Here is a 72089-nt window from a genome sequence, read left to right as displayed (position 1 = left end):
AACAAACATGATTATCTAAAGAAGTCGGACATCTAAAATTCCGGGCATCTAAAATTCCAGGCATCTATAGATATCGAACATCTACTATCCTCGAAAAACAAACGGCCCCTTAAGAGTTCTAAATATTAACAATAGTTTTTCTATTCCTCCTTGGCATATTTTAAGGAAATGGACAAAATATGCAAATGATGGATTATGAAGAAACAATGATGATCAAGAAGGAGTTAACAAATCAACTAAAGGAAATTCTAAGATGAACAATGTTATGCAGAAAGCCCATTAATTTTGCTACTAAAGGTGTCTTGTCATATGAGACGATTAAAATGGCGGAAGAAACATTGGTAAAGGCTGGAAAAGTGACTGGCATTGTCTGTCGTTGAAGGAAAAACGATGTTGGTCACGTGTCCGACATCGTTTCGAGTCTTATCGTAACTTTTTATGTCTGGTGGGAATCAAGGTCGGGCTTGGCCCGTCATTGTAGGTGACCACCATTGTTGCCCACAATGACATCACATATATTGTTAGCTGTGGCCCGACATCAATTCCAGTGTTATTGTAGCCTATTATGTCGGTCGACCGACATCTATTCAATCCTACAATGACGATCATTAAGCGTCTGTCATTAAACATTCACTTTTAATGACTGGCAATGCCCGTCATTGTTTGTTGAATAGCTGGATAAAAAAATAATATTGTTGGTTGCACGCTAGCTAACCAAAAATATTCTTTTTCTTCTACAAAAAAAAAACATTATTTTTCTCGACCTACAAAAAAAATTAAAATAGTAATTTATTTGTATGCAAACTAGCTAACTCACCAATCGAAAGGCTAAAAATAAATGTTCTAGGAAAAAGAATTTACAAGTTCCATCCTCAAATATTCCCATAAAATCACAAAGTACAAAAAGTTTGTATCTTAAACCAACCTTGGTACAAAATAAAATCACAATAGTATTGTGTCTGTTTCAAAACATACTCAACATGTCGATTCCATTCTAAAAATTTATATAAGTACACATAATACATATTCATATATCTATAAAGCTACCGATTCTATTCGAACTTTGTCAATTTCTTCTTGTTGATATGCATTGTTCGTGTTAAACTACAAAGAGTGTTTACGTGCATTCAAGAAATTTGCTGACATGATGACCCAAATTGCTTTGGTGCCAAGTAAGATCATCTTGCAATGAACTTCTGTCAATCCTAAGAGAAGCATATATTCTAAAGGAAAATAAAAGTGAAAGAGAAACCACCTTGCAAAGAAAAGTTTTTAAGCATATTATTTAAGGATGCTTCATCGTAACTTTATTACTTAAGAGAAAATATGAAGGGATCCCTCTTCCATGCATCTAACTACAAACAAAACACCTATGAGTAACCTCTCAAAATGTTAATCAAGAAGAGTGAGGATAACTTTAAGTTATTTTCTACTATTGTCACAACATTATAAGGATATGAGCTTAGTTTAACAAAAGCATGCTATTCACTTCTTCCATGAAGCAGTGATTCTCATCTCAATATGAAAACATGAGTTAATTGATCAACGACAACGACATCGCCACACTGCAAATAGATACTATAGACAATGAGTTAGATTAGTTTAACATTGATTTTATCACATTAATACTACCAACCCCAAAAAAGGTGGTAATAGAGGGAGGGAGGACATATGAAATTACAATGAGCAAAGACATAAACCATGTAAGTTAAAATTCGAGAAAGTAAACTAGTGTAGTTACTGCAAAACCTTTAGTTTCGATTGTCATCTAACTCAACATAATGTACAAGAATATGAAAATTAGTCCTATATCTTCATATAAAATAATAATAACAAATTTTGGATTACTGTATCCCGCCTAGGCAATAGTGATCATGGTTATCTCAGAGAAAGAAAGTCTAACTCATGACAAAGTTTTAAAGAATGAGCATGTGAAAAGGAGAAACCAAAATATAATCCAATAACATCAGTAGTCAAGTCTTATTGAAGAACTATGTAACGACCCAGAATTTCCCACACAATTCTAGGTCACGTTAACTACCAAAATAATTAAACTTACCCCCAAATACGTCATGCCAACTCCCTATACAAACAAATATATAAAATCAAGTTCCAATTCTCATCAATTTAACGACAAATAAATCTCATAGTATATCATTCAACAACATTCGTGGACCACCTCACGAGGCAAGTTTATTATTAAAACTAGGCAAAACTCAAAGCATGGAATAAAACTAAAATAGGCACCTATCCCGAAATGAGACTAAGAACAAGGGGAAATATCCCAATTATTCAAATACGAACAAATAGTTTATTGACCCTAACATATGGTCCTAACTAAACACTTAAGCTAAGCAAGAGTGACTAAGCAGCCTATGGTCCTCGCTCGTCATGTCTCCTTCGTCCCATCACCATGGTCGCGCACGAGTCCTTCACCTAAAACAATCATTATAGGGGGGTGAGTATATAAAATATACTCCGTAAGTAGCCCTCACCAACACACACACACATCATGCTCAACTATATCAAGAAACATTCGTAGTCATGTTTTTCAATACATTATGCATTCAAACATAAAAACATTCCATAAAACTTTAGTGACAACCACAACCAGGAAGCACGTTAACAACCAACCTCTAGTCTCCCTAACATCACAAGTACCTCTACGCTTATCACAGTTATCCTACCCTTCCACAGCTATCTCCTTCGAGTAGAGTCGGCCCCTGACCATTTATACCCAGAGCCCCGACACTGCTGCATCGGCCCTCGACCATTTATACCCGAGGCCCCGATGACTTCACCATCTATTGGCCCTTGACCATTTATACCCAAGGCCCCAATAATGTTTCTTTCAAAAGACTCCTCGCATCGACCCTCGACCATTTATACCCGAGGCCTCGACACTCATCTTTATCCAATATTGGTGTATCGATCCTCGACCGTTTTTACCCGAGGCCTCGATACCCAATTAGTGACGTATCAGCCTCCGACCATTTATACCCGAGGCCCGGACACTCACACATTCACTTCCTCCAAGAATCCAACTCTCACCAGCGTCTTACTATATACTTTCTTAAGCCACTACCCCTGCATCTTCTAACTCACAAATACAATTCAGCATGCTTCCACAACATAGACAACTTTCTAATAATGAGATAACAACCCAATCATGCTTAATATCCCACATCATTATTTAACAAGCATTACTAAGTGTAATAACTCACAAAACACGCCAAACAATTCATGCATATCCAGGCAACCAACATTACCACACCAATACTCAACAGTTTAGCAATGCAACAATCTCACCATTTTCATCCACAAACATCCAACACTACTCCAAGTATATTGACTAACACAACGAGAATTATTTAGCACAATGACGTAACAAAATTAGCATTGAACGCCACAAAATCAGCACATTAGAGACAATTTAACATACATTAACGCACACACACGCCCTTTGTCTACTTACACACAACCGCGCCCTTAAGTTTTGCGTCGACCTCACACCTAAGCACTAAAACAGAAAAAATACAGCACGTTACGTACACTATTTAACCTTCGAAATCAATTCAAAAAGGTTCGAATGACTCATTACCGCCCAAACTGACTCCGTATAGATGTGGGTCACCTAGATCTAGCTCGCCAAGGTGTGGGTAGCCCAAATCGAGCTTCGAATGGATGTGGGTCACTGCCAAACGTCCTAAACACTGTAGTAACGTACAAATCCCGCCGCTGGAGTTGTTGTTCGTCGGATCGTAGTAGCAGGTCGCCGCCGTTTCGCCGCTGTACCACCCGTTCGCCGTGCGCCGCCGCGAGGAGGAGCGGCGCTTGTTCGTTGCAGACCACCGGGACGCGCCGCCGCTGCTGCGGACCACCGGGACGTCGGGGAGTCGCGCCGCCAGTCCGCCGCTGTAACAGTCTGCCGTGCGTCGCTGCAAGGAGGAGGTCGCGCCGCCGTTGGATCGGGACGTCGCTGCTGCTGTTCGAAGAAGTGCCGCAGCGCCGCTGCTCGATCCGAAGGGCGGCGCCGCTGCTCGATCCGAAGGGCGGCGCCGCTGCTCGATCCGAAGGGCGGCGCCGCCGTTGCTGCTTGATCCGAAGAAGCGCCGCCGGAACGCTGCTTCACCTCGCCGGAAAACGCCCTTGTCGCTGCTGAAGGTCTTTCAACAAGGAGGAGGGGGTGGCTAGGGTAAGAAGAAAGAAGAAGAAGAAAGAAGAGAATTTGGGCTAGGGTTTCCTTTTGTTTTCTTTTCTTTTTCTTTCCCCTTGTTTTAAAAACCAAATTAACCCAAATGGTGGCCCAACAAGCCCAAGCCCAAGAGAAAAGAAATCCATCCCCCCTTAAAACAAGACCCACCACACGGAGTCCGGTAATTATGAATTTAATTGGTGTTTAGAGCCCCATAAATATAGATAAATTTAATTAACAACCAATTTAAAATAAATGAAAAAATCTCTTGATTCGAGACTAACTAACCTGAGGGACTCGGGGCGTTACAAACTAACTGTCATTCCTCAACATAAGTGTCGAAAATTTTACAGCAAACTTTTAAAACCTTAGAATAAAGAAAACCGAGTCATGTAGACAAAAACCAATATATTAGAATAAGTAACTAAAATTTCAGTTAAATGCTATGAAAATTTAATGATAAGGACCATAAGAAACTTTTATGAAAGTTCATACAATAAATTATTTTAAGGTATACGAAATGAAGCAAAGTAGATATAATGGTTCTATGGACCAAAAGAGATTTACACTTTGATGACCAAGATAATGCACACATTTATTTATCTTGAATGGCTCCCTAAACCATTTAAGTTTTTGTATGAAACTCATCATACATATGAGTTAGGCGGAGAACAACAGTAATAGTGTGAGTACCCAACCATTTTTTTTTCTTTTTTGCAAAGGTGAGTGCCCAACCTTATCGGAGAAATGTAAAATTAAAATTTATTCCTAGGCATAATTGTTGTGTTGTAATTTCATAATTATCTAATGGGAAAGATAGGCTATGTTAAATTATATTATTATCTTTTAATTTCCTATTCTATTTAGATTTTAATAGGTTAGGTTTCCTTGTTCTAATAGGTAAGTGTTTTCTTATCCTAATTAGCTTTCTTTTCTTTTCTTCTTTGTAGTTCCTATTTATAGTCTTGTATCAATTCTTTGTAAGTAAGTTAGATTTATTTTACTTTTCTTATCAATTAACACGGTATCAGAGCCTTGAGGCTTTTTTTTAGTTGGCTTCCATTGCCAATCGGTTTCTTGTTAATTTTGGGATCAATAGACTATTTTCTTCTTCTTCTTGTCCGTGGGTTTCTTCCACCATTATCTCTTCAGACCCGTTTTCTTCTTGTTCGTGGGTTTCTTCTGCTCCCGCTATTCAGACCTCACAACTGTTGTTCAGACGTTGTCGCCGCAACTGTTCGAGGTTTAAATCGCCACTATTTTGATGCCGAGTTCGTTGTCCATCTTTTCTTACAGCGTCGTCGCAGCCATTCGAGGACATCACCTTCGTGTTCGCTGTGAGTTATTCCGTCGTTGGATTTTTTTGTTTGTGGTCGTCCAATTCTTGGTGGATTTCTGTTCGTGTGGCTGTTAGGGTTTCAAAGTTAAAACTAAATATTATTGGTTCAGTTCAAAGCGTTTCCAGTTTCGCCCAATTCATTTTTTAGTTCACTTCAGTTTTAATTGGTCTAATTCAAGTTTTTAGCTCAGCTCGGTTTGGTTTTGTCTGGTTCGGTTGAACTCGGTAAAATTCGGTTCCATATGGTTTATCTTGGTCCGGTTCGATACAGCTTCAACCGGTTCAGTTCATTTTCATTATTGATCTTTCGCCCTTTTAATTCATACTTAAAACTTTAGTTTTGTGTGTGGATCTTCATTTCTGAGTTGCTGGTCTCTTTATTCACATCAATGTCACAATCAACCAAAATTATTACAAAGTTGGACAAATATGATAAAAAATCTAAGGAGTTTTTTAGAAACTTTGAACAATTATCCTAGTCAAGGTAAATGTTCGGCAACTTTGACAAGTACAGCTTCTCAATCTAAACGGTGTACCTGAATTATTAATTCTCGTGGAACTGATCATATGACGAATAAAGCTATCATTTTATCTCTTATAGTATTTGCTTGAAGAATAAGAAAATTTCTATAGTAGATGGGTGCCAAATATTTTTGTTTGAGTGTGATTGTTCATCTGACCGACTATGTGGCGTGACTCGTGAGGGACTGAGGGTCAAAGGGTTTAATAATAATATCGACCAGAACAGAGTTACTTAAGTGTGAGGCCATGCGAGTGAATAACATACACATGAATCTTCATTCCCAAGGAATGCCAAACCACAAAAGTGTCTTCCCACAAATAAGCCAGAACAGAAATCCATCAATTCCAAATTAGGCTACTACCCCAAATAAGCAAAACATTCCTCAAAACAAAATCATGACATATCTGGATACCCCTATCAAATCAATCAAAATATCTTTAAAAAAAATGCAAAACAAATACTTACTTTCAATATTAAATTAATTCAAAACATTGAACTAATTTAAAACAAACTTTATCAATCATCTAAAACATGATTTCAAATATTTCACAAATTAACAAAATATCAATTTCAAACCTTTAAATAAATCTAAGCAAAACTTTATCAAATCATTTAAGAATACTTCAAATACTTTGCAAATAAACATAATTTCAATTGCCAAATTAGTTTTCAAATCCATAATAAAACTTCAATTTCATATGCAAGATATCAATTTCAAATCTTCCTATCAAATCCAAAATACATTTTAGTTTTTGAAATATGACAAATCACTTACAACACTTTTCGAACGGATACGGTAAATTACTTACAATATTTTTTCGAAAGGATATGACCAATTACTTACAACACTTTTTCGAAGGGATATGACAAATTACTTACCTCTTTCAGAAATCCTACGAATCTAATTAACTTATTCTTTGGTAGTTGTCAACTAGAGGCCTAGAAACAACCAATATCCAAAATCAATTCTGAAATCCTATCCAAGGATTTAAAATTCAACCAATTACTAACTCAAATCTTATCTATCCAATTTTCCCATTCAAAACACTTTTTCATGTAAAATAATTAGGAAAGTATGGATTTGGGGCTACAAAACCAGATCTGAAAACTAGGTTAAAAAGCCTCTAAAACAAAAAAGGTTTATCTTTGCGAGAATCAAAGAAAACAACTAAAAAATAATAATTTAAATATATATATATATATATATATATATATATATATATATTTTGGTTGTTCCAACTATCGAACAATGTCGGATAAAAAAAAACACGGAGGTTTTAATGTCGAACAAAAAAAGACTGAGGAAACAATGTCGGACAATGTAAGAAAAAAGCTAAAATTAGATTTGATTTTTTTTTTAAGTTTCGATGTCAGGCATTACCCGTCATTGTAAGTCTACTTTTAATGTTAGGCTGGTCCCAATACTAAAAGTGACCAATTTTAACCCTAACTTACATTTTCACCCCATAAAATTTTACATTCCCAAAATTTCTATATTTCACCCCTTTGCTGCACGAAACTCTCCATTGTTGTGCGCAGCTCCATTGCCGTGGGAAGCGAGCGAGCAATGATCTAGCAATAGAGGGACGATTCGCGGTTAGTGAGGCTTGATTTGGCAACTACGAGCGACGGACAGACGGTAGGGTTCTTGCAAATGAAGTTGGTTAGTTTGATGCTTTATTCTTAAGCAATGATAGTTCTATTTCCATTGAATCCTCTCTTGTTCCTTTATGTCTTACACTCCCTCTCCATGTATTTGTTGGTTTAATACTTTGATTCATAGTGTTATTGGGGCAGCTAAGCTAGGATTTGATCTCTTTTATCTAATTAATCAATACGCTAATCTCCCTCAACTTCCTCCCACTTTATGGGATTAAAACAAGATTTTGGGGAAATAATGGAGATTGAATCTTGAATTGGTGGGAGAATATCGTGTGTTAATACCAAAACCAAAACCAAAAGGGTAGGTTGGGTTTTCTTGGAAAGCAAGTGGAGATGAGATTTGGCATGCCCCTACTGGTTGGTTCTCCATCTCTATCTCTCTTATTTTTTCTCGATTTTTGGGTGATTCATTTTAGTATTATTATTAGAGGTTAAACTTGTTATTACTGTTACGTAAATTGGTTAATCTGTTATGTTATGTATTCAGTTATGCTCACATTGCATTTAGTGAGTTTAATCTTTTGTATATATATATAGACCTTTGATGTATTATTTTATCAAGTTAATGAGAATACGTCATATTTCTCATTACTAAAATGGTATCAGATAAATTTTTACTCCGCACCATTTTTTTGACATTTTCTTTGTTTTTTACGCCTTTCTTTTTCGCGATTCTTCTTGGTCTCCATATGCTCCGATGTTCCCACCGACTCTCCTTGCAATTCACCGGAAGTTTCTTTCATTACACCTAAATCTATTTCTGAGGCTGCTACAAATTTGTATTATCTCCATTATACATATAATACTGGATTGGTTATTGTGAATCAACTTATGACAGAGGAAAAGTATACATCATGGAGCCGATCTATGATAATCGCATTATCAGTCAAAAACAAATTACGTTTTATTGACGGATCTATTGAGCGTCCCACCAGTGATCTTCTACCGGCATGGATTCACAATAACCATGTGGTTATTGCATGGATCTTGTATTCCGTTTCGAAGGATATTTCTACAAGCATCTTGTTTTCAGAATCTGTTAGGGATATTTGCCTCGATCTTAAGGAAAGATTCTAGAAGAGCAATGGTCCACGCATATGTCAACTCAAACGTGATCTGACTACTATAATTCAGGAGCAGCAATCGGTGAGTCTATACTTCACCAAATTGAAGATTGCTTGGGATAAATAGCATCAATGTCGTCCCGTTTGCACTTGTACTTCCACATGTGGTGGTGCTAAGTCCACTTCTGAGTTTCTACAACTGGAATACATTATCAATTTGCTCATGGGACTCAATGAGTTCTACGCTTCAACTCGAGCAGAGTTATTACTGATGGATCCGCCGCCATCCGTCAATAAAGCTTTATCATTAGTTCGACAGGAGGAGCAGCAAAGATCGATTGGCACCTCAGCTACGATTCCTACTACTCCTTCCTTTGCACTGGTTGCTCAACACTCTACATCTAAACCACCTTCGAAAGCCACTAATTATGTGACGAATCAGAAGGTACGCAAAGACCATCCAGTTTGTTCTCACTGTGGACTCATTGGTCACACTGCTGATCGATGCTACAAGTGACATGGATATCCGCCTAGCTATCGAAGTGGTCAGCGGTCTTCACCTGGATCTCAGAATCCTGGTGCTTCGAAGTCTCTGAATTCTCTGCCCTAGCCGCTTCACATGCAAATTCTCATGTTATTAGCCACTAGCAACAACTTTTTCAATTACTTCAATCTCAGCTTTCAACTGGCAAATTTGTTGCTGACATAGACATTACTGCTTCTTACACAGCAAGTATTGATACTCAATCTTGGATCCTCGATTTTGGTGCATATGAACATATATGCGATTCTTGCAAATTGTTTGATAAAATACACAAGATTTCTCCTGTCCATGTGAATCCGCTAAATAAACCTCGACTTGTGGTTGAATACTTTGGTTCTATACGGTTATTTGATCATCTGTCTATACATGGTGTTTTATACATTCCTGAGTTTTATTTCAACCTCATCTCAGTCAGTGTATGGTTGAGGGACATGCCTTCTCTATTAGTAGAATTCGCTAACGACACTTGCATTATCCAGGACAAGTCCATTTCGACGACGATTGACAGGGGTAGATTGTGCAATGGCCTTTACCTACTTGACAATACTTCAAAATGTTCCTCTACTACACAGTCTATTTGTGTTTCTGCTTCTACACTTGTTTCATTTGATGTTTGGCATAATCGTCTTGGTCATCCATCCTTTACTCGATTACAGGCTTTAAGGAGTGTGTTACCTCTTGATAATTGTTCATTGGAAGATTTTCTTACTGATTCATGTGATGTATGTCCATTAGCCAAACAAAAGAGGCTGTCTTTTCATTCAACTAATAGTTTGTCAAACAAGCCTTTTGATCTAATACGTGCTGATGTCCGGGACCATTTTCTCATGTTTCGCATGCTGGATATCGTTTCTTTCTCACCATTGTGGATGACTGCTCTAGATATACATGGTTGTTTATGCTTCGTCACAAGTTTGATGTTTTGAATATCATCCGTCATTTTTTCACATTTGTTGAGACTCAACTTGGTGTCAGTATCAAGGCTTTTAGATCTGATAATGCACCAGAATTTCTTTTCAAGTAGTTTTTTCTTTTCAAAGGTGTCATTCATCAGTTTTCATGTGTTGAGAGACCTCAACAAATTCCGTTGTTGATTGTAAACACCAACACCTGTAGAATGTTGCTCGGGCCTCATACTTTCAGTCAAAGATTCCTCTCAAATTTTGGAGTGAGTGTGTTCTTACAGCTGCATACCTTATTAATATGACTCATTTGCCTGTTTTGAAATGGTAATATTCTTTTCAAGTCCTGTATAAAATTGATCTTGATTACCGTATGTTGAGAACCTTTTGATCTTTGTGCTATGCCTCTACCGTAGCTTCTCATCGCACAAAGTTTGAACCTAGATGTTGTGTGACAGTTTTTCTTGGCTATGCAGTAGGTATGAAAGGTTATCGACTAGTTGTTATTTAAACTCAACGCTTATTTCTCTCGTGATGTGATTTTTCATGAAACTAAGTTCTCATTTTTGGAATCCTCGGGTAATCATGTATCAGTTGACCCTTTTCCGAACTTGGTTTTGCCAAATGTCATTGATTTTCGAATTGATATGCCTGCTGATCATATTGATATGACTAATGCTAATATCGATATACCAGCTGTCGTACCTACTACTATCATTTCCCCTACTCTTCCCATTGAGCCATGTGCTCTTGCCACTGTGCCTAGTGCTAATGGGTCTTAATCCATGCTAGTTATGTCTGAACCTATGCCTAACACAGCACCTAGTGTGTCTACACCTATGCCTAACACAAGATCTTCGATTGTACCTTTGGATATTGTCCCTCGGCGTTCTACTAGGCCTTCCAAAAGGCCTTCATATTGACAGGATTTTCATTGTAGTCTTTTGACTAACTCTTTGCCATCTTCCGCTTCTACAAGGCATCCCTTACAACAGTATTTATCATATTCACGGCTTTCTTCTGCTCATCGACATTATGTTCTAAATGTCTCATTTACATATAAGCCTGAGTTTTATGACCAAGTCATTTGTCATTCTCATTGGCGTGAAGCCATAAATTGCAAGTTATAACTCATAATCACACTTGGACTGTGGTTTCCCTTCATAATCATCGCCACTTTGTCAGTTGTCGCTGGATTTATAAAGTCAAACTTAAATTTGATGGTTCAATCAAACATTACAAGGCTCGTCTAGTGGCCAAGGGATACACTCAACTCGATTTTATAGAAACTTTTACTCTAGTGGCTAAAATGGTCACTGTCAAAGTTCTTCTCACTCTTGCAGTATCCAAATCTTGGCCTCTCATTTAGTTGGATTTCAATAATGCCTTCCTCCATGGTGATCTGACTGAGGAAGTATACATGGACTTACTGCTTGGCTAACAACCTCCCCTTACTTCTTGTCCTCAGGGGGAGCGTTTGAAATACTTTCTTAGTCTTGAAATTGCTCGAACTGCCAAGGGTATTTGTTTGTCTCAGAGGCATGATACCCTCACTCTTCTTCAAGAGTATGGTCTGCCTGGGTGTAAACCAACAACACTTCCTATGGATCCCTCCACAAAGCTTCGTCTTGCTGATGGGAGTCCTCTACATGATCCCACCTTTTATCGCAGACTCATTGGTTGACTCTTGTATCTTACTATCTCCAAGCCTGACATCACATATGCTGTACATCGGCTTAGCCAGTTTGTTTCTAAGCCCTCTACTACTCATTATCAGTCAGCTTTATATTTGTCGCGTTATCTGAAGGGGCCACCAGGGCAAGGTGTCTTCCTTTATGCCAGTTCTTCTTTTCAGTTACGTACTTATGCAGATGTTGATTGAGGTTCTTGCCTTGATACTCGTCGGTCTACTACAGGGTTTTGTGTGTTTATGGGAACATCGTTGATGTTTTGGAAGTCTAAAAAGCAAACTACTATATCACGATCTTCTGTTGAGGCCGAATACAAGCCTTTGGCTGTTATTTCTTGTGAACTTCTATGGCTTTCTAATTTGTTTCAAGACTTGCAAGTTACTGTTCCCATGCCTGCTGTAGTATTTTGTGATAATCAAGCAGCAATTCACTTGGCTACTAACCCGGTGTTTCATGAACACACTAAACATATGGAGTTGGACTGTCATTTTGTTCGAGATCGTGTGCCAGATGGTTTTCTTCACTCTTACCAGTTTGTTCCACTCATCAGCTAGCAGATGATTTTACTAAGCCGTTGGTGTTCTCTGTTTTTCGATTCTTATGTCCAAGATGGGTCTTTTAGATCTTTTTTGCGCATCTTGAGAGGGAGTATTAGAGGTTGAACTTGTTATTACTATTACCTAGATTGGTTAATCTGTTATGTATTCAGTTATGCTTACATTGTATTTAGTGAGCTTAGTCTTATGATGTATTATTTTATAAAGTTAATGAGAATACGTCATATTTTTCATTACAAAAAATTATTCTTTTCTATATTATTGGGGTTTTGTTCGTTCGCTTTTTTAATATGCCAGATCTTGAGAATGTTTAGCAATGGTGTTCTTGATGGAGGACATAATGTTGTTTGGGTATTTGAGAATAGTTTGAGGAGTTCTCAAGCTTTTGCGACTAAGATTTGATATGATTTTTTTAAAATTAGAAGTATAATTGAGAAATTTCCTTGCTAGATTTGCTTCGTGGGCATGTTATAAATTAAGTGGCTATTTTTGTTTGTTGTTTTTTTTTTGTATATTATATGAACTGATTTTCATTGACGCCATTACTGATTGCGAATGTTTCTTCACAATGGTAGCGTACACTGTTATTTCTAATGTCTTCCATATCCCAACTATTACTATGGTTTTTTACGGAAAAACAAAAGATATCTTACAATTTTGTATGAAAGTATATTATTGGAGATTCCTTAAGCTCGTTATGTAGTAAAGATGGTAGGATATCATGACTTTTGTGAGTTGCATCCTTAATCATCTGAAAAGAACTATATCAAATGCCCTGCTCTAATTATAGTAGTGAATTATTGGAGCATTGAATTTAACTTGTAGAGAGATAGAGAATTGTTTAATAATGTGCAAAAGTTAATTGAATGGTCCTTATCTGCTAAAGTTAATTAAAGTTATATTTTTTTGGTTAATTTTGTGATTTAATAATACAATATCAAATTGAGATGTTATTTTGTTCACAGGTATGGAACCATCAAGATATTAATAGAAGCAATAGAAGCAAGTGATGAGATTTAGAGCAAAGGCAACGCTTGACATGCATGTACTACTTATTTTGAATCTCGTAGTGCATTACAAAAATAGTTGACATTAATTTCTGTGTCCTTTAAGAAGAAATGAAAACACTTGACGAATGTTTTGCTCATACAAAAGTAAGAGCCAATAGAGTGGCTGTACTTCCAGCAAATGGATGAATATATGCCATTGACAAGGTTATGTCACTAAAACAAGCTATTTTTGCTTTTTATTTATACTGTGAACCTTTTCACCCTTCTAACTGATAATTATTATGAAGATGCCTATCATTTACTTCAAACCTTATTTCTACTGTACAGAACATTTGTTCTTATTTAGTCATTGTACCGGTTGTGATTATACATTTTCTTGAAACAGATTTTGAGAAAAGCATTATTTGAGGTTTAATTTCTAACATACATCTCCTTTGTTCTAGCTTGCAGGAATTTTGTTGGATACGAAAATCTCGATGCATCTTCTCAATCCCGTATGACTAGATATGCAAATCCAGTTGAATTGTTATTGGGTTGGATCAACCCCGAATTAAATGAATCGTCTTTATGATCAGTGTATGTTTCTATAATTTATTTTTACCCTCTTCTCATGCATTTGTCAGCACATTTCTTAATGGACTTTCTGTTTGTTGGAACATTTTTTTTTTTCTATTTGGATTAATTTTGATGTTTAGTTTTATCTTTTGATGTCCATTTATGTTTATGCTCAGCCGTATGTAACAGATCGACTTTTCTACAAGAGAGTCTTTTGCTTTGTATAGAGGAATATCTCATTCAACAATTGGCATTATATGAGGAGAATACAATGGGTTGCAAGTACAAATTCTCCACGGATGGTTTACCGAAGGGTGTAATCCTTAGAAGGTTTATGAGTTAGCAGGTGTAATTTTAGGATATTTGAACGACGTTCATGCTAAAATTCTGACATTTTTGTTTCAGTTATGTTTGATGAATTAAAATTGAATCTTTATTGTCTATCGAGTTATGTAAAAGAGGTGGTTACACATGTTTTTTCATTTGAGTTATGTTTGATGAATAAGTAGTAAATCTTTATTGTCTATAGAACCTTTGGTAGCTCCTCGGCCCACCTGCCTTTCTTGGAATCCAGTCTAAGTTTGATGCCTCGCTTGATGATCTTGTTCACTGCCTCCACCTGCCCATTTGCTTGCGGATGTCCGGGGGACGAGCTAAGGTGACTTATGCCAAGCTTGCTGCAAAAGTCTTTGAACTTGGCGTTGTCAAACTGCTTCCCATTGTCTGTCACAATGGCCTGCGGTATACGAAAGCGACATATGATATTTGTCCATACGAACGACGTGACTCTGGATTCCGTTATGTGGGAGAGCGCCTCGGCCTCGGCCCACTTTGTGAAGTAATCCACAGCAACCATAGTGAACTTGGTCTGGCCCTTGCCCAAAGGGAAAGGACCAATGATATCTACCCCCCACTGCGCGAATGGCCACGGGGCCGAGATGGGGGTGAGCAGCTCGGAAGGTTCGTGGATTATGGTTCCGTAGCGTTGGCAATTGTCGCAAGTTCTAACGAACTTCTTGGCGTCCTGGCTGAGGGTCGACCAATAGTATCCTTGTCGGATCACTTTGGCTGACAGCGACCGGGCGCCTGAGTGATTGCCGCACACTCCTTCGTGGATTTCTCTGAGGACGTACAGGCCCTCTTCAAGGGTTAGGCATCTCAATATAAGCAGGGAAAAGCCGCGTCGATACAATGCTCCACCTCGGACCACGAACCGAGCTGCTCGCCTTGCCAACTTTCTGCGCTCCTTGGGGTCTTGTGGTGAGTTGCCCCTAATGAAGTCCGCAATCGGGTCCATCTATGAGGACTTCGGAGCGCCGATCTCCATCAGATCTGGCTCTGAGATCGAGGGATTATCTAAGATCTCGACGGGGACCGACCTGGCCAGGTCGGTCTCGTACGCCGATGCTAACTTGGCCAAGGCGTCAGCATTAGAATTTTCTGCTCGGGGAACCCGGCTTACTTCGTAAGTTCGAAACTGGGCAAGGTACGATCTGACCTTGCCCAAATACTTCTCCATTCGGGAGTCTTTGGCTTGGTACTCTTCCTTGATCTGGCTCACAACCAGCTGGGAGTCGCTAAAGACCTTAACACAAGAGGCCCCTAATGCTCTAGTGATTTGCAGACCGGCAATAAATGCTCTATACTCAGTCTCGTTGTTAGAAGTCCGGAAGTCGAACCGCAAGGCATACTCAAATTGCTCGCCTCCTGGTCCGAGCAAGAGGACCCCGGCCCCGCACCCCCTCTCATTGGAGGATCCGTCGACATAGATTGTCCACGGTAGGTCGGACTCGCTCAGCTCGGAAGGTGGTGTGAGCTCGGCTATGAAATCTGCCGCTGTTTGTCCTTTCAACGCAACTCTAGGTTCGAACTGGATGTTGTATTCACTTAGCTCCATTGCCCACTTCATCAGGCGTCCAGAAGTTTCGGGCTTATGGAAGATGTTTTTTAGGGGCAAGTTAGTGAGCACCACCACAGTATGAGCTTGGAAGTATGGTCTAAGCCGTCGGGCCGAGGTGACTAAAGCGAGAGCCAACTTTTCCATCTGAAGGTATCTAGTCTCGGCTTCGGTCATAGCCTTGCTTGTGTAGTAGACCGGGTTTTGCCACGCTTCCTCTCGCCTGATTAGGGCCGAGCTGACGGCACTGTCAGACACTGGTAAGTACAATTGGAGCTTGTCCCCTGGCAGGGGCTTGGCGAGCAAAGGTGCCGAACAGAGGTAGCTCTTCAATTGCTGGAATGCTTGTTCGCACTCTGTTGTCCATCCAAACGACCATTTCTTTCGTAAGACTTTGAAGAAAGGAAGGCACTTATCTGTCGATCTTGAAACAAACCGGTTCAGGGCCGCAATCCTGCCATTGAGGCACTGAAGCTGCTTCAGCGTTTTGGGTGCCTCCATCTCGAGCACCGCTTTAATCTTTTCGGGGTTGGCCTCGATCCCCCAGTTTTTCACCATGAAGCCAAGGAATTTTCCCGAAGAGACTCCAAAGGCACATTTAGCTGGGTTGAGCTTCATTTGATATGTCCTCAGAACTTCGAAGGCTTCGGTCAGATCGGAGAGATGCGACTTAGACTGCTTGCTCTTGACAAGCATGTCGTCCACATACACTTCCATATTCCGGCCAACCTGCTTGGCGAACATTTTGTTCACAATTCTCTGGTAGGTCGCTCCTGCGTTCTTTAAACCGGAGGGCATGACCTTGTAACACTACAGACCTTGGTCTGTTATGAATGCGGTATGATCTTGATCTGGGACATGCATCTTGATTTGGTTGTACCCAGAGTAGGCGTCCATGAAGGTGAGCAGTTCGTGCCCGGCTGTGGTGTCCACGAGCTGATCAATCCTCGGCACTGGGAAGCAATCTTTCGGGCATGCCTTATTTAAGTTCATAAAATCTACGCACATTCTCCACTTTCCGTTAGATTTGTTAACTAATACAACATTGGAGAGCCACTCGGGATACGAAATTTCTCTTATGTATTCAGCTTTCAAAAGTTTGCTAACTTCCTCAACAATTACATCACTCCGCTCCTTGTTTATGGTCTTATTTTTTGCTTTACAGGTCGGAATGACGGATCTATGCTGAGGCGATGCGTCATAATTTTCGGGTCAATGCCAGGCATGTCCTCATGGGACCACGCAAAGACGTCCGAGTTGGATCTGAGGAAGTAGATTAGCTCCTCTCTGTCGGTGGCCCCCAGCTTGGTTCCTATGCTTACTTGCTTCTCGGGACTAAGCAGAGGAACAAGCTCGAGCTCCTCAGTGGGTGCGGCAAACTCCCTCCTTGGCAGGTCGGCCTCGAACTCGAGCGTCCCATCCCTACTAGCGAGAGTTTCAAGGGCTAGACCGGTGAGAAAATAGCACATGGCCGAGTCATCGGAGCAATGTGCGACCTTCAATTGCTCCTCCTGGAATCTGGTGACATATTCTCGCAGCGTCTCACCCTCCTTCTGTCTGATGGTGGCGAGATGGGTCGCTGTCTTTTTGTCATAATGCCGAGAAGAGAACTGGGCGAGGAACTCCCTTCTCAACTGAGAGTAGGTCGAGATCGACCTGGCTGGTAGTCTCTGATACCACAAACGCGCGCTGCCGGTAAGCGCGATCTGAAAGGCGCGACATTTGATTGCGTCTGATGCCGCTTGGAAATCCATAAGGCCTTCAAAGACCTCAACATAATCCTTGGGGTCCTTCGACCCGTCACAAGGTTTCGAGGTAGGAGCTTTGAACTTCGGAGGGATCGGTGCTTCCAACACGTCCGAGGTGAAGGGCGATTCTCCCAAGTCGCCATCGTTCAGTGAACCTTCTTTCTGATCACATTTGGCCTTTAAGGCCTCTACCTGAGCGTCGAGTTGGCCCCTCAGCTGGTCGAACTCCGCCCTTGTGATCACCCCTGAGGGAGTTGCTGGGTTGTGAGAGGATTCAGCCTGCTGGTCGGAGCTTCGGTGTGAGCGGGATGGGGACTGTCCTTTTCGGAGAGATGAGCCTCTCTTTCTGTTGAGATGCTCACGGAGGTCTCCCCTCCGGCGAGTGTGTCCCTCGCTCTCGTTGTCTTCGGGATGTTCTTCCTCGACTGGGCCGAGGTGGGAACACCTTTACTCGCGTATGTCAATGCGCGTCATTCGATTTTCAGATCGGGACCCTACGCCTGCAGCTAGTATCATCTCGTTATACATTTCTTCCATGGACCGCATTTGTGTGCGCATTGCCTCCATTTCTCTCTGGAGTGCGTCAATGTTCTCACTTGGTGGAGCCGGGGCTGGACCCCGGGCGCCCTTCTTAGAGGTCCCACCTCGGCCACGGGTGGCCTTGGATGTCCTTGGGTGCGCAGGTGGTAGGACAGGCGCGGTGATTCGTGCCGACCTGCGGAGGGGTTCTGTTCTAGGTCGTCGTGACCTTGCCCCTCTACCACTGCTGCTCCGACCTCCCTCTGGTGGGCATCGCTGGCAGCTAGAGTCCTTCGATCTGCCGTATTGGTCGAGTTTGCTGGTTGAACCATTGTCGCTCGCGTGTTGGTTTAAAAGAATTGGGATGACTTAAATTGTCGTCCCCACAGACGGCGCCAGATGTTTATGCAAGGATATGCACAACAGTGTATTTCAGATTGCAGCTCGAACTCGGCCTCCGGACCGATCTGAATACTTGGGCGGACGTGCACAAAGAGGTGAGCACTTCGACGATCAAGTCAGTATAGGTCGGATTCCCAGTTTAGTTCGAGGTCAGAAATCATCGTACCTGATCGTGGAGTGAAGTCCTCTACTTATGGGTGGTAGTCCCGCTAATCTCGCGACGGTTACACCCGGTAATCTCGGGACCGTCGGTTACACCCGGTAATCTCGGGACCGACGGTTACACCCGATAATCACGCCGCTGACAGTACCTCACATCGGCCCCCACCGAGCTTCCCGGTAGGTCGAACCTCGACCAGGTTCACTTCGGCCCTCATACTTTGCATTTGTCAACGCTAGTGGTGGTGATCTCGGCGGTCCGAGCTGGGGCATGACTCATGGGTCATCTTGGAGCATCAATAGGGGTCCTCCACGTGTCCACGGTATTCTTTTCCCCAAACACACATAAACTTATAAAGTCAAGTCCCAATCCTCATCAAATTAACGATAAACCAATCTCATGGAATAACATTCAACAACATTCAAGAACCACTTCACGAGGCAAGTTATTATTCAATCTATATGAATCTAAACAAATGGAATAAAACTCAAATAGGCACCTAACCCGAAGCAAATCTAACAACAAGGGGAAAATCTCTCGATTATTCAAATGCAAATAAACCGTTTATTGGCCACAACATAAGACCCTAACCAATGAATTAAACCAAATAGGAAAACTAAGCAACCTATAGTCCTCGCTTGTCAGGTCTCCTCCGTCCCATCACCCTGGTCACTCCCGAGTCCTTCACCTGAAACAATCATTGTAGAAGGGGGGGGGGAAGCACACACAAACATCATGCTCATAACCATAAAGGGAACATACATCGTCATGCTCTATCATTACAATATGTGAACAACCATAGACATGCTTTACTGGTACATTATATATTCATCCATAAACATGCTCTATAAGACCCAATGCTAACCACAATCATATAAAAACAATTACCGTCCACCTGGCTCCCTAACACCTCAAATACAACTATGCTCACCTCAGTTATTCGAGCTCTTCGAAACCATTCTTTTGGTATGGTCGGCCCCTGACCATTTATACCTAGAGCCCCGACATTAGTGCATCGACCCCCGACCATTTATACCCGAGGCCTCGATGTCTTACAATCTATTGGCCCTTGACCATTTATACCCAAGGCCCCAATAGTTCTCCTTCCGAAAGACTCCTCACATCGACCCCCGACCATTTATACCCGAGGCCTCGACACTCATCTTTATCCAATATTGGCGTATCGACCCCCGACCATTTATACCCGAGGCCCTGACACTCACCCATTCACTTCATAATTTTCAAAACTCCACATATCGTTTCTAGCCTCCAACCAAGATTCCAGGACTAACCCCTTAATAACACCAACCACCACAACGCCCATCAACAACACCACCACTAGTATGATTTCAATGCATCTCACAACTCACCAACACATTTCAGCAAGCTTCCACAACATAAACATCTTTCTAATAGCAAAACAATAAATCAAACATGTTTTCACAACATATTAAATCTTAACAACAACGCCATAGTGAGTTTAGTCATAACGGCGCATGGTCAACAAATTTCAAACGATTGGAGCCCAACACAATTCATCCAAACACTTAATACAAGTTTAGACAACAAACATTTCCAAAATAAATTCACTTTAACGTACATTCACTACAATCATACCTCATTTTACAATAGATCTCAGCAGTTCAACAATACAACATTCCCACAATTATCACTGACGAACATTCAAACTAACCAGGCATACAAACAACATAAACAAGAGTTACACTACACAACCACGTATCAGAACCAATATTAAGCATCATAAAGAGCACATCGGCAACCAAGCAACTAACATCAACGCACGCACCCGCCCCCGTGCTACTTACACACAACTGCTCCCTTAAATGTTGCGCTGACTCCACACCTAAGCACACCGAAACAGAAAATACAGCACATTAAACAACCTATTTGGCCTCCGAAATTCAACTCTAAAAGGATTCGAATGACACATTACCCCCAAACCGGCTTCGTATGGATGTGGGTCACCTAGATCTAGCTTGCCAAGGTGTGGGTAGCCTAAATCGAGCTTCGAACGGGTGTGGGTCGCCGCCAAACGTCCAAAACGCTGCTGTAACGTACAAAACCCGCCGCTGGAGTCGCTGTCCGTTGGATCGTAGCAGCCGACCGCCACCGGTTCGCCGCTGTACACCTGCTCACCGTGCGCCGCCGCAGATCTAGGTCGCCGCCGCGGAGAGGAGCTGCGCTGGTCCGTTGCCGGCGCGTTGGTTCGTTTCCGGCAGATCTAGGTGCCGGAACGTCGGGTCACGCCGCCTGCTGCTGCTGTTCGGTCACCGGCCGCCGCGCGTGGTCCTTCGTCCGCCGCTGCACAAGTCGACGTCCGGGTCGAAGGCAGCACCGGTGCTGCGTCGAGCATCGGAGAGGCTGCCGGAAAACGAAGAGAGGGGCGGCGGAAATTGGAACGAAGAAGAAGGGGGGGGGCGGCTACGGAGAAGAAGAAGAAGAAAAGAGGAAAGAAGGAATGGGCTAGGGTTTTGTTTTTGTTTTCTTTCTTTTTCCCTTTGTTTTAAAAACAAAATAAACCAAAGGAGGCCCAAAATATCCAAGCCCAAAGATAAGAAATCTAACCCCCTCCTAAACAAGACCCACCACACGGATCCAGTAAATATTAATTTGATTGGATTTTAGAGTCCGATAAATATAAATAAATTCAATTAACGTTCACTTTGAAAATTAAAAGAAAAATCTCCCGATTCGAGACTAATTAACCTGAGGGACTCGGGCCGTTACAATACCTCTATTAATATAGATTTGATTTTAGTAAGTATGAAATACAATCCAATTTATTTTGTTATTTTGAATAGGACTAATTTGAGAAATAAATATTTTATTTTATTTTAATTTTTATTCGCTTGAAATTAAGTATATTTATCTTTATAAATTCAAAATAAAATATTATTGTTATTTTAAAATCAATAGTTTAAAATTATATATTCTTAGGACCTATAATTATTTAAACGTTGACAAGGGAGAACAAGAATGAAAAAATACACTGGTTAAAAAAAATTATGAAAAAAAGTTCACTTAAAGAATTAAGATTAAATTTAAGTATTTGTTGATTGCATCAAATGTTTAAATTTAATTATTTAATTTTGGTATTTTAAAATGTATTTTATATCAAAACATTACTACATATACATATATTAAAAATAAAACTATGCATAGATATAAAATTGAATTATACTCCATATGTATATATACATACATATATGTGTACGTATGTATGCATGCATAGTTGTATGTATGTGACATATATATACATATATATGAATAAAAAAAATTTATATTTAGATTACAATTTACAAAACTTCAATATCTCTATGAGTACGGAGGGATGTGAAATCCAAACAACTAAATTGAGAATTAAAAAGTTTAATAATTGAAAATTAGAAGAAGATAGATGAGAGTAATGAAGGGCAGTAAAAAAAGAAAAGGGATAGAAATAGCATAACAAACTAGAATTTAATAAAATAAATAAATGGTTGGACCCACGAATATGTGATTTGATGTCTGACTTTTATCAAGAAAGACGAGAGAGAGAGAGAAATAGTGGGAGGAGTAAATAGGAGGAATTTAATAGTATATTTACTATTCAAATCTCAAATTCTTATATCATCCACTTGAATAATGTTACTCCGCTTCTCTCAACCCAATTCCGTCGCTTCAACATTTCGTTAGGGTTTTCTTTTATTCCAAATGGCACAATGATCCCTGTTTGGGGAAGAAATATCTTTTCGCCAAGTGGAGGACAGGGATTCACAGTTAAACAAAAGAATTAAAGGATTAAGTTTACGGAGCTCCATCTCAGACCCTTTCGAGATGGATCACTCACCACTTCCTATTAAGGAATTAACTCAACATTTTCAGGAGTGTGTCCGAGTTCGATCTGCTCGAATCCGACACATCCGACCTAAATTCCGACCAAGGTAACCGCCTGTCGTAACCCCTGTCCGAACCTAAACCTATAAATAGAGGGTCTCATTTCATCATCAGGTATCAAATTTCTCCTCGAACTTAATATTGAGTCCGAGCTGCTTACTGACTTGAGCGTCGGAGATTTTGCCCTCTTGTGCTGATCTTCCCTTCGCATTTCGGGTTAGAGCAAAGACTGGGTTCGAGCTAGATAGACGTTGTGCAAATCCTTGCATAAACATTTGGCGCCGTCTGTGGGAAGGACATTACAAGTCGTCCTAGCAATTAGGATAATCTGATCCGAGATGGTTCAACGGACAGAATCTACAAACACGGTAGAAGGGAGAGCCTTGAACGGAAACAATGGCGCTCAGCGCGAGCTGGACACCAAAGCGACCGAAGATCAGGCCAGAGCCGGGCAGGAGGTGAAGCCACCTCGGAGGTCCACATGCAACGCAAATACAGTCCTGCCTCCGACATATCCGAGGCATAGCAAGACGAACCGTGGTTAAGGTGGGACCTCGAAAAAAATCTCGTGAAGGGCCGCACCTGCTGCGGACCCTAAGATCCTCGCCACCCTCCAGCGAGGGTTAGATGATATGCGCAACCGAGTGCACACCATGGAGGAAACATACAATGAGATGATAAGGGCAAACAGAACTGGGTCCCATTCCAAGGTCCCAGGCAGGGCGGACGACCTGCCGGAGGATGGAGATGACTTGGATCCACCCATCCACCTTGATGACTATGAGCCTGCTGCAAAAAACAAAGGGATTGATTATAGTCTGAGGGATCACGACCTTCAGAAGCACCTTGTCGATAAGGAGAGGAAGGCCTCACAGGGCCAAGGGATCTCTTCATCCTGCTCTAAAAAATACTCGAATTCCAACCTCAAGGCCGATTGAAAATACACATCGTTAACGCTAAAGGCCGTAATTACGAGGGAAGAGTCTGACCTGATGAAACACAGATTTGACGAACAAGTCGAGGCACTTAAGGCTAAGTGCGAAAAGAAGGAAAGTCGTTCGATGATGGCGAGATGGGTGAATCGCCATTCACGTCGGACGTATTGGAAGCCCCAATCCCTTCGAAGTTCAAAACGCCAGCCATGAAGCCCTACGACGGGTCTAAGGACTTGAAGTACTATGTAGAGGTCTTTGAGGGCCTCATGGACTTCCAAGCGGCATCTGATGCCATCAAGTGCCGAGCCTTTCAGATCGCTATCACGGGGAGCGCTCGGCTCTGGTACAGAAGGCTACCGGCGAGGTCGATCTCGACCTATAGTCAGTTGAGGAAAGTGTTAATTAGCCAATTCTCTTCTTGGCATTACGACAGAAAGACTGCCACCCACCTCGCCACCATCCAACAGAAAGAAGGCGAGACTTTGAGAGCGTACGTGACCCGCTTCCAAGAGGACGAGTTTAAGGTCGCGCACTACTCTGACGACTCGGCCATGTGCTACTTCGTTACTGACCTGGCCGACGAAACTCTGACCGTTAAACTGGGCGAAGAAGCACCGTCAACCTTTGTCGAAGTTTTGTAGAAGGCGAAGAACGTCATAGACGGGTAAGAGTTGCTCAGAACTAAGCTAGGTCGGACAGACAAGACGTCTGACCAGGGAAAATCAGGTGGTAGGACAAAGGGAAGTCTTATCCTAAATCCAAGGACAAGGGATCGTCTTCTCAGCCCTCACAGGGCCGGTCTGACTACAGGAGATCCGACTCGGGCTCCAATCGAAGGGGGCCCTATGAAAGGTACACCCCAACCACCATTATGATCTCCGAGATCCTCACCAACATCGAGGAAAACGGATTGGAGAAGCTCCCCAAGCGACCTGATAAGCTCAGGGGAGATCCAAAAAGGCGCAGCAAGGATAGGTACTGCCGTTTCCACCGGGACCACGACCATGATACCTCAAGCTGCTGGGATTGAAGCGCCAGATTGAGGACTTGATTCAGGATGGCTACTTCAAGAAGTATGTTGGAAAGCCGGGTTCGAGCTCGGTAGAGAAGAAAGAAGAGAGGAAGCGTTCAAGGACGCCACCTCAGAGGGATGACTGACCTGCATTCACCAACACCATTTTTGGCGGCCCTAGTGAGGGCTAGTCGGGGAATAACAGGAAAGAGCTTGCCAGGGAAAGGCTCGGTGTGAAGTCTGTATTATTCAGGACCAGAAGCCGACCTGCCCTATCGCCTTCTCCGACTACGACCTCGAGGGGGTGCATTTGCCCCACAATGACGCCTTGGTGATTTCGCCACTGATTGACCATGTGCAGGTCAGAAGGGTGTTAGTCGATGGAGGTGTTTTAGCCAACATTCTATCCCTCAACACTTATTTGACATTGGGATGGACCAAGGCACAACTCCAACACGTTTAGTCGAATTTTCAGGAGAATCTGTCACTCCGGAAGGTTGCATTGGTCTTCCCATCACAATCGGTCAAGGTGACACTCAAGTCACCCAGATGGCCGAGTTTATGATGATACATGGTAGGTCGGCCTACAATGCCATATTCAGATGACCTATAATTCACTCACTTCGTGCCATCCCATTGACTCTACATCAAGTCATGAAGTATAATACGGTAAACGGAGTCGGCAAGATACAAGGAGAGCAGAAAACATCCAGAGAATGTTATAGTACTGCACTCAAGGGATCTTCAGTTTGCACCTTGGAGGAACAAACGAATCTCTCCAGCCCACCCACCCAGACCTCCGAGGGTGAACTACCAAGAACGAACCCTCGAAAGATAACTGCGCCCGCAGAGGAGTTGGAGCTTATCCCTTTGCTCACCCCGGAGAAGCAAGTGAGCATAGGCACCAAGCTGGGGGCCGCGGACAGAGAAGAACTCATCTCCTTCCTTAGGGCGAACTCGGACGTGTTCACGTGGTCTCATCAGGACATGCCAGGTATAAATCCGAAGATTACGGTCCATCGCCTCAACATTGACCCATCGTTCCAACCTATTAAGCAAAAAAGAAGACTTGTAAATAGGGAGAGGAACGATGTAATTGTTGAGGAAGTGAACAAATTACTGAAAGCTGAATATATAAAAGAGGTTATGTATTCTGAGTGGCTTTCTAATGTTGTCTTAGTTTAAAAATCCAACGGAAAGTGGAGAATGTGCATAGACTTCACTAATCTTAATAAGGTTTGCCCAAAAGATTTCTTCCCACTACCAAGGATTGACTAGCTCGTAGACGCTACGGCCGGGCACGAGCTGCTCACCTTTATGGATGCCTACTTCCGATACAACCAAATAAAGATGCACGAACCAGACCAAGTTCACACCTCTTTCATAACCGATCAAGACCTGTACTGTTATAAAGTCATGTCTTTCAGACTAAAGAATGCAGAGGCAACTTATCAAAGGATGGTGAACAAATTGTTCGTAAAACAGATCAGACACAATATGGAGGTATACGTGGATGATATGCTTGTCAAGAGCAAGCAGTCCAGGTCGCACCTGGCCGATCTAACCGAAGCATTCAGGGTCCTCCACAAGTACTAGATGAAATTAAACCCTACCAAGTGTGCCTTTGAGGTTTCATTTGGCAAGTTCCTAAGGTTCATGGTTAATAATCGTGTCATAGAGGCTAACCCAGAGAAGATAAAGGCCGTGCTCGAGATGCAAGCACCGAGGACCCTTAAACAGCTGCAGTGCTTTAATGGGAGAATTGCTGCCCTCAACAGGTTCGTATCTAGGAGTACCGACAAGTGCATCCCCTTCTTCAAAGTGTTAAGAACGAAGGGGCCATTCAAGTGAACAGCTGAGTGCGAGGCAGCCTTTGAAGAAATCAAAAGCTACCTCTGCTCGACACCATTGCTCGCAAAGCCCATGCTAGGGGATAAACTACATTTATATTTGGCCGTATTCGACAACGCAGTCAGCTCGGCCCTAATCCAGCAAGATGGAATATGGCAAAGTCCTATTTACTACACAAATAAGGCCATGACCGAGGCGGAGACAAGGTATCCCCAAATGGAGAAGTTGGCCCTCGCCTTGGTCATCTCGGCACGAAGTCTGAGGCCGTACTTCCAAGCCCACACGGTGACTGCACTCACAAACCTACCTTTGAAGCAAGTTTTTCATAAATAGAAACATCTGGCAGATTGATGAAATGGGTCGTGGAACTGAGTGAGCATGATATTCAGTTCGAGCCCTGAACGGCGGTGAAGGGGCAGGTCGTCGCAGACTTCATAGCCGAACTCACTCCCCCACCGTCTTAAACATCTGTGTCCGACCAGCCATGGATGATGTACGTGGACGGATCTTCGAATGAGAAAGGATGCGGAGCGGGTGTGCTTCTCCTCGCCACGGATGGCATGTGTTTTGAGTACGTCCTTCGCTTCAACTTCTATACCTCAAACAATGAGGTCGAGTACGACCCCTATTGGCCGGACTACGCATGGCAAGAGGACTTGGAGCCAGCCACCTTGAAATCTTCAGTGATTCATAGCCTATAGTGAATCAAATCAAAGAAGAATATCAGACAAAGGACCCGCAAATGGAGAAAAATCTAGGAAGGGTCAGATCGCACCTCGCCCATTTCTAGACTTATGAATTAGCCAGATTCCGAGGTCGCCAAACTCCAATGCCGACGCCTTGGCCAAATTAGCGTCAGCCTACAAGACCGACCTGGCGTGATCGGTCTTTGTGGAAATCTTGGACAACCCTTCCATCGTGGAGCCGGATATGATGGAAGTCGACTCCCAGCCTCTGTCATGGATGGATCTGATTAGAAACTTTCGAGAAGGCAATATTCCAATGGACCCGAGGGAAGCCAAAAAATTGACAAGGAAAGCAACTTTGGTACTTGCTTTGAGACGGAACAATGTACCGGCGCGAATTTTCATTACCCCTCCTTAAATGCATTTCCAAAGAAGATGGGAACTATGTCCTCAAGGAAGTGCATAAAGGGGTTTTTGGCAATCACTCGAGGGCCAGGTCATTGTCGGTGAAGGTCATTCGTCAAGGTTACTACTGGCCCATAGTTGACTGAGATGCAAAAGAATTTGCGAAAATGTGTGACAATTGCCAGCGCTTTGAATTTCATCCATCAACCTCCCAAGCTGTTGACTTCGATCTCGGCACCATGGCCCTTTGCACAATGGGGAGTTGACCTTATCGGACCTTTCCCATTGGGCAAGGAGCAGACTAAGTATGCCGTTGTTGCCGTGGATTACTTCACCAAGTGGGCCGAGGCCGAAACACTTTCGACAATCACGGAGGCTAGAGTCACGACCTTTATTTGGAATAACGTGGTCTGCCTTTTCGGTATACCCAATGCTATTGTGAAGGACAATGGCAAGCAGTTTGACAACGCCAAGTTCAAAGACTTTTGTCGCAAGCTCGGAATCAGTCACCTCTGCTCGTCCCTAACTCACCCAAAAGCCAACAGACAAGTAGAGGCGGTCAACAAAATCATTAAACGCGGCCTTAAGCTACGGCTTGACGCCAGAAAAGGGCGGTGGACCGAGGAGCTACCCAAAGTACTTTGGTCTTACTAAACTATGCCTCGAGAATCCACTGGCGAAACTCCCTTCGCTATGCCCTTTGGTTCCTAGGCAGTGCTGCCTATAGTTGGGATGCCAACTGAGAGGATAGACTACTATGAGCAGGTTAGGAACGAGGAAAAGCTGTTCCTCAACCTTGACCTCCTCAATGAAAAAAGGGGAGCAGCCCAACTGCATTTAGCAGAATACCAAAATCGAATGGCAAGGCACTATAACTCGAGATTCCGACCTCAAAGTTTTCAGATCTGACACTTGGTCCTGCATAAAGTACAGAGGCATGTAGATACGTTGGAACCAAGCTGGGAGGGGTCATTCGAAGTCAAGGGCATAGTCCGACCTGAGACGTATATGCTGGCCGATCTTGAAGGAAAGTTACTCTTGCAACCATGGAACACGGAGCATTTGAAGATATATTACCCTTGAAATGTCAAAATGGTCTGAAAATGGTTCAGACTTGTCAAAATTTTCAAGGAATAATACCAGTGGGTTAACTAAGGGCATGAGTTCGATGTGAAATTAAATGGGGGCCAGGTGTATATTAAGGCTTAAGAAATCTGAACTTTTAAGAACTTACGAGTTCGAGGTAAGGTGTGAATTGAGACTTGGAAAATTTAAAGGCTTTAAAGACTTACAGCTGTGGAGTACAAAGCAAAATAAGAACAGGTAAAATTCGGAACACAGCTGATATTAATAAAAGAAGTTTTGGCCGAGGAGTATAGACGTCGCGGCGAAGTACAAAGAGATGAAAGGATAGAGACAAAAACGATAGAGCCGAAAAGAGATGGAGAAGCCTTAACTGCTTCCGAGGTGCGATCCGAGCTCGCCCTGGGTCCCAAAGATGTTTACCTCCTGCGAGTCTATCATCTCAGCCTCTTGAGATGAGTTGCATTAGCAGGTGGGAGGAGGCCCCCGTCAACTTCTTGGGAAGATGGGTGTCAGACTCGAGCTTCTTCAAACATTGCTCCCCGAAGTCTTGGGGGCTAGGGGTCTCATTGGGACCCGACGCCCACTTCTTCGTGTACCTAAGTTTGATAGGTGTCAGATTGAGCTAATGAGCTACTTCCTGGATTCCCTTCATTAGAAACTTAAAACCAGAATCGCTGAAGTCCTTGGCAAAGCCATCAAAGTCAGGATGCTTGCGAAATGCCTCTTCCAAGAGAACCCCATTGCTAAGCTTGGACTCTTCGAGCTAGAGCTTAGCCTTAAGTTCCGCCGCCTCGGAGTCACTAGCACTCAGCTTGCCCTCCAGGTCCTCTCGAAGGCGCTGAAGTTCATCATTCTCCTTCAACAGCGCAAACTTCTCCTTCTCCAGGCCCTTGGCCACAGCATGCGCACCCCTCAGGTGCTCCATGTGCCGGGCAACCTCCGCCTTCACGATTTTTAGCTCCACCTTGTCGTCATCGGAGGTGGACTTCCACGCCTGGGCTTCAGTTTGGGCCTCCTTGAGTTCTCCTTCCAGAGCTGCGACAGTCTCTAAGGCGGCCAAAGAGGCTTCTCGTTCCTTCAGAGTCAAAAGCTCGCGCCTATCGAGCTCGGCCTTTACTCTGATAGCAGTCTGGCAACTGCAGCGTGAGCCAGTGGGCAAGGACAAAGGGAACCGAAATGTCAGGATAAAAGGTAAACATACCAAAACAAAGGAAGGCAAGCAAAGTCGCACCTCGGCAGTGAAATGCAACAGTCGTTGGATGGCTGACCTGGGAGGGCTGAAGAACTTGGAAGCCCTCCTCCAACAGCGGTTGAAGTAGGAGCTCGTCATCTCCATGGCTCTCTCCCTCACCCTGGCACTAGATGGCTCAACCTTAAACTTCATCTCGATGTTAGAGGTGCCACCCATTCTAGCCTCGGGGTCGTCAACTAATTCCCCGAAAGGACTGATTCGTCGCCTAGCGCGCAACTCCCTCACCTCGTCCTCGGAGTGATGGGTCTTGCGCTTCTTCTTCTTAGATTTCTTAGGGGAGCCTTCCTCCGAATCTCCCTAGGGGGAGAAACTTCAAGGATCTCCTATCCAGAGAGGCTCCAGCCGTAGTCGCCTCCTTTGTCGAAGCGGCTTCGTGTCCAACCTCAACCACCTCGACCTCGGTAGGAGGTTCAGCGATAGCAGGGCTAGGTGCCTCCTTATTCTTGGAAGCCTGCCCAGTGCGTGGGCGCTTGCGCCAAACATCCTGGGAGAAGCCGCAAACCATGGCTGCAAGAAAGAGTAGTTGTAAGTTAAGTACAAGATACGAAAAGCATCCGATGTAAAGCATCAGAACATCTAAAAGGCAACTAACCTAGTTCGGAATTCGGTCTTCGAGCTTCGAGTGGAGATAAGAGAGGGTTGTAATCGAGCAGTCTTGAGGCGAGAAGAAGCTTATTTGTTATAAGAGTGCTGATCTGCCTGCCGCTCTTAAACTTGCTCTTGAAAAATTTCAACGCGTTGAAGGTCGGCTCGGAAGGTTGAGGAATTGGCCGAATAGCAACTGAAAACATCAAAGTTATAAGTTAGACAAAGAAAGGAAGCAACTTAAAGCGAGTAAAAGACTCCGCTCCTTGCCTAAATTCCCAAACCTACGAGGGACGCTGAAGAAAGGCAGGTCGACCTCGTTCCTAGCCAGCCACACGCTAGTGGCAAAGAACCACTTTCCGACCCATTTCTTTATGGAGGTCAGACTTTTCAGAATGCCTCTCGCGCCCATTCTAGCGCACAGGTAATACCTCCCTGGTTTCCTAGAGATTTATTTAACCTCGAAGCAAGCCAGAAGCTGGTGAACTCCGATGAGGTCCAAATCATCCACCTCCTTACACCGTAACCAGAATAAAACGACTAATTCAAAGACGACTCCCCATCCATTGGGGGCCACTTGTGTAGGGGCTGGTCCAGTTCGGAACAAAAAATCCTGGGCCAAAGGGTGGATGGGAAGGCGGAAGTCGTACTCAAACATTTTTAAGTAAAGGGTTACGCATTCTTCAGATGGATTATCAGCTCGTTCCCCTTACTTAGGGAGCCTAAGGATGATGTCATCCGGAATGCTATATCTCGTATGAAGGGAGCCAAGGTAACTCTCAGGCATCTGAAAAGGGAATTCTAAACCTTGTCCCAAGGTTGAAGTATCACTATCATCCCCATCATCCTCTGAGAACCCAAAATTATCTATCTCCTCCTCTAGCTCGGAGTCTAACCTATTAGCAAACTTCTCTACGGAATCGGCCCTTCTGGGCGAAGCGTCCTAATTCCAAGCTGCCCATTAGAAGAACTACTATTACTTGGGCTGGAGGGACTAGAAGATGTCGACATGACTTTGAAAATAAAAGAGTGAACTTAAAAAAAGAGAATGAGCCAGACTGACCTAAAGATTCCGATCTGACGAGGTCGAACTCCAAGATTTCAGAAAGCATAAAAAACGAAAACAGAACCTTGGTGGTATTTATAGTAGCCCGAAATTCAATCTTGGCCACACACATGTCCCAAATTGGACGTCTCAGATTGGAAGAAGTCTGAACGTCAAAGGTAATCAAGTGTGCGTTGACCGTCGGTTCCGTTTTCGAGATTTCCCAATGGTAACATTTATCGTGTCGGCCTAGGAAGTCACCAAGCGAATCAGCTTCCCCAAGGATAACAAACTTCTCTGTCAGGTCGAGATCGAACCCGGCAGAGAGGGGGCCACTGTGTGGGGAAGAAATATCTTTTCGCCAAGTGGAGGACAGGGATTCGCCATTAAACAGAAGAATTAAAGGATTAAGTTTATGGAGCTCCATCTCGGACCCTTCCGAGACGGATCACTCACCACTTCCTATTAAGGAATTAACTCAACATTTCCAAGAGTGTGTCTAAGTTTAATCTGCTCGAATCCGACACATCCGACCTCAATTCCAACCAAGGTAATCACTTGTCGTAACCCCTGTCGGAGCCTAAACCTATAAACAAAGGGCCTCATTTCATTATCAGGTATCGAATTTCTCCTCGAACTTAATATTGAGTCTGAGCTGCTTAGTGACTTGAGCGTTGGAGATTTTGTCCTCTTGTGTAGGTCTTCCCTTCGCATTTCGGGTCAGGGATCGGGTTCAAGCTAGATAGATGTTGTGCAAATCCTTGCGTAAATACCATTGTTTTTATAAGGATGGATAATTTTAGGTAAGAAAAGTATTTTTTTCCTTTGAAATTAGTAAGAAAAGTTAATACTTAAGGTATTTGATTTTTAATATATATATTTTTATTAATACTTAAGGTATTTGGCTTTTCATTTTTTAATGCAATTAACACAATACATGACAAGAAATGGTTGTAATTTGTAGTTTACTAAGTTAGACAAACGTTTCTAACTCCAGTTTTTCTCTAACTTTAACGAGATAAATATGCTGAGTACTTCATAATAAAAGTATGAGTTATTAGAGTATTCAACTTGGCTGACATAAATATTTTTTTTACTAATATAAATAAATTAGATAATGAAATGAAAAGAACATCGAATTAATTAATAGGTTTATTCATAAAAAAATATTAAATTGGAAAAAATATATAATTGCCAAATAATTCTTGGTTTGTTTATTAAAAACTTTGTTTTACTCCCTTGGTTGTCTTCTAATCACTACAGCTTTGTTTACATTTACTTAGAATATCAATATGTCTACAAGAAAATATGAATATTGATATAAAAAGCCTAAGAAGAAAAGAAGAATAGAAAACCTTAATATACATTAAAGTTTTACTTAGATTACATGATCTAGGAAGGTGAGAAAATATTGACTCTTAATTGATTTACTAGTAGAGAAAGGTATCATTAGAGAACGTTATTTAATTTTTTCCGAAAGATAAAAATTATTGACATTTTTATAATATTCATTAAACTAAAAAATTATGTAGCGGCAAAAAATATGATATAAATCTGAGAGTTTACTCAAAGTAGTGTGATAAAGTTTATTGTTTTTGTAAGTTATTTGGTACTAAATCAAATACAGTCCAAAGGGGATGAAGAAGGTAACAACTAATATTAGTTCGACGTGTAGAAGCCATGAATCTAGTAATGAATACATATTTAATATGAAAGTTTGATTGATTTACAAATTAGATTATTTGAAAATAAAACAATTGACAAAGATATTCAAGAATTAATTAATAAAGAAAAAGGACATTGGAATAAAGTATACTAATAAACAATTATTGATCTGGTTAAAAATCTTCATATATTTTATATTAAGCCCTCCTTGTCAAAAGTTTTGTCTAAGACCTCATATCATCCGGAATCGCCCTGTTTTTATTAATTAATTCTAAAGATTTTTTTAGTATAATAAATAGAGTAAGAGATTCGAATTTATGATCTGTTGGTTAGAGACATGTGTCAATTACACTTGAATTAAATTCGTATTGGCTTATTTCTCTTGAAGACTACTCATGTTAGCTTAATTCTTTATATTTATGATTTTAGAATTTCAAAATATTAAAGATGTAACAATTAAATAATTTTTAAAAATAAAAAGTATAAAAGCACATTAAACTGAATAATATGAATTCACACGATAATGCTGACCATTTCAATCCAAGAATATTGAATATAAAAAAATTGTTTTTTCAATTTATTTAAAAAATTAATTATAAGATTTAGGGTGTTATCTTAATGGTAAAAGTCTAGAGACAAAATCTTTTATTTGGACAATATTAACATTGGGCTTTAGATAATACTTAAGATATCATATTTTTTATTTTTAATTTAAAAATACAAATTTAATTCAAAAAATATATTATGAACCTTTCTTTTTGATCAACTTTACCAATGTTTGCGAATATAATATTTTACATTCTCGTGGGATGCAAATTGTAGTTTCGGTATTATTTATCATCTCGTGAAATTATTTAAAAAAAAATGTTTACCCGCACATAAATATACACACTTTTTATCAATTTCCAGTAAAGTAATAGTTTTTTTTCCCACTTGTTTACAATGGTGATTTTCAACCAAAATTAATTGTATTGGCCACTTGTTGTTTAGTGAGCATTAATAGGCACATAAATTTAAGGGAGAAGTAGTTATTCCATTCATTCTAGAAGGTAGAGAGAAAAACTTAAGAATAGGATCCGAAAACAAGCAAGTTTTACGGTATAACCTCTAAAACATATTGGACAAATTTAGGTAATAAGAATTGAGTTTTTTCTTGTATATAAAGACGGTTTGGATGAATGGACATCGGTACCCATTTTAAAGTTAAAAAAGAATCTAACCCCAAAAAAATTTAAAAAGAAAAGGAAAAAGGATGGGATTGGGATCGAGATCGAAGTTCGTGCTATTACAATTGGTGTTATTGTTGCAATTGGCGTTTCTAGGTAAAGCTAAAACTGGTGGTGCTGCTGCTGCCGGCGGCGGAGGCGGTGTTTTAGATCTCACGAAGTTGGGTGCTAAGCCTAAGGGTGATATTACTCAAGCTTTCACAAGTGCATGGACGCAAGCATGTGGATCCACCGCTGCAACTAAAATATCGATTCCAAAAGGAGAGTATAATTTAGGTGAAGTCAACGTCAAAGGCCCTTGCAAGAGTCCAATTGAGATTGAACTCCAAGGAACGTTAAAGGCTCCAATTGTAACAAAAACAGATGGATGGCTTACTATCGGAAATGTTAATTACTTAACATTGTCGGGCAGTGGAGTTTATGATGCCCAAGGGAAAGAAAGTTGGAAATTGAATGATTGCCACGTAAACAAAAAGTGTACCATGCTTCCCATCGTAAGCTTACCTTCTTCAATAATTACAATACAATTATATTCCCTTCACATCATCTTATTATGAGTAATTTTAACATTTTTTTATGGTTCACCAGAGTTTTAGGTTCAACTTCGTTAACCACTCAATAGTAAAGGGCATAACTTCATTGAACAGCAAGAACTTCCATGTTAATGTCATGGGTTGCAATAATGTTACCTTCGACCATTTCACAATTACTGCACCAGAGGACAGTCCAAACACTGATGGAATTCACATAGGTCGTTCCACCGGGATTAACATCATCAGCTCCAACATAGGAACTGGAGATGATTGTGTGTCTATAGGAGACACAAGCAAACAAATAACAGTCACAGATGTCACTTGTGGACCAGGACATGGCATTAGCATAGGAAGTTTGGGAAAGTTTGAAGGTGAAGAGAACGTGGAAGGAGTTACAGTAAAAAAGTGCAAATTAATTAATACTTCCAACGGTGTTAGGATCAAAACATGGCCTGGTACTCCTGGCACTGGTAGTGTCACCGACATGCATTTTGAAGATATTGAAATGGTTAACGTTAGCAATCCTGTCTATATAGACCAAGAATATTGTCCACACAATCACTGCAAGAAAACGGTACATGTTTCATTCTCACATTTTCAGTTTATCATTAACTTTAAAGTTGATCTATATTATAATGTTTTTTTTTTTTGTATCTCTAGAGTCCATCAAAGATTAAGATCTCAAAAGTTACCATTAAAAATATCAAAGGCACTTCTGCTACTCCAGTTGCAGTCAAACTTGTTTGCAGCCAAAGTCATCCATGTGAAGGTGTAGAGGTAGCTGATATTGATCTTACTTATAATGGAAAGGAAGGACCAATTATGTCTGAATGTCTAAATGTGAAACCTACTATTTCTGGAAAGCAAAACCCTCGTGCATGTGCTAAACCGGCCGCTGCTAATTCTCCATCAACTCCGTAATCAATTTCATTGTGAGACTTTTATATATAGAAAGCAATTTGTATCTTTTTTTACGTAGCATTATCATTTTTTCCTCCTAAAATTTTGTAGGTATATTTCATTTCATGTCGTGAATTATGTGCATGGTTTCAATAATGTATTTCTATATCATGTATCATGAGAGTGAAACCATAACTCTCATGGGGTTAGAAATTTTTTTGAATTCAATGTTTGGAAGCAATTCCAATTCTAAATGAAAAAGGACAAAATACTCCATTCATATGGGTTGGAAAATTTTTACCATATTTTATATTCTTTTTAGATTTTGTGGCACTTCTTCCTTCGCTCGTTTCTTCTCTTCATCCACGACCTTCGTTAACATGAGATCAATTAAGTGCATCTTGAATAATTTGTGTAGTTCTAATACTATCCAACCGAGTCACAAAAGCTTGATAAGAGAGAAGTAATTTTATATATGTCATCTATTTTTCGAATGGACTAGTACAACCTTAACTCATTAATTTCATCTAAAAGGATCCATAGAAGTAATATTTTCTCACCAGTCAGATTTAGATTATGAATTCTGCTCAAGTTGATAAGAAACGTTGTTCTGACTTGAGGTAGCACATTCTTAATTATTTTTAGGGGAAGCTATTCTCACATGGTATGCCAATTCCTTTACTAGTCAATTTTCTATAGCAAACAATAATTTCAAGTCAACGAATTTACTATGCGTTGAGCGATATGGAATGAGTAGGTTCTTTTTTTCTTAGGTTAGTGATACGCTTATTTCATAAAATTAAATGACATTACATCATCAATTTATAAATTAATTTTAATATTGTGTAACATTAAGAAGTTATTTGTGTTAGGATTTATATTCTAGAGCCTCGTAATATATCAAGGAAATAATTTCATTATTTTAATGTATAATTTGAATTATTCACTTTATGAAAATTGAAGGTCATTCATGTAATCTCGAATGATATATAGATGACATACAAAGAATTATGTTCAAGTAGTAATCTATAAATCTTACAGTTTATGGAAGAAATTAGGTGCCGTATCTTGATAATGCTATTAATAGGGTCCAATTTGTAAAAGTTACCAATGATTTGATCATAATCATTCATGTGATTATATGTATCACATATAATAAGTTTGTATAAGACTAGACAAACAATATGTCTTCTAGTTTCCTATTAAGACCATTAATGAAATTGAAGCCACATCACTAGAGTGATTATTATATGTTTATTTAGTCTTAATCTTGCATATGTTATGATCTTTTATTCACATGGAGAGCAATACCCATATGCCATACATACAACTTTTCTCAAAGAGACATATCAACTCAAATAATCGCATCCGGTAAAAGTTTGAAGGGAGAGTATAATTTAGGCGAAGTTAACATCAAAGACCCTTGCAAGAGTCCAGTTGAGATTGAACTCCAAGGAACGTTGAAGGCTCCCATTCTAACAAAAGGAGATGGATGACTTACTATTGAAAATGTTAATCACTTAACATTGTCGGGCAGTGGAGTTTATGATGCACAAGGAAAAGAAAGTTGGAAATAGAATGATTGCCACGTAAACAAAAAGTGTACCATGCTTCCCATCGTAAGCTTACCTTCTTCAATAATTACAATAATATTCTATTTCATTCGCATCATCTTATCTTTAATTTTAACGTGTTTTTATTGTTCACCGGAGGTTTAGGTTCAACTTCATTAATAGCTCAATAGTGAAGGGTACAACATCATTGAACAACAAGAATTTCCATGTCAATGTCTTGGGTTGCAATATCGTTACCTTCGACCATTTCACAATTACTGCACCAGAGGACAGTCCAAACACTCATGGAATTCACATAGTTTGTTCCACTGGGATTAACATCATCATCTCCAACATTGGAACTGGAGATGATTGTGTCTATAGGAGACACAAGCAAATAAATAACGGTAACATATGTCACTTGTGGACCAGAAAATGACATTAGCATAGGAATTTTGAGAAAGTTCGAAGGTGAAGAGATTGTGGAAGGAGTTATAGTAAAAAAGTGCAAATTAAATAATACTTCCACGGTGTTAGGATCAAAACATGACTTGGTACTCCGAGCCCTAGTAGGGTTACTAACACGCATTTTGAAGATATTAAATGGTTAACGTTAGTTATCCTGTCTTTATAGACCAACAATATTGTCCACACAATCACTGCGAGAAAAAAGGTATGTGTTTCATTCTCACGTTTTTCAGTTTATTATTAATTAACTTTAAAGTTTATTTATATTATAATGTTCGTTTTTGTATTTTTCAAGTCCAAAGATTGAGATCTCAAAAGTTACCATTAAAAATATCAAAGGCACTTCTGCTACTCCAGGTCCAGTCAAACTTGTTTATAGTCAAGGTCATCCATGTGAAGGTATAGAGGTAGCCGATATTGACCTTACTTACAATAGAAACAGGAAGGACCAATTACGTGTTAATGTCTAAATGTGAAACCTACTATTTTTTGAAAGCAAAACCCTGGTGCATATGCTGAATCGGCTGCTGCTAATTCTCCATCAACTTCATAATCGATTTAATTGTTTAAATTTTATATAATAGGAAGCAATTTGTATTTGTATTTTTTTTACATAGCAATATCAATTGTTCCCTATAAAATTTCGTAGGTATATGTCATTTCATGCCGTGAATTATGTACATGTTTCAATAATGTACTTCTATATCATGAGAGTGAAACCACTACCTCTCATACGGATTAGAAATTTTTTTGTGAGTTAAAAGTTTGGATGCGTTTTCAATTCTAAATGAAAGAGGGCAAAATAGTCCTTATAAATGAGTTGGTAATTTTTAATAATTTTATATTATTTTTAGACTACGTTGCACTTCTTCACTCTGCTCTTTTTCTCTCTTCATCCACGACCTTTATTAACTTTTGGTCTTTTAAGGGCATCCTGAATAGCCTGTGTAATTTGTATACTGTCCAATTGAGTCACAAAAGCTTGATAAGAAAAAAGTTTTCTATTTGTCATATATGTTTCAACTGGATGACTAAATCCTCGATCAAAGGACTTATAGATTATGAATCTAGTCCAACTGGTTGACATTCTAAGTCTTGTGAGGTAGCCACTAATTTCTTGTTGTGTAAACAACAAGTGTTCGTTTTTGTGGGATTTCAAGTTCAGAATTAAACAATAGGCTTAGAAACAATAGACTAATTGGGCTCAAAAACATGGAAGTAATGGTTGTGACACAGATAGAATCAACTTTCAATGGCTCAAATTCCCTCATATTCTCCCCCTTAATTTGGGACTATGTGAGAAAAGATTGATTTTCAAAGAAACTAATATTCATACATGTGTACATTTTTCTAGTGATCTCAGAATAATATTTGTACTCTTTTGATGTGACGAAAATAACTAAGAAAAATGTACTTTAAGTTATTTTGGATCAAGTATAAATCATAAGGAGAATGATTACGAAAAAAAGGAACATCATCAAAATATGTGAAGATGTTGCTGTTTGGGATGAATTATAAGTAAGACATTTCTAGGAGATTCAAATTTGAGAATACGGATAGGCACTCAGATGATAAGAAACCACGAACTCTCGTATGGATTACAAATTTGTGTAAGTTCAAAGTTTTGAAGCAATTTCGATTCTAAATGAAAAAAAAACGCAAAATACATTATTGGTTCTTGAAGTTTGAGCTGAAAAAAGAGTACATCGACCACAAAACAATTCATTATTGTGTACCTTTTATATAGCATATTTCTCCCTTTTTCCTCTTTCATTTTCACTAGTTGAAGTAGTTTTCTATTTCGATTCTCAGGAAATTCATTGTCTTAATACCCCTATTTTCCTTTCATCTGAAGCTGCTGTAAATATCTATTTGATCTCAAACGTTCAAAAGGGACATTTTTAGTCCTTAAGGTCACTAAGAGTCAGTTATCATCAAATACAAACTTCTATGCCTCGTATAAGGACTATCTTTCCTAATAGGATTCCCTGCTCATTTTAGGCCCGTGATAAGGTAAAACTCTCTCCGACCGAGCAATACTTTATTCTCGAACAGATCCATACTAATCATGTTCGGTCTCCTCTCCTCCACCACCCCAAACAATAGGTTTGTATGTCAGCAACCTATTAAATACGGCATCCACGTCAAAGAAATGAACAAAAATAACTGCTGCTCTCCCATCAAATTGTGGAGGTGAGTATTATGTTCTGTTGTTCAAGTCTCCCATTTCCAACTTTTCTTAGCTTTGTTTATAACTGCTGCTCTCCCATCAAAATATCAATCTCCAATTCTCATGTTTTTCTCCTCTTTTTCTTTTAGCACTACATTCCTTTCTTTTTTTTTCTTTTTACCTTATTAGCTCTCCCATCAAATTCCGTTGTCCATTGTCACGTCAACTTTCCATTTGACTAAAAGTGTATTTTATCCTAAATTTTTCTAACAGATCTTATCACGCATAAGTAATAAGCAATTTAGGTCACACTCTAGCTCTTCGTTCTTCTTCTCTCCTACCCTCATTCTTGCTCCTTTTTTTTATCTACACTTTCTTTCTTTTTATTCAACTAGAATTCAAAACCCCCAACAACTAGAAAATTCTGGAGATTTTATCTAAATTCAGTTACCAAAACTATTCCTTAAAAAAGAGAGAACAAGAAGAAGGAAGACTGCTATGGAGAGGAAATTAGTCATGGGAATTTCAAAAATCTCTATATCGCAATCGTGATTGCAACTTCTAAAATCTAACAAAAAAAAAAAATTTCTTTTAGGGTAGATATGTAATTTTGTGTACGGACAAGTTTCATTTGGATTCAATATGGTCAAATTTCTCGAAAATCTGTTTCTGATTGCTACAAAACTATTTTTTGTTGCCAAAGCAAAATAATGCTCGGGTCGATCCATGGCACACATACGTCCCACACATTAACATCAAAATTAATATTTGCATTTTACATTTTGAAATTAGAAAATTGAATTAGTAAATGAATTCTCAAATTTATCTATTATGTTAAAAAAAATAAAAAGATTAAACGGACCACCGTCAATATGATCACACCCATTAATTTATTTAATTTTAAAAGATTTGCTACTCTATATAATTTCTATAATTCTTATGTAGGTAACACTCGTGTGACCCTTGGTATTCTACCTCTTTAGATACCTCTTGAACGAGCAAATAACTTCTGTATTTTTAGTTTTTCTTTCTCCCATTCTCTCATATGGATTTTGCTTTTTACATCATTTTCTTATCTAGGTCTTGATGATTATGTATATTATCATATTAGTGTTTTTCTTATTAATAATTATTTTTGGGGGTTGACATACCCAAGACACGTGGAGGACCCTTATTAGTGTTTGAAGAAACTAAATAAGAAAAAGGATTGCTTAGGTCCACCTTGGCCCCGCCGAGGAGACCGGGTTCGCCCGCTACAAAAGACTAAGTATGGGCACCAAGGTTCGACCTGACTGGGGTCCGACCTGCTCGGAACCCGACAGGTCCGATATGAGAAAAGACACGTAACCGTCGGTCGTGTGTGCTGTCGGATCCATCAGCTATAAATAGAGGACTTCATTTGACGCTCGGGTATCGAATCTTACCTCGAACTAAGTAAGGAGTCTGATCTATACTGACTTGAGCGTCGGAGTGCTTACCCTCTTGTGCAGGTCCACTATAGTGTTCAGGTCAGAACCGGAGACCGGGTTCGAGCTCGATTCGTGAAGAACCGTTGGGCAAATTCCTGCATAAACATTTGGCGCTGTCTGTGGGAAGGGACATCCTAAGTCATCCCGGTTTAGAAAATATACGCAACAATGGTGCATCTGGCAAGCTCTGTTAATACAACAGAACGGAGGGGTATGAACACTGATAATGGCACTTAGCGAGATCTCGACGCAAGAATAGTCGAGGACCAGGTCCGAGCAGGACAAGAGGGACATCTGCCGCGTAGATCTGCCCACCATGCGAACCAAGAGTTACCCCCTGCTCATCTGAAACCCTCAAAGGCCAACCGAGGCCAAGGAGGGACCTCGAGAAAGACCTTCCAAAGGGCCAACCAGGCAGCAGACCCTGAAGCTTTGTCTACTCTCCAGCGCGAGTTGGATGATATGCGCCATCGATTGCGCACAATGGAAGAAATGTACGCCGAAGCAATGCGTGCTAACCGAACTGCATCTCCCTCTAGGGGCCCGGCGCACCTGATGAAAAGGGAGCTCCATCCATCCAACCTGGCGACCGCGAGCCCATTCCCAACGTTGAAGGAGTGGATTACAGCTTGCGAGACAACGATCTTAGAAAGCACCTCACTGATAAGAAGAAGAAAGCCTCTCGGGAGCCGGAAGAGTATGTCACGAGGTTCCAGGAGGAGCAGTTGAAGGTCGCGTACTGCTCCGATGATTCGGCCATGTGCTACTTCCTCACCGGCCTGGCCGATGAGACCTTAACAGTAAAACTTGGAGAGGAGGCTCCAGCCACCTTCGCCGAAGTCCTGCAGAAGGCGAAGAAGGTCATTGATGGGCAAGAGCTCCTCCGAACCAAAACTGGCGACCTGAGAAGCAGATCGATCAGAAGAAGTTGAACCAAGAGAAGAGGAAGGTCGATTCCAAGTCTAGAGATAAGGGATCGTCCTCTTTCGCCAGTAGAACAGAGTACCGTAGGTCGGAGAGACGCCCCAGCCAGAGTCGACCTTATGTACGGTATACTCCAACCACCATTCCCATCTCGAAGATACTCACGAACATCGAGGAGAGCGGGATGGAAAAGCTCCTCAAGCGACCTGAGAAGCTCCGAGGATACCCGGAAAAATGTAACAAAGACAAGTATTGTCGTTTTCATCGCGATCACGGCTACAATACGACTAGTTGCTGGGAATTGAAGCGCCAGATTGAAGATGTCATTCAAGACGGCTACTTCAAAAAGTTCGTGGGCAAACTGAGGTCTAACTCGGTTGAAAAGAAAGAGGAGAGGAAGCGTTCAAGAACACTGCCTCGCCGGGATGACCGACCTGCGGTCATCAACACTATTTTCGGAGGTCCGAGCGGGGGCCAGTCCGAAAACAAGAGGAAGGAGTTAGCTCGCGAGGCCAGGCACGAGGTATGCGTCATCACGGAGCAGAAACCTACTTGCTCCATCACTTTCGGCGATGCCGATCTGGGGGGGTCCATTTGCCTCATAATGATGCGCTCGTGATTACCCCTCTCGTTGATCACGTCCTGGTCTGAAGAGTATTGGTCGATGGAGGCGCATCTGCCAACATCTTGTCCCTCCCAACATATTTAGCATTTGGATGGACTAGGTCACAATTGAAGAAGAGTCAAACACCCTTGGTTGGATTCTCTGGAGAATCGGTCTCCCCAGAAGGGTGCATTGACCTGCTGGTAACTATAGGGCAAGATGCTACCCAAGTAATGCAGATGGCCGAGTTCGTGGTAATCGACGGCACATCGGCCTACAACGCCATTTTTGGGAGACCCATTATCCACTAATTTTGGGCTGTCCCCTCCACATTGCATCAAGTCTTGAAGTACTCAACCCTGAATGGAGTGGGCATGGTCCGAGGTGAGCAAAAAACCTCGCGGAAGTGTTATGCATCCGCGCTTAAAGGGTCGGCGGTATGCGCCCTGGAAGAGCCAACCAATCGTGGCAAGCTACAAGAGTCTGAAGCAGACCTGCCAAAGGAAGGTAAAAGGCAATTCTCCCCGCCAACAGAAGAGCTCGAGCTTGTTCTTTTACTCAGCCCTGAAAAGCAAGTAAGCATAGGAACCAAGCTGGGGGCCACTGATAGGGAAGAACTGATCAACTTCCTCAGGTCTAACTCGGACGTCTTCGCATGGTCTCACGAGGACATGCCTGGCATCGACCCAAAGATTATGGTGCATCGCCTCAACATAGACCCATCATTCCAACCTGTAAAGCAAAAAAGAAGACATGTAAATAAAGAGAGGAGTGATGTAATTGTTGAGGAAGTAAACAAACTCTTAAAAGCTTAATATATACGAGAAATTCTGTATCCTGAGTGGCTCTTTAACGTTGTATTAGTTAAAAAATCCAACGGGAAGTGGAGGATGTGCGTGGACTTCACTAATTTAAATAAGGCATGCCCAAAAGATTGCTTCCCCCTTCCGAGGATCGACCAGCTCGTGGATGCAACGGTCGGGAACGAGCTGCTCACCTTCATGGATGCCTACTTCGGATACAACCAAATCAAAATGCACTTGCCAGACCAAGATCATACCGCGTTCATAACAGACCAAGGTCTGTACTGCTACAAGGTGATGCCTTTTGGCCTAAAGAATGCAGGTGCGACCTACCAAAGGATGGTGGACAAAATGTTCGCCAAGCAGATCGGTCGGAATATGGAAGTGTATGTGGACGACATGCTTGTCAAGAGCAAGCAATCAAAGTCGCATCTTTCCGATCTGACCGAAGCCTTTGGAGTGCTACGCAAGTATAAAATGAAGCTCAATCCGACCAAGTGTGCCTTTGGAGTCTCCTCGGGAAAGTTCCTTGGTTTTATGGTAAATAACCGTGGGATTGAGGCTAACCCAGAGAAGATAAAGCTCGTGCTCGAGATGGAGGCGCCCAAGACTCTAAAGCACCTTCAGTGCCTCAATGGCAGGATTGCAGCCTTGAATAGGTTCGTGTCAAGATCAACGGACAAATGCCTTCCTTTCTTTAAGGTTCTTAGGAAGAAAGGACTGTTCGAATGGACGGTAGAGTGTGAGCAAGCACTTGAGCAGAAGCCAGTCCAGTTCGGTTTAAGAACTCCTGAGCAAATGGATGAAGGGGAAGTCTGAGGCCGTACTCAAACATCTTCAAATAAATAGTGACCCATCCCTCTGGAGGATTGTCAGCTCTTTCTCCTTCCTCCGGAATCCTAAGGAGGATGTCATTCGAAATTTTAAACCCCCTACGAAGGGGTCCAAGATAGTGCTCGGGCATCCTAGAAGGGTACTCCAGACCCTGGCCCAAGGTGGAGGTATCGCTATCCTCTCCGTCATCTGAGAACCTAAAGTTCTCTATTTCTTCCAGCTCGGACTCTAACCTACGAGCTAAGACCTCCCCAGAGTCACTTGGTTTGGGGGGCGAACTACTTATTGTCCGACCTACACTACCCAGGCTATCACTACTGGAGGGGGAAGACAAGAAAACTACCATGTTCGAAAGAAGAATAAGAGCATGGAAAAGTGACTGACCTACAGAAAGGGTTCGAGCTGGTTTCAGATCGAACTCCAGAAATTCAGGAAACGTAAGGTTTGACCTGAAGTTTCGGGACTATTTATAGCTGATCGGAAAAACCTCTGCGCCGTACACGTGTAATAACCGAGCGGTTGGGATCTTCTCGAGATACGCAACGGCGAAACACTTGAGTGCTCCGACAACCTGGCAGTTCGAAACGTCTTCTGCAACGGTCATATTCCCTCTGCAAATAAAAAGTTGCCACGTGTCCAAAATAGATTCGAATGAACTTCTCTGCCAGGTCGAGATCGAACCTGATAGAGAGGGGGCCAATGTTTGGGGGTAGACATACCCAAGACACGTGGAGGACCCTTATTAGTGTTTGAAGAAACTAAATAAGAAAAAGGATTGCTTAAGTCCACCTCGGCCCCGCCGAAGAGACCGGGTTCGCCCGCTATAAAAGACTAAGTATGGGCACCAAGGTTCGACCTGATTGGGGTCCGACCTGCTCGGAACCCGACAGGTCCGATATGAGAAAAGACACGTAACCGCCGGTCGTGTGTGCTGTCAGATCCATCACCTATAAATAGAGGACTTCATTTTACGCTCAGGTATCGAATCTCACCTCGAACTAAGTAAGGAGTCTGATCTATACTGACTTGAACGTCGGAGTGCTTACCCTCTTGTGTAGGTCCACTCTAGTGTTAAGGTCGGAACCGGAGACCGGGTTCGAGCTCGATTCGTGAAGAACCGTTGTGCAAATTCCTGCATAAACAAATTATGTATTATTTGGATTGTATGAACAAGGCTCTGTATATGTATATTAGGACCATCGCGCCTTTGAGGTTAGCTTCCTTCTCCATCTTTATTATTCAAAAATTACCAAATCTTTGCTTCATTTGCCATCATCTTATTTTTAATTTATTTCTCATCTTCTCAGTGAAACATATAACCACCAATTTTTTTCTTTTTTTGATCGATTTTTTATTCTGAATTTCTTTCTACTCGCCATTTGGCCGTCTAAGATGGATGGAAAATTGATAGGAGAATGAAGGTAACCTAAGCATAATAAATTTACTTGTTTCTTATGTTTTTTCACTTACTAATACATGTTTCCATTTTATTATACTAGTAAGAAATATGTGATGCACATGAAATCTGTAGTTTTATTTTACAGTATAAAAAAACATTAAAAATTTGAATAAAAAAATATAATTACTTTTTTCAAAGTAGAAGACATTAGTTTTAATATTAATTATTGTTTACAAATTTTTTTGAGAAATTAATTTTACATTATATGAAGAAACCTTTTGTTATTGGAAGACAAAACTAGACTCGACAGGCGAGCTACATCAAAGTGAAAGGACGTAAATCTCGCAGCGGAAACAGAGATTTTTATTCTAGAATTTTTTGGAACAAAACTCACAACATAAACATGAAATACAGGGGAAAAATAAAAAACTCTCTTTTGAAGAACTGTTCTTCAATGAGTCACCAACGAACACCAATCTATTTCAGCACCACCGGTTTTCCTGCAATCCTCTGAGAACAAAAATCTTGCTCGTGGGAGCAAAGATTGGAAACTCCGGGGGAATTGAGAATTTTTTTTATTTTATTTTTTTGCAAGGAACCCAACAACAAACAAACTCCATAATGGTAAAATGCAGGGGAGTTATAATTAATAATAGGGAAAAATACACTTTTGGTCCCTGAGGTTTGAAGTAGGTGTCTGTTTGGTCCCTCAAGCTTCAAAATGTACATTTTTAGTCCTTGAGGTTTGAAAAATAGTTCTAAACGGTCCTTGACCTCATTTGACCATTAATTGACCTAACAGAATGCTTACGTGACAGTTAAATACTTATTGAACTACGATGATGTAGGGAAATTTGAATTTGTGACCCCTTCAATAACTGAAACTGGATAAATGACCCCATTTTCAAAAAACCTAATTTGTGACCCCTCCACCCCTTATTTATGATCCCTTAAATATTTTATTCATGGGAAAAGACCAATTTACCCTCATTGTTAATAAATGTGCATTTATGATTTCCACCTAACCATTTCACCAAACTCTAAACCCATATTTTACATATGTTTGAACTTGTTAATATTTTAGATTATGTAAAACTCACAGATCACGTTTTCAAAATCCGCTCAAAGCATCAACGTGTTTGATCTTTCTTTGTCCCCACACTATCCAAAATCATTGTCCCCACAATTTCACTTGTGAAAGCTAGGTATGTTACCTTTACACAAACTTTTGTACTCTATAATTGTTGAACTTTATTGAAATATTTTCCCATTAATGGGTTCATCTACTAGATTTGGTGACAGGGTGTGTGATTGAGACGTGCCGGGAGTATGGAATGATAACAAAGATGAAAGTGGTGAATCATATGACCCGTTGGTAGAGTCTGAAGAAGGACACTCTCAAGCAGAATATGGGAATGAAGAGCATGACGATGCGCTTGATGATGAGCTTGAGCCTGATGTTGAACAGGTGCACACTGAGATTCGCAGGGATGAAGATGCGGTCCGGCCACCGGGATGTAATGGTCTCACCGGACACGCTAATGATGAGAAATTGCAACTCATAGTATAGTCTTCTGGGACAAATGATGTTAATGAGGGCGATGTATTTGATAATAAGAAGAAGTTGAGTTTGAAAATGCATTTAGTTGCAATGCGGAAGAATTTTCAGTTTAAAGTAAAAAAGTAGACGCTGGAGCTATATATACTGCGGTGCGTTCGTGCTGATTGCACGTGGAGACTTCGAGCTACCAAGCTAAAGGAATGCACTTTGTTCAAGATAAAAAATTATTGTGCAGCCCATACGTGCTATGGTGGGGCTTTAAAACATGATCATAGGCAAGCAAAAAGTTGGGTGGTATGACATCTTGTGCAGGAGGAGTTCACAGACGTCTCCCGCACGTATAGACCGAAGGACATTATACAAGACATGAGGAAGGAGTATGGTGTCAATTTAAGTTATGATAGAGAATCGCGTTCTAGTGAAGAAGCACTCCGGCTTATTAGAGGTAATCCAACATCGTCATATGGTCTACTTCCAGCTTATAGTGAAGCTTTGAAAATCATGAACCCAGGTACTATTTTCGAATTAGAACTAGAAGGTGGCAAATATTTAAAATATGTATTTATGACATTGGGTCAATCGATTCCAGGTTTTCTGGGTTGTATTAAACCAGTGTTGGTTGTTGACGGGGCCCACATAAAGGAGAAGTTCAGAGGGGTATTGTTATCAGCTTCTGGCGTCGATGCGAATAACCAGATTACCCGGTAGCATTTGCGATTGTCGATGGTGAGACGGTAGCATCATGGGTGTTGTTCATGACTCAAATAAAACGTGCGCTCGCCGGAGTGGATAATTTGGTTTTTGTTTATGATATACATCAAACCATTTGTAAGGCAATCGACAAGGTATTTCCTGCTGCATTTCATTGCTTTTGTATATAGCATATCAAGGTTAACTTGATAGCAAAATTTAAAGACGATGCGAAGGCAGTCGAGGAACTATTTTTAAATGCTGCAAAGGCGTATCGCAAGTCATACTTCAACTCGATCTGGGCCCAACTTCGTGCATACCCAGTTTACGGGAATATCTAGACGATATTGGGAAGGAGCGTTGGGCTTGTTGTTTCCAAACTCAATTGAGGTACACACAGATGACTACAAATATTGCAGAGTCTGTAAATGCCCTCTTCACGCACGCCCGTAAGTTGCCGGTTACCGCGTTACTTGACCACATTAGAGGTAACTTACAGACTTGGTTCTATGATCGACGGACGCTTGCAGCTTCCCGATCAACTACATTGTCCGACTACGCAGAAAACATGTATACCGAATATTTAGATAGTGCGCGGAGACACGTTGTAGACAATATTGACCAGTTCCATTTCCAGGTACGGGATGGCAACCTTGACGAGATTGTTGATTTGAACGCTATGACGTGTCGTTGTCGGGAGTTTGATTACTTTAAGATTCAATGCTCTCATGCTATTGCGGCGGCGACGATGCGAAATATAAATCCATACAGTCTGTGCGACGAGGCATATACGACGAACTCCTGGATATTGGCTTATGCAGAACCCATATTTCCAGTTGGACACGTCTCGACATGGAACAATTCCCCAGAGTTTGTCAACATACCAGTGGAACCACCGAAGACTGTTCCAAGAGTTGGGAGGAGGAAGACGGCTAGGATTCGTTCCACGGACGAGGTACGACAAACACGTAAATGTGGTCGTTGTGGTGCGTGGGGACATAATCGCAAAACTTGTAGTGAACCCCTTCTCACATTGTGAATGTATGCTTCTGTTGTTCATTTACTTTTAAACATGTATGAAGTGGATTTTAAAGAAATTGGTAAGGTAACTTGTACCTCAAGAAACAAACCATGCATGCATTCATTTGCAACTCTATGTATTTTATTATTGTGGGGATTGGATTGTATTATTATTGTGTGTTTCATGTATCATGCTTCGAGAATGAAATACGAATTTGAAAAGACAATATCGGAATTCCAAAAATATTCAAAAAATGGGACGGCGCGCCCACATCTATACAGCGTACTGACGCCTAAGAAATACAATATTATCTTGGGTCAAAGTGCATACTGACGCCTAAAAAATACAATATTATCTTGGGTCAAAGTGTCCAGCTTTGACCCGATAACATTGTACTCGAAGAATCGTACACAGAAAATCCCGCAATCTGTGGCGTTACTTTGTTGGGGTATGCACGTTATTAACAATTTTCAACTCATATCATTGTCATAAATTGAGCATGATATTTATTGACAATTTTATGCATGAGCTAAAGCAAGTTTCTCTATTTTCTTCTTTGTAAAATTTGCAATTATTTATGATAAGTTGTTTTGAGATGCAGCTTAAAATTATGAAGAAGAAAATTGAGGTAATGAAGTATCTCAATTTAAGTTTGTCTTAATTTAGTAGTGGTTTGAGATCATGTTTTTACTATAGTTGAATATTACAGTCTTATTTTTATTAAATATATAAAATTATTCGTTATGAATATTTTTGTGAGCATTTATATGATCTCAAAATGAATAAATTGTACATTATATGGTGCATAATTGTCGTCTTATTTTTTTTTGAAGTATTATGAGTATTATAGAAGGTGAAAAGTTGTGAATTTATATGAATGGTTAATTACATCTAATGTCAATTGACGATGAGATGTTGCTATTTAAGTTATTTAGCAAACAGTGGAAAAATATCTTCTTAGTGAAGTTTATTGTCATGATTATATGAAATTAAATTAATTATTGGTAGAATAATTAATTATGGTTATAATCATGTAAAATTCAATTCTCTTAACTACCTTCTTGGTCAAAAATATATAAGTAGAAATTGATAGACTTACCTGAGAAATGAAGCTGTGAAACAGTTGCTCAATGGTGAAGTTATTTCTCTAGAGTGTGTGATGTACTGTGAAAATCTATAGCCCTTTATTTAAGTGGTCTGTATAGACTTGATGGATAATACACTCATGTAGTGATGTAATGTGATAATCCATAGCCTTTTATTTGGGTAGTCTGTATAGACTTGATGGATAATACACTTATGTATGTGATGTATTGTGAAATCCATAGCCCTTTATTTGGGTGGTCTGTATAGACTTGATGGATAATACATTTATGTTGTGATGTAGTGTGAGAGTCAATAGCAATTTATTTGGGTGGTTTGTATGGACTTGATGGATGATGTACGAAGTCTTCATAGCTCAAATTTTGAGTGGTTTATCTATGATAGACTTGATGAACCAATAACGTGATTGTGAAGGTGAGCCGCCTTCTATGAAAGAGTTAAAATGTATCTTCTAGAGCTTTCACTATGAACCAAGGTTTTATGTCCATGGCCATTAATAGCACTTGATTTATATCGTGGAATCAAAAAACAATGAATAAAATGTGTTGTAGGGGTCTCAATCATACTTACTGAAAGTTCAAGAGACAACTTACTTTCATTATTTAGGTTGTTGCCTCACTTCACTATGTATTAATTCAAATCGTAAGATATTAATGCTTAAGTTTAATTTCTTTCATTGCTCAGAAAATGTATTTTTTAGAGAACTAGTTAGTCATTCGTGGAGGTTGTTGGGAATGACTAATTTGTCCTTAAAAAACTTACTCTTCTAGCTATTTTAAAGTTGATATTTTTAGAGTATGCTATTTTCAACTTTACTATTTTTTAAACCATAAAAAATAGCATACTGTTTCTATATAAATAAAAGATTGTTTTTGTTTTAGGATATAGAAAGAAAACTTTTCTGAACACGTTTATCGATTTCATTCGGTTCGGACGAGTGCACGCCTGAGTTTGAAGTTGTGTTAAAGGGGAGCAATCGGTAATTGTACGACATAACATCGTGGTCGTACCGAAATCGCTTTCAAGGCAGTGGCTTCGTCCACGACACGGCAATCTTTTTATTTAATCTTACTATTTTTCCAACAGATTGTACATGTAAGAAGTTTGAATCTATGGGCATCTTATGTTTGCACACTTAAAGGCCATTTGTTTCATGGGAATCTGAGATTCCCGTTGGACGAACATCTCGATTCCCACATTTGTTTTGCTAGAACGTAGGATACTCAGAAAATCTTGAGATGCCCACGTATCCTAGGAGGCATCTTATGAGTTGTGGATGCCCTTTTGAAACACGGATTTTCAAGATTCCCGTGTCGAGGGCATCCACCTTTTACATGCTTGCCATTTATATTTTTCTCCATATACATTCATTCATCAAATTTTTTAACTTTTCCTCAAAAAAATTATTTAGTATTTATTTTTAAATTTATAATTAAAATAAATATGTGCTCATCATCTAAGTATATTTGTACATTAGATTTACATGAAAAATAAATTGCAATTAAATTATTTAATATCTCCATTTATTTTTAATATTTTGAAGGAATTACATTATTAATAATATCTATGATCATAAATATATAATTTTAAATCAACATTTTTTTACGACCAATATACATGTGATATATATATATATAAAAATTATGAAGACTTGTGATGTTGTTCTTAAAAAAAAGTATAATGTGATGATAAAATAAATAAATTTCACACAAGATAGCATAAATTATATGATTGTCTTTTTGGTAAACTATTAAAGTTGAAAATGAAATTTAGATTAAGTAAATATGAATTAATTTGTTCTATAAAATAACATATAAAAAATATTAAATTAATTCAAATAAATCAATTATATTAAATGAATTGATAAATAATATAAATATTCGTAAGGGCATTTTTGGAACATTCTACAAATTCAACACATTCCGAAGAATAAATCCGGCAAAACAAACGTGACTATTCAAATATTCCGGGATACCCTTATTAATTTTCCTACGAAACAAACATGGTTATCTGAAAAAGTCGGACATCTAAAATTCCAAGCATCTATAGATATCGGACATCTACTATCCTCGAAAAACAAACGGCCCCTTTAGAGTTCTAAATTTTAACAATACTTTTTCTATTCCTCCTTGGCATATTTTAAGGAGATGGACAAAATATGCAAATGATGGATCAGGGAGCAAGAATGATGATGAAGAAGAAGTTAACAAATCAACAGTAGGAAATCTAAGATGAACAATGTTATGTAGAAAGCCCATTCATTTTGCAATTAAAGGTGTCTTGTCATACGAGACGGTTAAAATGGCGGAATAAACTTTGGTAAAGGCTGGAAAAGTATCGAAATAGTACAAAATCGGGTTTTAATGACAGGCATTGTCTGTCATTGAAGGAAAAACTTTTTATGTCTAGTGGGAATCAAGGTCAGGCATCGCCCGTCATTGTAGGTGACCACCGTTGTTGCCCACAATGACAATCACATATATTGTTAGTTGTGGCCCGACATCAATTCCAGTGTTATTGTAGCCTACTATGTCGGTCGACCGACATCTATTCAATCCTACAATGACGATCATTAAGCGTCTGTCATTAAACATTCACTTTTAATGATTGGCAATACCCGTCATTGTTTGTTGTATAGCTGGATAAAAAAATAATATTGTTCGTTGCACGCTAGCTAACCAACAATATTCTTTTTCTTCTACAAAAAAAAAAACATTATTTTTCTCAACCTACAAAAAAATGAAAATAGTAATTTATTTGTTGCAAACTAGCTAACTCACCAATCGAAAGGCTAAAAGTAAATGTTCTAGGAAATAGAAATTTACAAGTTTCATCCTCCAATATTCCCATAGAATGACAAACTACAAAAAGTTGGTGTCTTAAACAAACCTAGGTACAAAATAAAATCACAATAGTATTGTGTCTGTTTCAAAACATACTCAACATGTCGATTCCATTCTAAAAATTTATATATGTACACATAATACACTTTCATATATCTATAAATCTACCGATTCTATTCGAACTTTGTCAATTTCTTCTTGTTGATATGCATTGTTCGTGTTAAACTACAAAGAGTGTTTACGTGCATTCAAGAAATTTGCTGACATGATGACCCAAATTGCTTTCGTGCCAAGTAAGATCATCTTGCAATGAACTTCTGTCAATCCTAAGATAAGCATATATTTTAAAGGAAAATAAAAGTGAAAGAGAAACCACCTTGCAAAGAAAAGTTTTTAAGCATATTATTTAAGGATGCTTCATCGTAACTTTATTACTTAAGATAAAATATGAAGGGATCCCTCTTCCATGCATCTAACTACAAACAAAACACCCACAAGTAACCTCTTAAAATCTTAATCAAGAAGAGTGAGGATAACTTTAAGTTATTTGCTACTATTGTCACAATACTATAAGGATATGAGCTTAGTTTAACAACAGCATGCTATTCACTTCTTCCATGAAGTGATTCTCATCTCAATATGAAAATATGAAAATATGAGTTAATTGATCAACGACAACGACATCGCCACACTGCAAATAAAAACTATACACAATGAGTTAGATTAGTTCAACATTGATTTGATCACGTTAATACTACCAACCCTAAAAAAGGTTGTAATAGAGGGAGGAAAGACATATGAAATTACAATGAGCAAAGACATAAACCATGTAAGTTAAAATTCGAGAAAGTAAACTAGTGTAGTTACTGCAAAACCTTTAGTTTCGATTGCCATCTAACTCAACATAATGTACAAGAATATGAAAATTAGTCTTATATGTCCATATAAAAAAATAATAACAAATTTTGGATTACTCTATCCCACCTCGGGAATAGTGATCATGGTTATCTCAGAGAAAGAAAGTCTAACTCATGACAAAGTTTTAAAGAATGAGCATGTGAAAAGGAAAAACCAAAATATAATCCAATAACATTAATAGTCAAGTCTTATTGAAGAACTAACCGTGATTCCTCAACATAAGCGCCGAAAATTTTACAGCAGAATTTTAAAACCTTAAAATAAAGAAAACCGAGTCATGTATACTAAAACCAATATATTAGAATAAGTAACTAAAATTTCAGTTAAATGCTATGAAAATTTAATGATGAGGACTATAAGAAACTTTTATGAAAGTTCATACAATAAATTATTTTAAGGTATACGGAATGAAGCAAAGTAGATATAATGGTTCTATGGACCAAAAGAGATTTACACTTTGAAGACTAAGATAATGCACACATTTATTTATCTTGAATGGCTCCCTAAACCATTTAAGTTTTTGTATGAAACTCATCATACATAAAAATTAGGCGGAGAACAACAGTAATAGTGTGAGTAGCCAACCGTTTTTTTTTTTTTTTCGCAAAGGTGAGTACCCAACCTTATCAGAGAAATGTAAAATTAAAATTTATTCCTAGTCATAATTGTTGTGTTGTAATTTCATAATTATCTAAAGGGAAAGATAGGCTATGTTAAATTATATTATTGTCTTTTAATGTCTTATTGTATTTAGATTTTAATAGGTTAGGTTTCCTTGTTCTAATAGGTAAGTGTTTTCTTATCCTAATTAACTTTCTTTTCTTTTCTTCTCTGTAGTTCCTATTTATAGTCTTGTATCAATTCTTTGTAAGTAAGTTAGATTTATTTTATTTTTCTTATCAATTAACACGATATCAGAGCCTTGAGGCTTTTTTTTAGTTGGCTTCCATTGTCGATCGATTTATTGTTAATTTTGGGACCAATAGACTATTTTCTTCTTCTTCTTGTCCATGGGTTTCTTCCACCATTATCTGTTCAGACCCGTTTTTCTTCTTGTTCGTGGTTTCTTCTGCGGCTGCTATTCAGACGTCACAGCTGTTGTTCAGATGTTGTCACCGCAACTGTTCGAGGTTTAAATCGCCCCTATTCAGATGCCGAGTTCGTTGTCCATCTTTTCTTACAGCGTCGTTGCAGCCATTTGAGGACATCACCTTCGTATTCGCTGTGAGTTGTTTCGTAGTCGGATTTTTGGTTTTTGGTCGTCGAATTCTTGCTGGATTTCTATTCGTGTGGCTGCTAGGGTTTCAAAGTTAAAACTAAATATTATTGGTTCAATTCAAAGCGTTTCCAGTTTTGCCCAATTCATCTTTTAGTTCAGTTCAGTTTTAATTGGTCTGATTCAAGTTTTTAGCTAAGCTTGGTTTGGTTTTGTCTGGTTCGGTTCAACTCCGTAAAATCCGATTCGATATGGTTCATCTCAACCGGTTCGATACAGCTTGACCCGGTTCGGTTCATTTTCATTATAGATCTTTTGCCGTTTTAATTCATACTTAAAACATCAGTTTTGTGCATGGATCTTCATTTCTGAGTTGCTGTTTAGTCTCTTTATTCACATCAATGTCACAATCAACCAAAATTACTACAAAGTTGGACAAATATGATAAAAAATCTAAGGAGTTTTTTAGAAACTTTGAACAATTATCCTAGTCAAGGTACATGTTCGGCAACTTTGACAAGTACAACTTCTCAATCTAAACGGTGTACCTGAATCATTGGTTCTCGTGCAACTGATCATATGACGAATAGTAGCTATCATTTTATCTCTTATAGTATTTGCTTGAGTAATAAGAAAATTTCTATAGCAGATGGGTGCCAAATATTTTTGTTTGAGTGTGATTGTTCATCTGACCGACTATGTGGCGTGACTCGTGAGGGACTGATGGTCAAAGGGTTTAAGAGTTGTGTGTCGTCCCATGTTTGAGCATCTGTTTTGGGAGAGAAGTCCTAACAAGATTAATAATCTTGATTAGTCCATGTAATCTTAGTTCATAAGTACTTATATCGGACAATGTCGGATAAAAAAAACACGGAAGTTTTAATGTCGAAACAAAAACACAGAGGAAACAATGTCGGAAAATGTAAGAAAAAAGCTAAAATTAGATTTGATTTTTTTTTTAAGTTTCGATGTTAGGCGTTGCCCGTCATTGTAAGTCTACTTTTAATGTTAGGCTGGTCCCAATACTAAAAGTGACCAATTTTAACCGTAACTTAAATTTTCACCCCATAAAATTTTACATTCCCAAAATTTCTACATCTCACCCCTTTGCTGCACGAAAGTCTCCATTGTTGTGCGCAGCTCCATTGCCGTGGGAAGCGAGCGAGCAAGGATCTAGCAATAGAGGGACGATCCGCGGTTAGTGAGGCTCGATTTGGCGACTACGAGCGACAGACAGACGGTAGGGTTCTTGCAAATGAAGTTTGGTTAGTTTGATGCTTTCTTCTTAAGAAATGATAGTTCTATTAGTTCTATTTCCATTCAATCCTCTCTTGTTCCTTTATGTCTTACACACCCTCTCCATGTATTTGTTGGTTTAATACTTTGATTCATAGTGTTATTGGGGCAGCTAAGCTAGGATTTTATCTCTTTTATCTAATTAATCAATACGCTAATCTCCCTCAACTTCCTCCTACTTTATGGGACTAAAACAAGATTTTGGGGAAATAATGGAGATTGAATCTCGATTTGGTGGGAGAATATCGTGTGTTAATACCAAAACCAAAACCAAAAGGGTAGGTTGGGTTTTCTTGGAAAGCAAGTGGAGATGAGATTTGGCATGTCCTTACTGGTTGGTTCTCCATCTCTATCTCTCTTATTTTTCCTCGGTTTTTGGGTGATTCATTTTAGTATTATTATTAGAGGTTAAACTTGTTATTACTATTACCTAAATTGGTTAATCTGTTATGTTATGTATTCAGTTATGCTCACATTGTGTTTAGTGAGTTTAGTCTTTTGTATATATATATAGACCTTTGATGTATTATTTTATCAAGTTAATGAGAATACGTCATATTTCTCATTACTAAAATGGTATCAAATAGATTTTTACTGTGCGCCATTTTTTTGACATTTTCTTTGTTTTTCGCGCCTTTCTTTTTTGCGATTCTTCTTGGTCTCCATAGCCTCGGATGTTCCCACCGACTCTCCTTCAAATTCACCGGAATTTTCTTTCATTACACCTCAATCTATTTCTGAGGCTACTACAAATTCGTATTATATCCATTATACAGATAATACTGGATTGGTTCTTGTGAATCAAGTTCTGACAGAGGAAAAGTATACATCATGGGGCCGATCTATGATAATCGCATTATTAGTCAAAAACAAATTAGGTTTTATTGACGGATCTATTGAGCGTCCCACCGGTGATCTTCTACCGGCATGGATTCACAATAACCATGTGGTTATTGCATGGATCTTGTATTCCGTTTCGAAGGATATTTCTGCAAGCATCTTGTTTTCAGAATCTGCTAGGGATATTTGCCTCGATCTTAAGGAGAGATTGTAGAAGAGCAATGTTCCACGAATATTTCAACTCAAACGTGATCTGGCTACTATAATTCAGGAGCAGCAATCGGTGAGTCTATACTTCACCAGATTGAAGATTGCTTGGGATGAATTGCATCAATTTCGTCCCATTTGCACTTGTACTTACACATGTGGTGGTGCTAAGTCCGCTTCTGAGTTTCTACAACTAGAATACATTATCAATTTGCTCATGGGACTCAATGAGTTCTACGCTTCAACTCGAGCAGAGTTATTACTGATGGATCCCCCGCCTTCCGTCAATAAAGCTTTATCATTAGTTCGACAAGAGGAGCAGCAAAGATCGATTGGCACCTTTACTATGATTCCTACTGCTTCTTTCTTTCCACTGGTTGCTCAACACTCTGCATCTAAACCACCTTCGAAAGCCACTAATTATGTGACGAATCAGAAGGTACACAAAGACAGTCCAGTTGTTCTCACTATGGACTCATTGGTTACACTACTGATCGATGCTACAAGTTACATGGATATCCGCTTGGCTATCGAAATGGTCATCGGCCTTCATCTGGATCTCAGAATCCTGGTGCTTCGAAGTCTTTTGAATCCTCTGCCCTAGCCGTTTCACATGCAAATTATGATGTTGTTATCCACTACCAACAACTTTTTCAATTACTTCAATCTCAGCTTTCAACTGGCAAATTTGTTGCTGACATAGACACTACTGCCTCTTACACTGCAGGTATTCATACTTAATCTTGGATCCTCGATTTTGGTGCATCTGCGCATATATGCGGTTCTCGCAAATTGTTTGATAAAATACACAAGATTTCTCCTGTCCATGTGAATCGGCCAAATAAACCTCGACTTGTGGTTGAATACTTTGGTTCTGTACGGTTATCTGATCATCTATCTATACATGGTGTTTTATACATTCCTGAGTTTTATTTCAACCTCATCTCAGTCAGTGTATTGTTGAGGGACATGCCTTCTCTATCAGTAGAATTCACTAACGACACTTGCATTATCCAGGACAAGTCCGTTTCGAAGACGAATGACAGGGGTAGATTGTACAATGGCCTTTACCTACTTGACAATACTTCAGAATGTTCCTCTACTGCACAGTCTACATGTGTTTCTGCTTCTACACTTGTTTCATTTGATGTTTGGCATAATCATCTTGGTCATCCATCCTTTACTAGATTACAAGCTTTAAAGAGTGTGTTACCTCTTGATAATTGTTCATTACAGGATTTTCTTACTGATTTCATGGGATGTATGTCCATTAGCCAAATAAAGGAGGCTGTCTTTTCATTCAAACAATAATTTGTCAAACAGGCCTTTTGATCTAATACATGCTGATGTCTGGGGACCATTTTCTCATGTTTCGCATGCTAGATATCGTTTCTTTCTCACCATTGTGGATGACTGCTCTAGATATACATGGTTGTTTATGCTTCGTCACAAGTCTGATGTTTTGAATATCATCCGTCATTTTTTCACATTTGTTGAGACTCAACTTGGTGTCAGTATCAAGCCTTTTAGATCTGATAATGCACCAGAATTTCTTTTCAAGTAGTTTTTTCTTTTCAAAGGTGTCATTCATCAGTTTTCATGTGTTGAGAGACCTCAACAAATTCCGTTGTTGATCGTAAACACCAACACCTGTAGAATGTTGCTCGGGCCTTATACTTTCAGTCGAGGATTCCTCTCAAATTTTGGAGTGAGTGTGTTCTTACAGCTGCATACCTTATTAATATGACTCATTTGCCTGTTTTGAAATGGTAATATTCTTTTCAATTCCTGTATAAAATTGATCTTGATTACCGTATGTTGAGAACCTTTTGATCTTTGTGCTATGCCTCTACCTTAGCTTCTCATCGCACAAAGTTTGAACCTAGATCTTGTGTGGCAGTTTTTCTTGGCTATGCACCAGGTATGACAGGTTATCGACTATTTGATATTCAAACTCAACGCTTATTTCTCTCGTGATGTGATTTTTTATGAAACTAAGTTCCCATTTTTGGAATCCTCGGGTAATGATGTATCAGTTGACCCTTTTCCAAACTTGGTTTTGCCAAATGTCGTTGATTTTCGAATTGATATGCCTGCTAATCATATTGATATGACTAATGCTCATATCGATATACCAGCTGTTGTACCTACTACTGTCATTTCCCCTACTGTTCCGATTGAGCCATGTGCTCCTGCCACTGTGCCTAGTGCTAATGGGTCTTAATCCATGCCACTTGTGTCTGAACCTATGTCTAACACAATACCTAGTGTGTTTGCACCTATGCCTAACACAGGATCTTCGATTGTACCTTTGGATATTTTCCCTCGGCGTTCTACTAGGCCTTCCAAAATGCCTTCATATTTACAGGATTTTCATTGTAGTCTTTTGACTAACTCTTTGCCATCTCCCACTTCTACAAGGCATCCTTTACAGCAGTATTTATCATATTCACGACTTTCTTCTTCTCGTCGACATTATGTTCTAAATGTCTCCTTTACATATAAGCCGCAGTTTTATGACCAAGTCATTTGTCATTCTCATTGACGTGAAGCCATAAATTGCAAGCTACTGATAATCACACTTGGACTGTGGTTTCCCTTCCTAATCATCGCCACTCTGTCAATTGTTGCAGTGGAATCACTTTCCTTTCTCTGAAACCTTGACCTTGCCTTTCTGGGCAGCAGCAACTGAGTCAGGTTTAGACCCCTTACTAGCAGCCTTCTTTTTCTTAAAAGTCTTACTTCCAGAAGAAGAGGGCGCAGACCTGGTTCGAGAGGACGATCCTCTGTTGAACCTCTTTGAGGTGGCAACATTTGCCTCCCCTTCTTGTCCCTTACATTTCATAAGAGACTGGTAGGTCTGAAGCTCGTTTAGAAGCGTGGTAAGAGTGTACTCCAGCTTATTCATAACCGCATTGCTGCGGAATGGAAGGAAACTCTGCGAAAGAGATTCCAGAATAAAGCTGACCTGACTCTGCTCGTCTATGACAGCCCCGTTCGACTCAGCCACGTTGAAGTGGACCATCAGGTTGAGAACGTGTTCTCGCACTGAGGAGCCCTCCTTCATGAGGGAGTTTTAAATGAACTTAAGGGCTTCGTGTCGAGCCTGTGAGGACGGTTGTCCAAACATGTTGTGCAGCGAGTCCATGATCTCGTTTGCGGTGACCGTGTCCTCGTGCTTCTTGGCAAGCACATCAGATATGCTCGCCAAGATGTAGACCTTGGCCTTGTTATTGGCCTTGATCCACCTGTCATAGGCGTTGAGCACCGCCACAGTGGCGTTAGGCGCAGGAGCTTGAGGACAATCCTCTTGTAAGACGAACCGAAGATCATCTATCACGAGAATAGTGTTTAGGTTTGACTTTCATTGTTTCTAATTTTCGCCATTAAGTCTTTGCGCAGCTAAGAGTGCAATAATAGAAGTAGACATGCTGAAAGTAAAAACAAATCTATATTAGTTTCATGCATTAGCCTTTTAAACCCAATCAAAATTTAGCAAAAGTAATTAATCACCATAACAAAATTGTTTTGCAACGACGCTTCAGTGATTTAGAGCAACAGCCACCGTAGGGCGGACTAGTACTCCTTCACTGAATTGAGACATTATCAACTAAATTTTACACCAGAATAACTCTTATTCCTATAAATGTTAGTCATCGTTTATTTGGTCAGGAAATTACTCACTAACTTAACAACTTCTCGTAAGTGTGACCCAACATTTTCGGACCTCAGAGGTCCACCCCAATAATCCTGCCGTAGGGAAGGAAAATATTGGAGCAAAACCTAGGAGACTCCTATCCATTTCTGGAGTTTGCCTTGATTTTGATTTTCATACAATGAACCCTCCATAGGGATGGTCGCTTCAGGACGACACGCAGGTCATGTATGACACCTCACGGTGCAACCCAATAGTGGAGACCGCAGGATGTGTTGTCACACGTCCTTCTCCCACTTACTATGAACACTATCTCCATTCACCTCGATATTGAACCATGCAAACACCTTCCGTAGGGAGGCCGCACCCAGGGCGAGACGAGGCCGAGCATGGAACTCACAGCGTGAATTTAAAGGAGAACGTGAGAGAGAGAGTAAAATATGTTATGTATACTTTGTATATCAAATATATACGTTGTATATTACATATTCTCTTTTGCTCCCACTTAGTATTCTAAGACTAGGGTATATTACTTAGATAAATCCCGGCTAAGTGAAATTAACTAAGTGAATTTTTAGTCGGCCCAATATATGTTGGGTGTGTTGCCCTAAACTCGTAGTTTGTATTTTGTAAAAACAAAAGTCTATTTAATCAAGTTTTATTCAATAAATTTGTTGTTGAATCATAGCTTTGCATTGTCAAAAATCCAATAAACTAAACATCCAAGGTTATTTGTGATGTAATCGGGACAGTATATATACTGAGTATATAGTTGATATACGGGGTATATATTTGATATACCCCTCATATATGAATGGGTAATGTCCCGTGAATAACCTAAAGGGTCTCTAGTATATGGATAAGGCTGGGTACCTTATCCTGGCAACACTATGGATACGGCCCACTCTGTAAAGGTTACAGACGACCTGATCCAAGTCGTTCGTGTGGAGACATGCGAGTGGGGGTATCCTACACAATGAGTTTGTATAAGACCGGACCACGAAATAGGCAATCTTTAGATGTAACACCGTTAACTAATAGGTTGCTATTTCTTAGGATGACCAGGCAACTCATTCTCAATCCTGAGTGAGTTATGGACTCCTGCCCGTGACTTGCAAAACAGAATAGCACTAAAGACCGGTGTGACTCTTGCCATACAGACTCCGATACTTAAGTAAGAATCAGAGTAGTTGTATAAAGTGTGGGGTGTTGTGAGCATAGCAAAGATTAGAGATTTGTAGCATCCCCTCATTGAGTATTTACCTTCTATTTATAGAGGAAAATCTTAAGGCCATCAGGATACTTATAGGATATATTCTCCTTAATCTAGGGGAAATCCTAAAGCCATTAGGATATCCTCTCCTTTCGAATAGATGATATATTGTCCTGAATCTAAGGGAAATTCTAGATCGAATTGCTTAAATAAGGAGAATTCGAATTGTAGAAAATAAGGATTTTCTCATCCATAACAAAAACTATATCGAGAAATTAAAAGAATATGGAATTGCGTGATAGGTACCATATATACTCCATTTTCCTATCTTTTATTCTTATACGGATCATTAAAAATTTTAAATGTATTGTAATGATGAAATATGGAAAAAAATATTTAATTATCAATAATTATTGAATTTAGTTCTTCAAAATCTTGTTTTATTACATCCTCATCTTATAATTTGTAGACAATCCAGCAGCAACCACTGCCACATCAACCAACAATCACTATCACTGCCACCTCAGCAGCTAAGTCACCCACTACACTGAAATGAAGAAAATTAGAGCCAAATAATCCTCTCCTTATTTGGCTTCTTCAGTCTTAATTTTCCTCGGAAAATTTAAAGTTGTACCTAGTATGGAAATCTTTCATACTACTGCCAATCATTTTACACCATGTGTCATCTATATTGTTACAAACACAAATAAAATATACAACTAAAGTGAACCCCGCAAGATTTTAAAACCAAAAAATATTCTGGTATTATATATATATATTCTCTCCCTCTAAAATTACCTCTCTCTTAGTGAATATTATTTCTATTTCCAAAATATACCTTTTATTTATTTTTTTCTTTCATTTCTTCATATTCTATTTTTTCATTTGAATATTTTTACAAATCCACTTTCCTTCGTGCTTCTTTGGTTTATTTGTAGATTTTCCTCCATTCAAACTAAACATATTCGTTCTTTTTTCTTGAAAAAATTGCTATAGTTCGAAGTATGTATGATCAACCTATCTATTTTATTTTTATTTTTTTCTTTGTTTTTCTATTCATTTATAGCCATTTCATATATTTATCTTTCTTTAATGCATAAAAACAGTTGGATCTATTAATCTCGGAAATCTCTAAGTATGTTATGTTTAATTCCTTGCTTTTTTTTTAATTTTTTTTAACTAATAATTTTTATGAATTTTGATTATAATTAAGTACGTGCATATATATTTTTTGTTGTCAATTTGAGCAAAATTATTCTTGAACTTTATTTTTTGTTGAAAATTTTGTTGGTGACAAATCAATGGCTAGTCCAGAACAACTTCACATGAGTGAATTTTATAATTCATATTAGAAAACGAAGTAGAGATAGAGAACACAGTACTTGTTACTTCTAGAAAGATTGAAATGATGTTTTCAAGTGAAAACGAAGCATTCAAGTTTTATAATGAATATGGAAAAACAACTTGTTTTAGTGTGCAGAAAAACCAATACCGGCGATTGGAAAATGGAACTATAAGGAAGAGAAGGTAATCGAAAGCTAAATGGTCCTTCCAAAGTAAAAAAATGACAATCGACTAAGACAAGAATAGGATGTCAGCAAAAATATAATTTACGATTGAAAATGAATAATTGGTTATTTCTCAATTCATGTGATCATAATTATGAATTTGCAAAAGAAAGTCACCAAGATATGCTTAGATCTCATAGACATGTAGATGAAACACAAACAATTGTAATTGAAAGAATAGAAAATGCTGGCATTAGACCAAGTAATATATTCCCCTTTATGTAGTTGTTCAAGTTGGTTATGCGTATAATGTAGGATTTTTTAAAAATCTGATTGCAACAATTTTTTACAAGACAAAACCAAAACTACATTTGAAGCGGGAGTTGTACAAAGTGTAATAAATCACTTCAAGATAATGTAATTAGAGGACCCATGGTGCTTTTATACAATGCAAGTAGATTATGAAAACCATCTAACAAACTTTTTTTTGAATAGATGGTACGTCTAGGATGGATTATAATTATTTTGGAGATGCTATTTTTTATACCACATATCGAACAAATAAGTACAACATGATATGTGCACCTTTTACTAGAGTGAACCATCATAAGCAAAATATGCTGTTTGGTTGAGCCTTTTTATTTCATGAGACAACAAAGCAATGGAAAACTATCAGTGGAAAACGATATTTACGGATCAATATTAAGCAATGACCAATTCAATTTGGTTGTTCCTTTGTTTATGGCATATTGGTCAAAATTCTCCTAAACATTTTGCTCATTATCTAAAAATGCATGATTTCAAAGTACTATTCAATAGATGTCTTCACAATTGTGAGACTGAACAAGAGTTTGAAGATGTTTGGAATGGAACTTATAACCATTATTGATTTGTGTTAAAGTTCATGACTCATAATATTTTTTTAGTTATGAAGAAAATGGTGTCTAGCTTTCAGTAAGCAATATTTCTCGGTAGGTATACTGTTAACACAAAGAAGTGAAAGCATGAATAGTGTCTTTCGAAAGATGACAAGTATGTCTACATCTCTTACTCAATTTATTTTTTCGTTATGAAAAGGTGTTAGAGAGGATTTATCGATCTAAGTTGATTAAGTATTTCCAATCTAGTCAAACTACACCTTCTTGGACAAGTAAATTTTGAGGCATGATCCAACAAGCATCTATAGAGTATACTGATGCTAATTTTCAAGAATTTCAAGATGAGTTATTTGAATCTTAACCAGTGAGTATTGAAAGCGTCAATTATGATGGAAATTGTTTCACTTATAAGTTAGTGAAAACACGGTAATGAGAAAGAGTACATGGTGAATTTCATAAATTCTGATAAAGTTGTTGATTGTGTTAGAAATGACTAATTTGTCCTTAAAAAAACTTAGTCTTCTAGCTATTTTTAAAGTTGCTATTTTTAGAGTATGCTATTTTTAACTTTATTGTTTCGTAAACCACCAAAAATAGCATACTGTTTCTATATAAATAAAGGCTTGTTTTTGTTTTAGAATATAGAAAGAAAACTTTTCTGAGCACGTTTATCGATTCCATTCGGTCTGGACGAGTGCATGGCTGGGTTCGAAGTTGTGTTAATCTTGGGGAGCAATCTGTAATTGTACGATATAGCATCGTGGTGGTGCGAAAATTGCTTTAAAGGCAGTGGCTTTGTCTACGGCACAACAATCTTTTTATTTAATCTTACTATTTTTCCAACAATTTGAAAACAATTCGATACATTATTGGTGTTTTTAATTTCAAGGTTTTGATGTTAAGTTATTTTTGTAGAACTCAACTATTTGGGAAAGCTCGAAGAGCACTTCCTGGGCGGCATCTTCGGTTGCATCAATGAAAGACTACACAGTATAAACCACATACTGTCTTGCCTAATGGAAGATCGAAAATCTAGCTCCCTGCACCTAAATCCGATCCAAAAATCGGTAACTGGAATTGGTTGAGGTTCATCGTAGGGTCATGCAGCGTTGTAGATCTGGACGGAACAAAACGCTGGTTACTATTGTGTGTGATTCTGCAGATCCGTTGCACTGTTCGTGAAGAAGATGCCACCGCTCGAGTCGACGGAGCGGGTCTGCCCGTGGATTGCCTTCAACCGCTCGGATCTGAACATGGGTCATTGTCTGCGGAGCAGATCTGCATGTGGGTCGCCTTCCATGGCATGGATCTGAACGTGAGTCGCACATCCGGTTTGCTCGTGGATCTGTTTGGTAGTGTATCGCCGTCACCAACGCATGCGGTTGAGGTCACCGGTGCTACCACTCACTCCCTCCCGTGGGAGATCTGATCGAGTTGCTGTAGAAGTTGGATTCGTCAAGTTGGGTCTAGTCGCGTGGGCGATATGTCTATGGTTAATGGGTCATGGTTTCGTAGATCTCCATCGAGTCGCCGGCAGGGTGCACTGCCGCACGTAGTGTCCATCAATCAAGAACCCTCTAGCCACCAGAGCTCGATCAGCTCGACGCTGTTCGTAGGTCGCCATGGTGGGTAGCCATCAACTCATGTGCACTCGTCGCTCGTGGTGAAACCACTGATCTGCAGTCGTCGGAGGTAGCCGTCGGTGAGAGAAGATCGATGGTGGAGAACATTGGTGGCTGAGAAGAAGAAGAAGAAGAAAAAAAAAAGAGAGAGAATAAATAAAATATAAGGGAGAATGAAACCTGTGGGCGTCTGGAAGAAAGAGGAAGAGAAAAAGAGAGAAAAATGAAAAAAAAAGGATGATGATGGGCCCCAGAGGAAAAAAGAGAGAGAAAAAAAGAAAAGAAAAGAATGATGATGGGCTCGGAGAAAGAGAAAGAGAAAGGAAGGAAAAAAGGGAAGAGATAAGATAAAAAGTTAGGGGTCTCTTTTTTGTCCTATTATAAAAGAGATAAATCCATCTTAAACCTATATTACTTCTGGTGGTTTATATGTGTGAGATTTTCTTTATATTTTATAATCTCTCTATTTTCAATTTTTTCTTTCAGAATTATCGATTGGCCCAACACGTTTGAAGAGAAATAATTTTCGGGAATGGATTATGAGTAAATGCCACCGGAAAATTTTGAAAGATGGAAAAAGGGTAGCTGAACAGGTGAATTTTGTATTCTATATTATTGAGACTTGTACAATGATATAATGATAATATAATTTTTGCGTAAATTATTTGGCATAAATATGTTTTTATGTCAAAATTAAGTTGGAAATATTTGGATTGTTATTCTTGCTACATAATTAAGTTTTATATAGGCTGGTTTTTCCTATATTATGTGTGAAAAAATTTTAAATCTTTTAATTTTCTGATGAGATTTTTTTAACAATTTTCAACTCATATCATTGTCATAAATTGAGCATGATATTTATTGACAATTTTATGCATGAGCTAAAGCAAGTTTCTCCATTTTCTTCTTTGTAAAATTTGCAATTATTTATGATAAGTTGTTTTGAGATGCAGCTTAATTATGAAGAAGAAAATTGAGGTAATGAAGTATCTCAATTTAAGTTTATCTTAATTGAATATTACAGTCTTATTTTTATTAAATATATAAAATTATTCGTTATGGATATTTTTGTGAGCATTTCTATGATCTCAAAATGAATAAATTGTACATTATATGGTGCATACTTGTCGTCTTATTTTCTTTTGAAGTATTATGAGTATTATAGAAGGTGAAGAGTTGTGAATTTATGTGAATGGTTAATTACATCTAATGTCAATTGACGATGAGATGTTGCTATTTAAGTTATTTAGCAAACAGTGGAAAAATATCTTCTTAGTGAAGTTTATTGTCATGATTATATGAAATTAAATTAATTATTGGTGGAATAATTAATTATGGTTATAATCATGTAAAATTAAATTCTCTTAACTACCTTCTTGGTCGAAAATATATAAGTAGAAATTGATAGACTTACCTGAGAAATGAAGCTATGAAACAGTTGCTCAATGGTGAAGTTATTTCTCTAGAGTGTGTGATGTACTGTGAAAATCCATAGCCTTTTATTTAAGTAGTCTATATAGACTTGATTGATAGTACACTCATCTAGTGATGTAATGTGAAAATCCATAGCCCTTTATTTGGGTGGTCTGTATAGACTTGATGGATAATACACTTATGTGTGTGATGTAGTGTGAGAGTCAATAGCAATTTATTTGGGTGGTCTGTACGGACTTGATGGGTGATGTACGAAGTCTTCATAGCTCAAATTTTTAGTGGTTTATCGTTGATAGACTTGATGAAGCAATAACGTGTTTGTGAAGGTAAGTCGCCTTCTATGTAAGAGTTAAAATGTATCTTCTAGAGCTTTCACAATGAACCAAGGTTTTATGTCCATGGCCATTAATAGCACTTGATTTATATCGTGGAATCCAAAAACAAGGAATAAAATGTATTGTAGGGGTCTCAACCATACCAACTGAAAGTTCAAGAGACAACTCACTTTCATTATTTAGGTTGTTGCCTCACTTCACTATGCATTAATTCAAATCGTAAGATATTAATGGTTAAGTTTATTTTCTTTCATTGCTCAAAAAATGTATTTTTTAGAGAACTAGTTAGTCATTTGTGGGGGTTGTTGGGAATGACTAATTTGTCCTTAAAAAAACTTAGTCTTCTAGCTATTTTAAAGTTGATATTTTTAGAGTATGCTATTTTTAACTTTACTATTTTTTAAACCACCAAAAATAGCACATTGTTTCTATATAAATAAAGGATTGTTTTTTTTAGAATATAGAAAGAAAACGTTTCTGAGCACGTTTATCGATTCCATTCGGTCCGGACAAGTGCACGCCTGAGTTTGAAGTTGTGTTAACCTTGGGGAGCAATCGGTAATTGTACGATATAACACCGTGGTCGTGCCGAAATCGCTTTCAAGGCAGTGGCTTCGTCCACGGCACAACAATCATTTTATTTAATCTTACTATTTTTCCAACAGATTGTACATGTAAGAAATTTGAATCTATGGGCATCTTATGTTTGCACACTTAGAGGCCATTTGTTTCATGGGAATCTGAGATTCCCGTTGGATGGACATCTGGATTCCTACATTTGTTTTGCTGAAATGTAGGATACTCGGAGAATCTTGAGATGCCCGCGTATCCTAGGAGGCATCTTATGAGTTGTGGATGCCCTTTTGAAACACGGATTTTTAAGATTCCCGTGTCGAGGGCATCCACCTTTTACATGCTTGCCCTTCATTTTTTTTCCATATATTTTCTTTCATCAGATTTTTTAATTTTTCCTCAAAAAAATTATTTAGTATTTATTTTTAAATTTATAATTAAAATAAATTAATGTGCTCATCATGTAAGTATATTTGTACATTAGATTTACATGTAAAATAAATTACAATTATATTATGTAATATCTCCATTTATTTTTAATATTTTTTAGGAATTACATTATTAATAATATCTATGATCATAATATATAATTTTGAATCAACATTTTTTTACGACACTTGTGATGTGTTGTTCTTAAAAAAAATTATAATGTGATGATAAAATAAATAAATTTCACACAAGATAGCATAAATTATATGATTGTCTTTTTGGTAAACTATTAAAGTTGAAAATGAAATTTATATTAAGTTAATATGAATTAATTTGTTCTATAAAATAACATATAAAAAATATTAAATTAAACCAAATAAATCAATTATATTAAATGAATTGATAAATAATATAAATATTCGTAAGGGCATTTTTGGAACATTCTACAAATTCAACACATTCCCAAAAATAAATGCGGCAAAACAAACGTGACTATTCAAATATTCCCGGATACCCTTATTAATTTTCCTACGAAACAAACATGATTATCTAAAGAAGTCGGACATCTAAAATTCCGGGCATCTAAAATTCCAGGCATCTATAGATATCGAACATCTACTATCCTCGAAAAACAAACGGCCCCTTAAGAGTTCTAAATATTAACAATAGTTTTTCTATTCCTCCTTGGCATATTTTAAGGAAATGGACAAAATATGCAAATGATGGATTATGAAGAAACAATGATGATCAAGAAGGAGTTAACAAATCAACTAAAGGAAATTCTAAGATGAACAATGTTATGCAGAAAGCCCATTAATTTTGCTACTAAAGGTGTCTTGTCATATGAGACGATTAAAATGGCGGAAGAAACATTGGTAAAGGCTGGAAAAGTGACTGGCATTGTCTGTCATTGAAGGAAAAACGATGTTGGTCACGTGTCCGACATCGTTTCGAGTCTTATCGTAACTTTTTATGTCTGGTGGGAATCAAGGCCGGGCTTGGCCCGTCATTGTAGGTGACCACCATTGTTGCCCACAATGACATCACATATATTGTTAGATGTGGCCCGACATCAATTCCAGTGTTATTGTAGCCTATTATGTCGGTCGACCGACATCTATTCAATCCTACAATGACGATCATTAAGCGTCTGTCATTAAACATTCACTTTTAATGACTGGCAATGCCCGTCATTGTTTGTTGAATAGCTGGATAAAAAAATAATATTGTTGGTTGCACGCTAGCTAACCAAAAATATTCTTTTTCTTCTACAAAAAAAAAACATTATTTTTCTCGACCTACAAAAAAAATTAAAATAGTAATTTATTTGTATGCAAACTAGCTAACTCACCAATCGAAAGGCTAAAAATAAATGTTCTAGGAAAAAGAATTTACAAGTTCCATCCTCAAATATTCCCATAAAATGACAAAGTACAAAAAGTTTGTGTCTTAAACCAACCTTGGTACAAAATAAAATCACAATAGTATTGTGTCTGTTTCAAAACATACTCAACATGTCGATTCCATTCTAAAAATTTATATAAGTACACATAATACATATTCATATATCTATAAAGCTACCGATTCTATTCGAACTTTGTCAATTTCTTCTTGTTGATATGCATTGTTCGTGTTAAACTACAAAGAGTGTTTACGTGCATTCAAGAAATTTGCTCACATGATGACCCAAATTGCTTTGGTGCCAAGTAAGATCATCTTGCAATGAACTTCTGTCAATCCTAAGAGAAGCATATATTCTAAAGGAAAATAAAAGTGAAAGAGAAACCACCTTGCAAAGAAAAGTTTTTAAGCATATTATTTAAGGATGCTTCATCGTAACTTTATTACTTAAGAGAAAATATGAAGGGATCCCTCTTCCATGCATCTAACTACAAACAAAACACCTACGAGTAACCTCTCAAAATGTTAATCAAGAAGGGTGAGGATAACTTTAAGTTATTTTCTACTATTGTCACAACATTATAAGGATATGAGCTTAGTTTAACAAAAGCATGCTATTCACTTCTTCCATGAAGCAGTGATTCTGATCTCAATATGAAAACATGAGTTAATTGATCAACGACAACGACATCGCCACACTGCAAATAGATACTATAGACAATGAGTTAGATTAGTTTAACATTGATTTTATCACATTAATACTACCAACCCCAAAAAAGGTGGTAATAGAGGGAGGGAGGACATATGAAATTACAATGAGCAAAGACATAAACCATGTAAGTTAAAATTCGAGAAAGTAAACTAGTGTAGTTACTGCAAAACCTTTAGTTTCGATTGCCATCTAACTCAACATAATGTACAAGAATATGAAAATTAGTCCTATATCTTCATATAAAATAATAATAACAAATTTTGGATTACTGTATCCCGCCTAGGCAATAGTGATCATGGTTATCTCAGAGAAAGAAAGTCTAACTCATGACAAAGTTTTAAAGAATGAGCATGTGAAAAGGAGAAACCAAAATATAATCCAATAACATCAGTAGTCAAGTCTTATTGAAGAACTATGTAACGACCCAGAATTTCCCACACAATTCTAGGTCACGTTAACTACCAAAATAATTAAACTTACCCCCAAATACGTCATGCCAACTCCCTATACAAACAAATATATAAAATCAAGTTCCAATTCTCATCAATTTAACGACAAATAAA

At 38.9% G+C, this 72089-nt stretch overlaps 1 protein-coding gene and 1 pseudogene across 1 annotated transcript; both read left to right on the top strand.

Moving 5' to 3' along the window:
- Positions 1-34380: 34380 nt before the first annotated feature.
- Positions 34381-36041, top strand: LOC148212883 (exopolygalacturonase-like). Its single transcript, XM_088121020.1, has 3 exons — positions 34381-34907; positions 35002-35520; positions 35607-36041. Exons 1-3 carry the CDS (start codon positions 34440-34442, stop codon positions 35865-35867), a joined length of 1248 nt encoding a protein of 415 aa, XP_087977146.1. The 5' UTR covers positions 34381-34439; the 3' UTR covers positions 35868-36041.
- A 381-nt stretch (positions 36042-36422) lies between these two features.
- LOC148212882 (exopolygalacturonase-like) lies at positions 36423-38420 on the top strand (annotated as a pseudogene).
- The last annotated feature ends 33669 nt before the right edge of the window (positions 38421-72089 follow it).

Source organism: Momordica charantia, assembly GCF_013281855.1.
Source record: "Momordica charantia cultivar OHB3-1 chromosome 2 unlocalized genomic scaffold, Mcharantia_2.0 BLBB01000002.1, whole genome shotgun sequence".
Classification (NCBI taxonomy): domain Eukaryota; kingdom Viridiplantae; phylum Streptophyta; class Magnoliopsida; order Cucurbitales; family Cucurbitaceae; genus Momordica; species Momordica charantia.
Note: the sequence above shows the minus strand (reverse complement) of the source record. Positions and strands in the feature narration are given on the sequence as shown.

Excerpts from the sequence above, each read along its gene's own strand:
- LOC148212883 (XM_088121020.1), top strand. The coding sequence starts at position 34,440 with ATGGGATTGGGATCGAGATCGAAGTTCGTGCTATTACAATTGGTGTTA. Across the intron at positions 34,908-35,001 it reads AGTGTACCATGCTTCCCATC|AGTTTTAGGTTCAACTTCGT; the intron begins GTAAGCTTACCT and ends ATGGTTCACCAG. Across the intron at positions 35,521-35,606 it reads ACAATCACTGCAAGAAAACG|AGTCCATCAAAGATTAAGAT; the intron begins GTACATGTTTCA and ends TTGTATCTCTAG.